At 39.0% G+C, this 72,089-nt stretch overlaps 1 protein-coding gene across 1 annotated transcript; it reads left to right on the top strand.

The window, feature by feature from the left end:
• Positions 1–34,681: 34,681 nt before the first annotated feature.
• On the top strand, positions 34,682–71,490 carry LOC139735709 (M-phase inducer phosphatase-like). Its single transcript, XM_071646458.1, has 14 exons — positions 34,682–34,784; positions 39,700–40,029; positions 41,983–42,092; positions 56,560–56,611; positions 57,553–57,597; positions 59,420–59,672; positions 60,920–61,108; positions 63,991–64,107; positions 64,825–64,927; positions 65,233–65,462; positions 67,342–67,473; positions 68,520–68,681; positions 69,646–69,897; positions 71,347–71,490. Exons 2-14 carry the CDS (start codon positions 39,905–39,907, stop codon positions 71,476–71,478), a joined length of 1,902 nt encoding a protein of 633 aa, XP_071502559.1. The 5' UTR covers positions 34,682–34,784; positions 39,700–39,904; the 3' UTR covers positions 71,479–71,490.
• Positions 71,491–72,089: the final 599 nt, after the last annotated feature.

Here is a 72,089-nt window from a genome sequence, read left to right as displayed (position 1 = left end):
ATTTTTTTCCACCAGCTTACTAGGCTTTCGCACCTGGCTTCACATTTCGTCAATAGACCGCTCGCTGGAGGTGGTGTGCTATACATTTCTCCCACAGGGGTGTCATTACGAAGTTCTTCCTGACGATATTTAGACAAATTCCAAAGCTGTAAAATCATCAAGAGGTAGACCTTATATTGATTTCTGTTCATAGATTTTCATAGTCCACTTTGCAGAAACTACAAGGGTGTATCATTTGTTATCACTGGATGAAATTCAAGTTCAGACTCTTGGTCTCTCACACATTAGATTTTATACCCACGCCACACACATCGAAACCTACACCCTTGGAGACTATGAGCTCCTTTGTGGAGACAATATGAGCTCCCTCGTGGAGACGTGGCACATACATATATATTTAATAATCTTGTTTATATTTTTCTAAGATTTATAATGTGTTTTTAATGTTAAGTGCTGTCTGGGGCAAATTATTTGTATATAGGGCCTCATTTTTCTCTCTTTTCTTTCTTTCTATAAAACAACAACAACAACCGTCTGTGTGTAGGTTGCCAGCCAGTTACTAATACATAGCCAGTTTGTATTCCTCCCTTTCAACTCTAGATATCAGGTTAACTACTAAAGAGAGAAGAAGATATACATGACTGTATAGGCCCTAAACATCTGACCGGTGGAAATTCGTTACATGACAGAGTTGACAAATTCGGACTTTTTTTTCGCGAAATAGAAGGCTCAGTAGAGGGCGACATTCGTATGGCACTTCGGATACAATCGTGGTGGAGTTTAGAACAGCAAGTAAATGCAAATCCACAAATGAATTGCAGTAACAAGTGATTTCCGCGCAGTGGTTCTTGTAGATATAAAATGCATCGGATTAGTATGTGCTCCATTGTGAATAGGGGCTGTAATAATTGTGCTTCCCCAGAGGCTTATTTATCTGCATATTGTTGAAATGTTTGTTTGTTCGTTTGTATGGTTGTTTGGTTGTTTGTTTGTTTGTTTGTTGGTGTTCTCCCTTTTTGCCCAAGAATCATAACTGGAAGATTTTCCTGTCAAGAGAGAGAGAGAAGGGAGGGGGCTGGAGGAGAGAATGATTAATGAGTTCAGGTGATACAGCATCCGTTTGTGATATACGTGTGTAACGTTAGCACTTGAGGATATGAAACCCAATATGCAGTACATTATGTAGCAGCAAAAGTAAATGTAATTGTCGAAGTCGTTGCAGAAGAAGCAGGAGCATAGTAGTGGAAATGGTAGTAGGAGTGATCGTGGTGGTGGTGGTGGTATATATTGATATTTCGTGTAACGGTATTTCGTTTGAAGGAATAATATGTACGCATAAAGTATCCATTTGTCAACGTCAATTCTAAAACAAAGTAATTTCATCTTTGCCAGCTTACTGTGCGCTTGTTATGTGACATGTCTTTCTTTTTGAGAACAAAAAAGGAACATGGTATCTTGCAGAGACAAAGCTCTATAGCTACTTTCCTAAAACTTCACCAACAATACCCTATACAATTGCAAAACCTTTCATAAATGATTTGCAAATGACCCTCGGGTTGAAAAGCCCTCTTTCTAATTTATCACTGTCAACACAATCGAGCAACTCAAAGAAAAAAAAAGAAAATACATATTTCCAGAAATGCACCACACCCCTTGTCCTTCGGGTCTTACAAAGAGGCACCCTGTGATGTTGGGACTTATCTCAGGGAACCATGGTAACGGTTCGTAACTATGACAACGACCGTGTCAGCGAAAGTGGAACTTGTGATGTACTTGTTCGCCAACTGCAGACTTTCCATCAATCCCAAGTCGCCTCGTTGTTTAAAGACTGCAAGTATAGGTATACACATCGTAATATCCGACACACCTAAAATGAAACTCCCCCAGTGTTAAAGGAGACATTATAGAGTAAGAATAGGCAAACCAACAGGACAGTGAAAATGCCACTGAAACCGGGCAAATGAAAAACAAACAATGAACTTCACTTGTTTCTACAAAGTGCAGAGAAGAATTACAGGCCTCTGTGCAAATTAGATAAAGGAACTGACTAAAATGGTCTCACAAGGTTTCGTCATCATTTTATATACATGAATGCACAAGATGAAGCTGTATCCTTTGCATGACAGTTCCCTAGTTTCGACCATTAATTTGCAATAAAGATAGTCAGACTTACTGAATAAATATACATAAAAAAGTTCATGAGGATTTCACATACGAAACAATCGCTTAAAGGTGGATATGAGCACCTTGCCTATACTATCTGCATACTGTGCATTTGCCTTGTCAATGGACATTGCTGTACGACAAAGCATGAATTTAAAAAAAAAAAATCCATACCAGTCCGGTCTCATTCGTTGTTTGCTATTATGAATGTTTTACTGTTCATTTTGCATGTGTCTTTTTTATCAGTTTTCTTATCTAAGTCAAGATGAAAATGAAACGGAGTTTGTCTTTAACAAACCCTCTGGTTTTGTTTTGTTAACGTTGTTGAATATCTTATTGGTATCTTAGCTGGGAGAAGAGGGTAATAAAGGGCGGATTCAGGACAGCGACGTACGAGTTATCGCTGGTCGGCATTTAATACAGAAAAAACAAGGAAAAGTAGAAATTACGCGGTGCGTAATATATGTCCCCGCCGGAAGTAGCATTTAGTAGCAAAATGTACAATATAGGTCAGAAGTCAAGGTCAAAGGTCAAAGAAGTCAAAGGTCAAAATTCTGTGTAGAAGTTTTGAAGCCCTCACCTAGTGCCATCACATAAAGCAAACGGAATCGAAATCGGGTTAGAAATGTCGAAGGAGTAGCATTTTGTAGCCAATGTACAATATAGGTCAAAAATCAAGGTCAAAGGTCAAAGAAGTCAAAGGTCAAAATTCTGTGTAGAAGTTTTGAAGCCCTCACCTAGTGCCATCACATAAAGCAAACGGAATCGAAACGGAACCTACTGCTTCACAGAACATTACCAGCAGTTATAATATTAATATTGATGGATTATCCTTCACTAAAGTATAAGATCTACTAAATTTGTAGGAATCACAATTGACTCGAGTTTAACTTGGAACGATCACATTCATAATATCCACACGTCTGTCTCAAGAACTGTAGGAATTTTATATCGACTGAAAAACTTTATTTCTCAAAATTCCCTGACTATTCTATATAATGCATTGATCTTACCACATATCACATACTGCAATATCGTTTGGGGAAACTGTGGCTCAACTAAAATTAATCCAATTCTTACCCTCCAAAAACGTGCTATACGTTTGATTACCAATTCCCGTTACTTATCCCCATCCAATCCCCTATTTCGTCAACTAAAAACATTGAAAATTGAGGATCTTCACACCTTTCAAACTGCTGTTTTTATGTATAAATATACATTTAATTGTCTTCAAAAAATTTTTGATGGCTTCTTCACTCCAAATTCCACCGTTCATTCATATCCAACACGTCAGTCGTCCCATTACCATCTCGAAAACCCCAGAATCATTTTAGCTCAAAAATCATTAAAACATAATGGACCAGATATTTGGAATTCTTTACCCCCTAATTTAAAACAATGTACGTCGTTGAACATTTTCAAACGAGAACTAAAAAACACCCTCATAATCCAGTATACTTCTGACACATAAATATTCATACCACCTGGTCAACAAACACCCTAAACAATGAGTTCACGGCCATAACTGAAGTAACATTCACCTCATCACACTGATACACAAAATAACACTCAACGTACAAACCAAGATTCATCCCAACACAATGCACACCGCACTGCACCGCACGTCCTTCGCACAATTACTTCCCACTCAGTGAGTGGCAAGATTTTCTTTATGTATCTCTTATACCTGGGGCCATCTTCCTCGTCAAGCTTAGCTTATGATGATGGTCCCCTGCATTTCATTTTTATCATTTCCTATTGCTTCCTTTCATATATGATATTCGTTCTTGAAAAAAAGAAAATGTATGTAAGATCCAAACGTTACGAATATTAGCTGTGTAAATGACTATGTAAGTATTTTGTTGATTTGTTGATTTGTATTGATTTTGAAATGCAGAAATAAAAACTGAACTGAACTGAACTGAACTGAAATCGGGTTAGAAATGGCGAAGGAGTAGCATTTGGTAGCAAAATGTACAATACAGGTCAAAAATCAAGGTCAGAGGTCAAAGAAATCAAAGGTCAAAATTCTGTGTAGAAGTTTTGAAGCCCTCACCTAGTGCCATCACTTAAAGCAAACGGAATTGAAATCGGGTTACAAATGGCGAAGGAGTAGCATTTTGTAGTAAGATGTATAATATAGGTAAAAAATCAAGGTCAAAGGTCAAAGAAGTCAAAGGTCAAAATTCTGTGTAGAAGTTTTGAAGCCCTCACCTAGTGCCATCACATAAAGCAAACGGAATCGAAATCGGGTTAGAAATGGCGAAGGAGTAGCATTTTGTAGCCAATGTACAATATAGAGGTCAAAAATCAAGGTCAAAGGTCAAAGAAGTCAAAGGTCAAAATTCTGTGTAGAAGTTTTGAAGCCCTCACCTAGTGCCATCACATAAAGCAAACGGAATCAAAATCGGGTTAGAAATGGCGGAGTAGCATTTTGAAGCAAAATGTACAATATAGGTCAAAGGTCAAGGTCAAAGGTCACAACTGAAATTCTGTGTAGAAGTTTCAAAGCTCCCATGTAGTGCTATCATATAAAGCAAACAGAATCAAAATCGGGTTAGAAATGGCAAAGGAGTAGCATTTTGAAGCAAACTGTACAATGTAGGTCAAAGGTCAAGGTCAAAGGTCACAACTGAAATTCTCTGTAGAAGTTTCAAAGCTCCCATGTAATGCTATCATATAAAGCAAACAGAATCAAAATTGGCTCATAAATGACAGAGAAGTAGCAAATTGAACATTTTGATCACACACGGACGCACAGACGGACGGACGGACGGACGGACACACAGACACACACACGTACGGAGCCCGTTTCATAGTCCCCTGCTCGAACTCGTTCGGCGGGGACAAAAACCCGCACACACACATCACAAAATGGACGCAGAATATGAACAAGTAAGTTAAACTGTTCCTAAAGCAAGTGTTAATGCAAATGCATTCTTTCGTGGAAAGCAGTGGGCCTATGTCTCTGGTCCCTGTGAATTATTAGCGCTGTGATATCTCAGATAATGTTTCCTGCACATACGCTTGACCAGAGAGAGATATAGATAGATAGATAGATAGATAGATAGATAGATAGATAGATAGATAGATAGATAGATAGATAGATAGAGTAAATGAGTGAGTGAGTGGGAAAGTTGGAGGGAGGGAAAGAGATATAATGCTTGCCGAAAATCTTCTATGGAATGATCAAACACTGTCCTGTTATGTATGTTTCCTGTTTGCGTGTTTGTCTGGAGAAAAATAAAATAAAATGTGATTCAGGAAAGAAATCTTATATGTACAGTCCATTAGTCGGCGTCACTCAATATGGCTTCCCACAGACATTATGCAAAATCCACATCCGGCCTACAGACACACACACACACACATACACACACACACACACATACACACACATACACACACACACACACACACACACACACATACACACACATTCACTTCTTTACCATGTATACAAAATTGACATAAAATTCTTTTTGAATCTCAGGAAAAGCTATCTTGATCAACTTAATCAAGCTAATCCATGTCTGTTTCATTATACAAACACTCGTGCTGCTGATCACCTTCTTTTTTTAACACAATTCTTTTTTTTGGGGGGGGGGCAGTGCATTCCTTATATACAAAAATCATGTAAAATTCTGTATAAATCTTAGAAATAAAAATAACTATCTTGATCAACTTGATCAAATTAATCAATACCTGCTTCATTACATAAACCGTTCCCTTGAGAATACAGCATTTCCCAAAACGTGCAGTAAACTAAAAACTAATAATTAAATCAACCCGAACGAAATTCATCATTTCTTTAAACCTATCATCCACCCCCCCCCCCCCATCTGATTTTGTTATACAAGACCAGGAGGTCTCTTCCCACCTCTCTGTACAAAAACAGAATAACCACATGTGCATATAACAATGTATAATGTATATTGTCAAAACAAACCATATTCCTGCTTCACCCTCCTAACCTACACACCCTTACCCTACAACTACCTCTTCCGTTTCTCTTGTTCAGCGTGTAGGCATTCTCTTTATTTTCATCTTTCCTTTCTTCCTTTAATTTTGTTTTTGTTCCATTCCTTTCAATCGTAACCCCCTAAGTTTAGGCATGTCATGTTGTTGTGTCTCTGTTGTTTGTTCTATTTTGTCTTGATTATTTTTGTGTATTAATGTATTTGTAATTGTAGTAAGTATTTTTGAAGAATTCTTGAGTGGTCCACAATCTACAAGCATTGCTTTTTAGTGGACCTCTCAGTTCTCTTCCCCCCCCCCTAAACATAACTTTGTATTAACCGGTATGTGTACATAATTCATCTTTATTGATTTGTTGAGTCGTTTATTTTTCGTACATTGTTATGTATATATGCTTATAATAGAATTCCCGATTTACTTTGTGTTATGTTTTGTTGGAAGAAAAATGAGAATGAAATAAATGGATTGAATTAAAAAGTTTTGCTTTAAAATTAAAATTAGTTCGGCTTACGAGAACTTTTGGATCTAATTCGTCTTATTCTGCTGTGTTTTGTTTTAGCTGCAATACATCCAGTAACTGAATATAAATGGCGTTTTTCAGCGTAATGATTTCAATGCTTGAGTCTCGTGTACTTATTGGTTTATGTAACAATATTTTCTGCCTTGTATTATAAGTATGAAGAGATAGGTTTCACTTAAACATATTCTCAAATATACTAGGAACATTACCAATATGAATACTGAAGTATTAGATATAATCAATTCCTGAAGTGGAAGAATTGTATTTTCTTGAATCAATGGGAGTGTTGAAGCATCACGGACAGAGTGCGTTATAATTCGAATAGCTCGTTTCTGAAGCGTTTCAAGTTCACATAAATGCAACCAGTATTAATTACCCCATACAACATTACAGTAAATGACAAATGCTGTAATATTGTAGAATTGTAAAGTAATCTTAAAATATTTTGAGGAAGTGTATATTTCATTCTGGACAATGCCCCGATACTTCTTGAAATCTTCAATGATACATGTTTGATATTGGCATTCCAGTCAAGGAATTCATTTATTGTAACACCAAGAACGAAGAAATTGAATTGTCTTCACAGACTGGAGAATCATATTATCTATAAAAATGAGATCAGTTTTCGTAGGAACTTTTCTCTTCCTTTCATGAAATATTATATACTTTTATTTTTCTTGATTAAGAAATAACTTATTACTTCGAAACCACGAACTTGATTTCTTCATCTCTTCATTTGCTAAAGAAATCAATACCGAGAGTTTTTTAATGTGATAAACTGACCACTGTGTCATCAGCAAATAAAGAACATCGAAACATATCAGAGTTGTAAATAATATCTTTGATGTGAACTAAAAACAATAGGGGCCCCAGCACAGAACCTTGTGGGACACCACATGATAATTCAATGAAATTGGATTCTACACCATCGACCACCACATACTGCTTTCTGCCTAATAAGTATGATGCAAACCAAACTAAAGCTGCAGCTCTAATTCCATAATATATTACTTTGTCTTTTCTTTCTTGCTTTCTTTCTTGCTTTCTTTCTTTTCTCGCGTCATATTTCTCGTGCATACAAAGGCTGGATGAATAGTTTCTTGAATGAAAGAAATATATAATATACCTTAATCATCATGTAATATTTGTACAAAGTCATGTACACACACACACACATATAATTCACGTATATATTGCCACTGGTGTAATATAGCGTATATCTAGCAGTGTATTCGTAACAAGATTTGTAATAGGTCGACATGATATTCACTGAATTCATCTTAGTTTACGGTAGTGAACTATAGATGTACTTTTTAATCTTGCAGATGAAATCCACCTAACCTCTTCAAACCAATGTCATAGATACACTTTATTTTACTAAAAACAAATATTGCATGTTCTTTCATGGACTATTAATTATAGCCAATCTACACTCCGGCGCATGATTAGTCATTATACATTACGCAATTTCGCCGAGGCCGAAGACTAAGGTGGAAGAAAACTGCACTTTATAATGGGCTAATTATGCAAAAATGACGCATACATTCAATATCATGAATTGTACTATTTATATACTACATTATTTCCTATGAATATATGATAGTGCGTCTATATCTTTTATGCGTGCATGTCTTCTCGCATTCTTCTTCTTCTTTTGCGTGACCAACTGTGCATTGTTGTTTTGCCACCATTATTATGGTGTATTTCCCGTTACACACAGCCCAGTTAAAAGTGTCTGTACCGTAATGCAACAACACTGATATCTCATTTTAAGTTTGCATTTCCTCTTCACTATTCAAAAAAAAAATGTCTACAGTATGCTTTTGTATCCTGCGTCGTACTGGCATATTCTCTTTCGAGTGATCCACGTCTTATAAAAAGCTCCTATTTTTAGTAGATCACTCTTTCATAGGTGTATTTACTTTTTTTTTAAATCATATTCGATCGTACACAATAATGCACTTTGTCTTTTACGTACTTTTTTTTTGGCAAAATAATTTGTCAAATATATACTTTGTATTATGTATTACCTATTGTTGGATGGAAAGAATGGTAACTGAATTGAATCGAAACTGATATAAAATAACATAAGATGACGGTACGTTTGGTAGGCAATTTTAGGATGTATATTATCTCAAAGCATTTCGATTCTAACAAACCCTCTCCTTTTCTTATTTTTTTTCTACCATAACCGTTGAATTCAGGCCTTCCTTGTAATGGAGAGCGTTGTCAACTTTTATGAGGCGAATTCGGTCACAAATGTAATTTTCCAGATGAAGTATACAAATGATGTTATAACACACAACCTCGAATGTAAAATATTTTTGTTTGCTCGTTCAATATTTTGTAGGCGTTTCTTTCAATAATGTTAGGTAGGGCCTATTCACTTCTTGAAGACCATCCCACGGGATTCCTATTACTGGTGAAAAGCATGCACTTGTGCCTATAACATAAAAGGGTACCTTTTTAGTTGTTATAATGTCTTCCCCTCTTCACGAAAAGTCGCTTACATCGGAAAATAGGTCATTAAGGTTGACCTCCTTTTGTTGATGGATGATCTCCTCCGCCACTCTATCCTAGTTTTCAGAGGTTTTCAGCGCCCTTTAGCACTTATTTAGTAACAAATTCATCGAGACAAGATGCACGTTTTTTTTATTTCGCGTTCAGCATCACAATAAAGTAGAACGACCGAAACTGATGCCCTCAAGTGAAGGGTTGAGGCTCGATCGTACGAAGAAGTGGCTCACATCGGAAAATAGGTAACAAAGTTGTTTGTCTGTCTCTCTTTCTTTCTGCATGACAGCGACTTGGTGTAGGGATTTGTTTAGGGTTTTTGTTTCGGATTAGTTAGGTTAGTTATAGGTCTTTTTGTCTTAGTTTCTTCGTTTCTTCCACTTTTTATGTAAATCACGCAATCGATCATATCATTTCTTGTATTACGTGTGGGGGGAATGCACCCTACAAGCCCAGCTTTTTAGCATTCCTCCCCATTTCCAACATTTCCGTATACTTGCAATTTTTGTAAACTTATCCTTTATTTTGTATTGATGAAATCTATGTATTCAATTTCTGTAATATATCTATATGTTTCTGTTGGAAATGAAAAAAAAATGAATGAATGAATGAATGAACGAACGAACGAACGATTGAATGAATGAATGAATGAATGAATGAATGAATGAATGAATGAATGAATGAATGAATGAATGAATGAATGAATAAATGAATGAATGAATGAAGAGGGGGAAGGGGGTGGATGCAAAATGCAGTAGACCTATACAGACACGAACATTCCTCATATTCCTCACCCCTCATTCCTACACACACGTATACAATGTAACACACCTTGCGGAAAAGAAGTAGACATTTACAAGGCAAGCTCTTGGGAACTAAATGCAAACTCATTAGTAACGCAATCTTATACATTTGCCATGATTTTGTTCTATTCTCTTGTTCATTCCTCCACCAATGTTCGTTTCATATATGTCTATGTTAGCTCATACATAATCGCGTTGGGCAATTATCAAAGCACATACATTTTCTCGCCGTACGTTTCATATTTTTGACCGGTTTGTTGTTTTTTCTTCTACTTCAGCGTATTGGGCCTACATCCACGACTTGAGATTGGTAGTTGGAAAATGTTGTTGCCACATACAATGAACCGCAGACTTGCAATTTACTCATTTTCCTGAATACTTTTTAAAAGTTAACACTGTCATGATTTTTCTCAATTATCTACCTCGTCTTTAACTCTAGTGACTAAACTACTCATCATGTGTTAATGATCCATGTCTTGTCCTGCACCATGGCGTGGCTCTATAGGTGAATTTGGCTATCAATGCGACAGGCGCTATATCAGCTCTCTCCCATTTACGGACACACAAACAAACAAACAAACACGCACACACGCACACACACACACACACACACACACACACACACACACACACACACACACACACACACACACACACACACACACACACACAATGCTATTTAAAGGACATTACCACTACAAAATTGTTGCTGTCATTATAGTCTGGTAGGAATGGGGGGTCCCCATGCACCCCCCGAACACATTTTTTTAACTTACTTTTTTGTAACCCTTAGGGTGTCTAGTTAATGATTTTTTTTGTTCCCAAGAAAAAATCGTGTCCCATGGGGGTTATTGGCGGCCATCTTGGCAGCCATCTTGGATTTTCAGGGAAAATCATTATCTTCCATAACTTTTGAACTACACAGCATAAAATTATAAATAAAGCATTTCTTCAGGGTAAACGTGACACAAGGAATCGATTGCAATGGTTATTTACGTGATTAAAGCAAGTCTGAAACAAGAAAAGCCTAAGAATATGCAAATTTCGGTGTCATTTTCACCGAAAAATACCTAAATAGTTTAACTTTTGAATTACACAACATACAGGGACGAATAAAACAGTAATTCAGAGTTAATATGGCATGAGGAATCGTTTGAGAGAGTTATTTACATGATTAAAGCAAGTTACATACAAGAAAAGTCCAAACATGGGAGGAAAACCAGTGTCGTTTACTCTATAAATATTCCCAAGTAGTCTATATACATACATACATGACAATCTCATATCTCCTAAGAGTAAACTAACCTCTTTTTCTTAACAGTCTGGTAGGAATGGGGGGTGGGGGGTCCCATGCACCCTCCTTTTTGTATCCCTTAGGGTGTCTATTTGATTCTTTTTGTCTCCAAGTGAAAATCGTGTCACATGGGGGGGGGGGGGGGTCATTGGCAGCCATCTTGGATTTGCGAGGAAAATCATTAATTTCTATAACTTTTGAAGTTTCCAACATACAAGGACAAATAAATAATTTCTCCAGGGTAAATTTGGCATGAGGAATCGATTGACATTGTTATTTACATGATTAAAACAATTATGATACATGAAAAATCCAAACATGCGAATAAAAAAACAGTGTTGTTTGCTCTGCCCAAATAGTCCATATACATACATGACAATTATATACCTCATATGATTGACTAACCACTAAAGTCTAGGAATGGGGGATCCTCATGCACCCTAAATTTTTGTATCCCTTCAAGGTGTCTATTAGATGATGATTTTTTTTTTGTTTCCAAGTAATAATCGTGTCGGGGGGGGGGGGGGGGGGGGGGGGGGGGGGGGGGGGGGGGGGGGGGGGGGGGGGGGGGGGGGGGGGGGGGGGGGGGGGGGGGGGGGTGGGGGGGGAGTCATTGGCGGCCATTTTTTATTTGAGAGGAAAATCAGTAAATCACACATTGAAAGTGTGAGATAAGGTTGCCTCTGCCAGGTGGGAGCAAGGAGAAATCCACCTTGGATTTGGTCATCAGTTGCTCGCCCTCTCCCACCATCTGTTTCAGCATGATGCTGCGAACGCCATTATGATAGACTTCTCCCGGACCTCGCTATACATTTTAGGCATGTGAATGCTTCCATGTCATCTGTCACCTCTGGCTCCACAGACCACCCATCACCAAGATTTGTGAGGAAAAAACACTCAACTTGGCATATTGTATAGTCATATTCTAATATTTTAGTAGTGTTTATTATGATATAATACTGAGCAACTTATTAGATTTCAGTAAAATACTTCTGAAATCACGAAATCAAACAACTCTCACCTGAATGCTATGTGGTATATGGGGTGGCTTTTGTTGATTCTTTAGGGGTCCAACTTTTCCCAACCCATTAAGGCACTTTAATTGTTACATCTTCCCCGGTAGTCCAGGTATTTTGGTATACAGTATATGAGCTCCCGTTGATTCTATATAAATGCAAGTTAATTGACATTGACAACCTGGCAATACGTGACAGTCCGTTTATTAAGAAAGATACTACATTGTAGAATGGATTAAGCAAGGACCAAGGGGATCAAGGAAATGTGTGTCTGGATCCCTCACCAAAGCTACCTTGTACCTAAGTTTAGCAGCGCACTTGAGGTAAAGCACGACCCTGGTGTCCGTCTTCTTATACTGGTTAGACAGTCACTCATGGATATCGCGCCATTGTCTCTTGGAACATATCATTGTGTAAACAAAAGGAATGTAACAGAAATCACATTCTCTGAAGCTTAAGTGATTCCTGTTACATTCTTTTTGTTCACCTAATTACTCATCCCAGGAGACAATAAGCTCTATCCATGAGCTGCCGTCTAACCAGGAGAAGGACACCAGGGTAGCGCTCTACCTCGAGTATTCCACTATTAAGCTTGGGTACAAAGCAGCTGTGGTAAGGACACCAGACACAGACATTTTCTTGATCTTCTTGCGCCATGCTCACTCCGTCACCCTCACTATCCTCCTTTATAAATGGACTGTCGAGCATTGCCAGATTGTGAATGTTGTTGAACTGGCATACTGAATCAAAGGGAGCGGGCTACTGTACCACAATACTTGGACGACATGTGCTTACAGGGGAAGATGTAACAAGTGCCTTCAAGAGTAGGGGCAAAGTCGGACCCCTAAAGAATCTACAAAGCCACCCCATGTACCATACAGCATTCAGGAGAGAGTAGTATGACATTATAATCTCTGCAATATTTTACTGAAATGTGGTAAATTGTTCAATATTACATTATAATGAACACTGCAGAAATCTTACAACATGACTTTGAAATGTGCCAATGTTTTTTCGTCCTCCACTTAAACCTTGGAGATGGGTGGTCTGTAGAGCCAATAAGAGGTGACAGAAGACATTGGAGCATTCACATGCCTAATGTATGATCATAAGAGGTGGAGAAGTCTATTTACAGCAGCATCATCCAAAGCAGATGATGGGAGAGGGCGAACAAATGACGACAAACTCCAATGTGGATTTCTTCATGCTCATATACACCTTGCAGAGACAACCTTATCCCACACATTAAATGTGTGACCCATCGCCTTGCCATCTTAAAGAGAGCTGACCAACCATTCTTCTGGTGCTCTGTATATGACTCCTTTGATTCTGGACAAGGATGGCAGAAAGTAGCCTTTGTTATGATGGAGCCAGTGTGGTCAAGTGGCCCTATCTTTCCGACTTCCCTCAATGACTTGCTTCAGAAAATTACTGAGGAAATGAAGGAGGATGAAGAAGAGGACCCAGACATTGATTACAATGATCGTTTTGATGATGACTACCGGTATAGAAATTAAAGAAGTGTGAAATGAAAACCTGATATATCGCATAACCGCTTCTGTGGTTTGTACAGTCACACAGGGTGAGCATTCAGAATACTTTTTAAGAAAAGTGAAGTCATATTGTGTTACTTTATATTTTTTCAATATACGTTAATTCCATACTTCATGAAAAGCATATACACATGTCACAAACGTTGAAATATATAGATGATGACTGGCGGCGGAGGGAACATACCCAATGTTCCACCCGAAGGGTTTGAAATGCTATTGAGGGAGGTTATAAGTGCGCTGCGGTCCATCACGTGGAAATGTTTTCCCATGGGAGAACATTACAAGAATGTTCGCCCGTGGGCCAACATAACGAATGTATACTTCCATCACGTGACTGTGTTCAGCCAATCACTAATCGGTATGTGACTAACCCTTTCAAAATATCATTATGTCTTTTGATAATAGCTTGAATATTGCGTCTTATATCAGACAACTTTTAACAGAATTCGAAAGGAAACTTAATTCCAATCAATGTGAACTTGAATTGAATGCATACAGGATGTAAGCACAAAAGCGATTCACATGCAAATATTTCTAAATTAAAGTAGCAGCAATCCACATTGATATACGGTCCCTATTCACAGGCTAGATTTCCGGCTGTCAAATGAAATGTTTCTCTTTTTGTTTTCGGACAATAAACTTTAAACAAATACATTTGAATGAACTGCTTTTTTAACTTGAGAATAAATGAAACCATTTTGGCATCTAAATTTTTGAAATCGGCTCGACATTTTGACACAGTGATTGTTTCCTTGAATATATCCCAACTCAAACTCGTTTTAAATATAAAATGAAACGAAATTGAACGCGCACAAAGAGTATCAAATTTAAGTTCCAGTTTTATCTTTGTCCATTAGTCACTTTTAAGTGTTGTGATCAACATTATTATCATGTGTCACCTCTTTTTAAGGGTATTTGCATATAAATTACCACCGTGCTTACATTCTTATTCTATTTCACCAAGTGAGGGGTGACAATGCTTGAAATTAATTTTCTCTTCAGATTCTATTTAATGTTTTTGATACAAAACAAAAAAGGCCTATTTGGGCAATGATCTAAAGACAGAGTTGTTAGTCACTTTTGTGAGGTATGCAATTTGTCATGTATGTAGCATGAAATATTTGGGCCATTTCCAGAGCAACAGCACTTAATTTTTCAGTTTTGGGACATTTCTTGTGTCAAATTTGCTTTCATTATGTAAATGACAATCTCAATTGATTCCTCATGCTGTGTTTCGTCTGAAGAAATGTTTTATTTGTCCCTGTATGTTGTGTATAGTTCAAAAGTTGAACTATTTGGGTACTTTTCAGTGTAACCGATACAGAATTTATCATATTTGGGACTTTTCTTGTATCAAGCATTTTTTAATCATGTAAATGACCATCTCAATCGATTTCTCATGTCACATATACCCTGAAAAAATGTTTTATTTTTCCTTGTATGTTGGAAACTTCAAAAGTTATAGAAACTAATGATTTTCCTCGCAAATCCAAGATGGCTGCCAATGACCCCCATGTGACACGATTTTCACTTGGAGACAAAAAAAAAATCAAATAGACACCCTAAGGGATACAAAAATGAGGGTGCACGGGACCCCCCCCCCCTTTCCTACCAGACTGTTAAGAAAAAGAGGTAAGTTTACTCTTAGGAGGTACGAGATTGTCATGTATATATGTATATAGACTACTTGGGAATATTTCTAGAGTAAACGACACTGGTTTTCCTCGCATGTTTGGACTTTTCTTGTATGTAACTTGCTTTAATCATGTAAATAACTCTCTCAAACGATTCCTCATGCCGTATTAACTCTGAATTACTGTTTTATTTGTCCCTGTATGTTGTGTAATTCAAAAGTTAAACTATTTGGATAGTTTTCGGTGAAAATGACACCGAAATTTGCATGTTTTTAGGCTTTTCTTGTTTCAGACTTGCTTTAATCATGTAAATAACCATTGCAATCGATTCCTTGTGTCATGTTTACCCTGCAGAAATGCTTTATTTATAATTCTATGCTGTGTAGTTCAAAAGTTATGGAAGATAATGATTTTCCCTGAAAATCCAAGATGGCTGCCAAGATGGCCGCCAATGACCCCCATGGGACACGATTTTTTCTTGGGAACAAAAAAATTCATTAATTAGACACCCTAAGGGTTACAAAAAAGTAAGTTAAAAAAATGTGTTCGGGGGGTCCATGGGGACCCCCCATTCCTACCAGACTATTAGTTTCGTGACGCCCATGCTGTATGAGTCTGAAACACAGAACTCTTACACATAGAAGAATCACTCGCCACCCGTTTTGTCGCCGTCGCTCGACTCATTGTCACGTGACGTCCGCCATTTTGCTTAGCGGAACTTTTTTGCATGCAAATCCCAGCAGACGCTATCCACATACAGTGACTGCATGTTGTACCGTGTTTTTCTGACGTTCCGAGACCCTGAGCGAGGCATTAAAATGCCATATTGTGCGGCTGTAAACTGCACAAATCACTTGACAAAAGGATTTGGAAACAGGTAAGTTTGACACCAAGCCATGATGAGAATAACAAGTAAATGAATCCCCCAAGTAACGTTACAATTAGGCGGATCGGTCATATGTTGGCTTTCTTGTGAGCGCAGTAGCAAAGGTAGTCCCAGACACTGGATTTTGTGTTTGCCGTCGACATATCTGTTTACCACCAACTACTATGCAAAATAAAAAAAGATCAAGTAGGCCTAATTTAGGCCCTGGGGCTATATTACACTCTGTACGTTGTGTGTTGGGGCAAACAGCTTTGTACATGAAAAAAGTGTAAATTTATGTAAATTTGAGCTTAGGTGTAAACTTAACACGTAGATTTATTCTTGTCTAGCTAGTTTAGAGTCACAGTACCAGTGGTGGGCCAGTGTCAGTGTCAGTGACAATACTATATACAGTCGTTTAGATACTAGATTGTCTAGACTGACTGTGTACTCTAGTATTAAAGTAACCCCGGGACATTGCTTTCGCAATATGCAATATTTGTCATACATGTATTTTCGAGACTTGTCTTGCCTACATATTGTTGCCACGTTAACATTTCGTACTATACCATATAGTATGTTTTCACACTCATAAGGATTTCATTTTAAATTGTGCTTGAAGCGAACAAGTGCAAGTGAAATCTTGGATTATACAGTATTGCCTTTGATTTTTTTTTAAATATTCTTGCCAGTGTCCATTATTCATGGTTTTATATTGCTGCCATATTGTATTCCAAGTGATTGTACATGCATTTGCTTTCATGATATACAATACATGTAGTTGTCTTATTTGTGACACTTGTTTTGCCTACATGTACATACTTTGAGATACAGTGTAGTATGTTTTCACACTCTTTAGATTTCACTTTGAATTTCGTTTGAAGCAAACGGGTGCGTGTGAAATCTTGCATTATACAGATGTTCATGTATTGCCTTTAGTTGATATTGTTATGCCAAGAATGCATTTGATATTCTTGCCCGACAGTGTTCATTGTTTATGGATTTTATGTTGTTGCTATGTTACATGATAGTTGATTATACAGGCATTTGCTTTCGTGATATACAACAATCTTTAAAGGAGTTCATGCTTGTAATGTGTGTGTGTGTGAGTGTGTCAATAAATATATATAATATATATAATATATATATATATATATATACATTATATACATATATATATATGCATAGATAATTATATATATATATATATATATATATACATTATATACATATATATATGCATAGATAATTATATATATATATATATATATACATATATATATATGCATACATATATATATATATATATATATATATATTGATTGATTGATTGAGTACCAGGTAGTCTACATGTTGGTGCAGCAATATCATGATATCGAAAGTAAAACAGAAACCAATTTCATGCCGATCACCAACAACCCACTTACAGCACACAAATATTTGAGCGATTCGCTCTTTCTCAAGTGTTGTTGCAAATCGCCCAAAAATTGGTGTGGTGAAATAAATTGTCGGTGATCAGCATGAACTCGAGTTCTGTTTTATTTCATGTATACAGATATACAGTGTATATATGCCTATAGGCATATTGCTTCCTATACCAATATGTGCAATAGTGGTAACTACATTGTACTATGTTACACACTACTAATGATAATGATAACAGCAGGAATATAGATAATTAAGGTGATGTTGTCTTCCAAATTTCTAATATGTTGAACGAGTGTCAGATGGGGAAGATGTATTACATGATCATATCCACAAATCATTGATTTTTACAACTGGACTGACTGGAAATTTGATTTGACCTGTTTAATGGGAGAAAAATCAAAAGCACGAACACACATCTTCTTACAATATCATTGGAGGGGGAAAATGCAAGACATAGGGTTGAGAGGGGTATCACAAAAATGGCAGGACACAGACAAGGACAGGCGCGCGTCTTAGATTATTTTATACCAAAGCAGATCACGTCTCCGAAGTCAAATAGATCTATCCGAAAGGGGAAAAAACACCTGTTTCAATACAGACAACTTTCAGGGAAGAGTGTGAAATAAATAACATAAATGAGTACATGAATCTGTGGTCAACGCTGGATTGAGAAGTACCAGTTTGACAGTTTACAAGTTCAAGTAAATATCAAGGGCTGTAGCGGCTGTCATACTGTCCGATCAGTGAGTTGACCGTACCGTACTCGCGAGGAGCTGCGGAGGTACCGCTAAGCAACATGGCGGCGTGTGCACTGAGGCGTCACATCCGGGGTGCGCGGTGGCGACACCGAGCTCAGCGGGTTGTGAATGGGTGTGATTCTTCTATGTGTAAGAGTTCTGTGGTCTGAAAGTGCACGGTTACAAAATGGCAATTTGTCAAACTCGTGGCGATGCCTTGGACTGCATGGAACTTGCGTCGGTCAGGTAACACTGCATTCATAGCGTGAGAAACCACGTGATAGACACTTAAGGAGACTTCATAAAGCTCCCAAGTCAACTGCATTGTACTATGGCTATGCATTAATTTTCAAAGAAAAAAAATCTTGGTAACCATGACAACAAACGACGTAGAGAACAATCAATAGTATCCTTATCACCAAAGGGCGTTGTTCGGATCACGCAAACTTTTAGGATCATGAGGTCAAAAGTTGTTTGTAATAAGTAAATAAATATCATGTTCTGTAATACGCGGTGGAAATAGCTTGAACTGCTAATTGAAGTTATGTTTGCTTGTTTGTTTGTATGTTTGTTCGTTTGGTTTTAAAGGGACGCAGTCCTCACGAAATTTAAAAAAATATGTTGTTGTTGGTACCTCCAATGAACTACTTTCATCAAAAACAAACTTTCAAATCACCAAATAAGCTCGTACATTTCGGTTAAAAAAGTGTGACTCTGCAAATGAGCAAGTCTTGGCGGAGAGTCATACGTCATCGATGCACAACTCTTTCCAGCGGTGTTCTGCTCGTCATCCCTAGTTATTCATAAATACATGTTTACTATTTATTTTTATATTAATTGTATATATAAATAAGCTTGAAATATTTTGTTTGAAATAATAAAACCACATATTGTCACATTTTATGAAAAAATCAGATATGAGCATTTTGAACACTTAAATTGGTTTTCTGAGGCACGGCTGTCAACTTGAGAATAGGGCATCAATGACGTTGCACCTTTTGGCAGGCTCTTACACGATCGCTTGCAGGAATTATTTTTTAAAAATCGCGTACGGAGACAATTTTTGATGTCCACGCGTATAAATTGGTGAAAGGTTATATTTTTTACTCTTCTTAATTATCAGTACAGTGAAAATCTCAGGACTGCTTCCCTTTAAAGAGTTAATCCTGTTGATACGTTTTCAAAGCTTTGAGGTATAAAATCATAATTTTAATGTGAGAATCTAAGGGAAAAACAAGGGCTATTGTGCCTCTGACATGTTTTCGCCACGAGGTTCTGATGCCATTATCGAACAATGACGTATTCATTACTCTGCCGTATTATGCTTACTCTTGTTTGCAGGAGATTGCTTTTGCTTGTTACCCTTGTGACAGTGATGAAGATTAGAGACCCCTACATGGTTCGCCTTGTAAATCCTTCTTCTCTGCCACGGCATGTAGGGTACTAAAATTCTCCGTCTTATCACTCCACGAGTAAACGTGCTTTTAACCTTTTTTTTCTTCTTTTCTTTCTGTTTTTCTTGATGCTTTTACGAAACTCGTTATATTTGTAGTAATATTCTGTAATAATCTTTCTATGCTCCTGCTGACATATTATCATTTCCTATACATCCCCTGGAGTTATCTCCGAATAGGGCCTACAGTAATCTGGTCATGTTATGATAGTTGCAAATTGCTACTGCTGTTCTGCGTAATAATCTTGATTGCAAATATATATATGTTATCATTAAAGAAAAAGCGCTAGGTGCATCGCATGTCAGAAAACGCCTATTTCAAGGATATTTTCAACTATTATGTTGTCATCTGAATGATGTGTCAGTGACTTCAACGCTTGTTCCTTAGATATTTCTAGCCCTTTTCTTGCTGAGCCCCCTCCTTCCACCTCCCCCATTTTCCCTCACCTTCCATCTCCCTTTCCCCTCTAAATCTTAGCAGAAATTTCCCCTCTGATAAGCATTATTGATATCATTGAGAGACATCAACAGCAAGGAGTTAAAATGCCCACATCCCCTCTTTCTTTTTTTTAATGGAGCAATTAATGTGTTATTCTAAAAACATCAGGATTATTTCCAAGTTAAAGTCTTTCCTCCCTCATTCAACGTATATTCTATGTCTCTGTATATGTTAACGGGCCGTTAACGATCGCCCCGACACTGTACAGGCACGCTAACCTGGAAACATTGAACTGCACATTACATGAATGAGACCATTCTGAAGCAAATAATTTTCACACAACAATAGATATGTAAATGTACTCTTAAATGAATCCCACAAGGATTGGAACAATCATCCCCCAGCACTCCCACTGATTCCCATTGATCAGTTACTAGCCACCCCCTTTAAACACAACTATATGGGAATCTATATGGGCATCTACACAATACATTTTGGTGAAAATCTGATCAGCCAGTGTTGAGTTATTGGAAGATTAACCTTATTTTATGTCCTGTATGACCCATACGACCAAAGACTTCATGACCCCCAAATTTAATCGTTTCTGTCTTACTTCATTATGAACACACCTTGCAAGTTTGGTGAAAATCAGATCATCCGTTCTTGAGTTATTGGGATATCAAGCTTATATTAAATCCTTATGACCCTATGACCTTTGACCTTTAACCTCACGACTCTAAAATTCAATCGTTTCTTTCTGACTTCAACATGAATACATCCTACAAGTTTGGTGAAAATCCGATTATGCGTTTTTCAGTTATTTGAAGATTAAACTTATTTCATGTTCTTTATGACCCCAACTACTTTTGACTTTTGACCTCATGACCCCCAAATTCAAACGTTTCTTTCTATATAACCTCATCATGACAGACACATTTTGTGAAAATTCGTTCGTCCGTTTAATTATCTTGTACAGACAGACAAACAAACATACGGAACCGAAAACAACCTCCGCCGGCCCTATATTTCACCTACTTTGTGAAGATAGTCATTTGAGACAAACTTGTACACTTCGAAGGTGAAGGGTAAATCGAATATCGTAACGACAGTTATGCGTTTTATGGTTACGTGGTCACGTGGACTGCCTTCTGTATTTCATAGGTTCGACTTTGTGCTGGATGCACATTTTTGTTCATTTTGTTTAAGTAACAATACAGGATATGGGCAAAGCACAAAATAATTCTTTGTAGAGGAAGACATAAATAATTTAGTTTTCCCAACTTTCATCATCCCGTGACTGTTATATTATTTGGAATAAAGTCATAAAACATTACAGTCAAGTTGACACACGCCACTTGTATGGACACCTTTAAAATGAGAGATCCTCAGTGCAAGACTCTTGGACAAGACAAGACATGAGGAAATTAGGCAGAGGCTTCATCATCCATCAAATGCGATGCAGCATACTAACGCTGATTGAAATGGTTCCTCGGAAACAGTCCGCATTGTGCCTTCAAGTCATGCACTCCCCATCCAAGCCTATCAACACAAAGTGACTTTCTCAAACGTTAAATGTTATAGAAGAAGACTATATCAGGACGCCCACCAGCCTGCTGGAAAGACAAAAGTATAACTCGTGCGTACCCCTGAAAGAGGCTAACCATCAAGCCCAAGGAAGACCAAACTGGAGAAGGGAAACTCAGTGGAGATCAACAAGGGGATAGACTGTCCTGTACATGCAATTAAGTCAAGGTGACTTCTTCAAACTCGCCTCGGCACCTAACGGTTCAGGGCGAGATGGTGTGAAGGTAGCCCATAAGGTAACTCTTCAAAAGTTCCCTTCTATCGTCTACTCCACGTGAAGAGTTTGAAAATAAAAACAATCTCCGAACTCATAAGAGTGTCCCTACACCAAGGATCCTTGATGGAATTACCACGTGATCCTTGCGTGCCGACTCTTCGCGTCAACTGCGTCCGGTTCAACAAGGACGCACGGCACGCTGTTCCTATGTAGCTCGGACGTGCCAGCGAGGGTCACAGGTGGGTGCGATGCATTTCACCCATCACCTCCTGTAATGGGGTAGATTTTACTGCAGAAATGATCATCTTAATGACAACATTAAATTGTCACCTTTGAGTTCCACTGTATATCCCTCTTATTAATTGAGATTTCCCATGGGAGATGGAAGTTGCTGAATTTATTTCCGTACAAAGTGAGGAAGAAATTTATATAAATTTGCCAATTTACTTCTTTGACAGGGAAACGGGGAGGTATGAAAATTAATGTGCTGCCAATTTAGGAATCAATCATCTGTAAAACGAGAAATGTTCGCGTGCATTTTAATTTAACGAATTTCGCGAGAGCCACGATTTGCGAAATTGAAATGCACGCGAAAGTTATTTTCTGTAAACTATTCAAGTATGCACTGAGGAGGCCGTCGGATCCACTTCGGGAAAATTTCATATTGCGAAAATATCTTGCTGTGCGGTATTTCGCAAGTACAATGCTTAGGAAAATTTTGAAACCAAACCATACTAATAGGCTACTTCTACTACTACTACTACTACTACTACTACTACTTCTACCACTTCTACTACTACTACTTCTACTACTATTACTACTACTACTACTGCGTAGGCCTACTAGAACTGTACTATAGGTGCCGTCACACTGTCACGAATTTGACTCAAGATGGCTATACAATATTGTACGAGTATAGAATGTTCAATCTCGTGGGAAGTTGGCCCCAAACGGGCTCAAAAAGGCCATCAACAGCCGAAGAAAGTACGATGCTTATACAGAATGTCACACAATGACACCCGAACTATACAGGAAGGCTGCATGAATTAAGATGTGAATCTGAAGTACACATAAAAGGCAAAACGAAGATTTTGCCACCGCTCATTGCACGAAACTGCTGTTCGGACCGGAGAAAAAACTCCACCCGTGGTTTTATCAAGCCCTCCGGTATGACACGTTTATATAAAACGATCAGAGCGAATTCGATTTTTTTTTTTTTAGGGTTGTGTCCATATTTTGCTAAATTTCGGGACAGTGCAACGCCTGCATCAATCATTGATGAATATTGTTACAATTCTACTTGTGAGGCATATAAAGCGACACTTTATACCTCACGCCTAAAATCATGACTATTAGAATCATGCTTAACGATTTACAAAACATTCTGTTACAATGAAATATTATCCTCGATGTTCAAGTTCACTTTTGTATTTGCAAAAAGAACGATCAAACAAACAGAAAAGTTGATGTTGCATTCTTATCTCACATGAACTCAGAAACCTGTCAAATTTTGAAGTTTAGTCTAATCGCGAAACAACATTATCAGTCTAAACGGGACAATGTCTACATGCATGGCATTGATCATTTTAGGATCATACACTGACACTGATGATGTTATTTGTCCGTTTTTGTTGAAGGCTTTGACTGTGACTCATGTGTTGTTCGTATGTTATGAATGTCACATAAAATCTCTTAGTCCCCCTTTCTTATCCACCCGGATCTGTTGTGCTTTGGTGTATCGCACCAGTGTATCACAGCGCCCTTTTCGTTCCCCAGTGAACTTGACTTGCCACAAGACCGATGGGATCAAGTGCGAAGTACTGCATTTTGCCGAACTCGCAAAGCCACACTGAAGATCGTGCAGTGGTGGATCCAGGAATTCTGTAAGGGGGGGGGGGGGGGGGGGGGGCAACTGATATTTCTGCTGCCACTTCTGGGTTTCTTTTCATTTTCTTTTCTTTTCATTTCTTTTGTTTTTAACGAAAAATAAAGGGGGCGTGCGCCGGTTGCGCCCCCTCTGGATCCGTCACTGCGTGGGGGACTTGTACTGCGGTCTGTGAGGATTTGAAATGCTCAGTTACATAGATTAAAGCGCATTAATTATAGATCTCTCATGGCCATCCAAGACAGTGACGCGCATGAACTGTTGCTGACGCTGGTTTTGCCTTCATCTCTGACTTGATTACCGTCCCTGCCCAAGGGAATTGGCGACGGTCAGAGCAAGGAGCTTCAAACGCAAAGCTCCTTGGTCAGAGTCACAAAATGACGTCTGGCAAAGTCTCAACGCAATACCACAGTCATCCTACGTGTATGTCATCTAGCATGTGCTTTCAGGTACAACAGTTGTTATTCCCAAGGAGGTATCACACACGTACATTCTTGTTATTCCTACGTGGGTTTACTTACTGAGAAGTCTTGCACTAATGTGTCATTAAGCTTGGCAAGTTGCTGTCAATTTCAAAGGTTTTAGTGGTAGGATTAGGCACTAAAGTCCCTCTAAGTTTTCGTTCGATGATGTCCAAAATGTTTTTCTTCTACTTCAGTCCACGTACATTTTGACCTTAAGACATCCCTGGGTATCCATAGGTCCGTACATTATCTTCCTTTGTATCTTTTTTTACTGCGATCATTTCAGTTAATCTAAATGAACGTCAAGACTGCACTTTAAAAACAAGGCAAATTTGACTGCCTATTGGAATTGGGAAATTTTACCCCAATAATAGCAGCATACTGTCAGTGAAATTTAAGGAAAATTGGACAGTCCATTCAAAATTTATATATATATATATATTTTAATAAAAAGGCTACAACCATTAGCAATGCCATAGACGTATAGTAAATAGATGGAAAGAGAATTCCACATAAATTTCCCTTTCTTTATTCTAGCAGAGATCTTGACTTTCTCATAAGTCCTTCAGAAAGCGGAGCAATAAAATATACGTTACCTTCATGTCAGAACATTGAGGAAAAGACCATCTACCTCATTAGTATCATTGTGTACTCCCCCCCCCCAAAAAAAAAAAGACATTTCTGGAAATCTGTCCTTCGTTTTAATCAATCTACTTCTGTGACACGAGAATCGCTGTTGCTCTTTCTTCGATGATGACAGCACATTATAGATTTGAATATTCTGTTTATTTGGACCTTACACAGCCAAACAAGCTTGATTTTACATAAGGTTTAGTCCAACCACCAATCATTATAATTACTATACGCATATGTATTTATATATAATATATATATATATATATATATATATATATATACGTATACATATATGTATACGCATATTATCAATTTGTTCGTTTACAATGGACAACATACAAGAACATGTACTATTTTTTCGATGTTACCTGATATATGACAACTATGAAATTAACTTATAGAATTGACTTAAATTGATCAAAACCTTGAAAGTTCATAACTTTTGAACGGATTCTCAAACCCTTTATAGTTCACCCTCTACTGACGTGTACTTCATATTATCTGCATTGACTCTATCCTCGCAAATATTTTTTGAGTAAATTCCCTTTGGATTTGCGTGAAATCAGATGAATTACACAATGTCTTTATCATTTCAAAGTCATTAGTCCTCTAATAAGACATCAACGCAAATACATTATGCTGGTTTTACTGACAACGTACTGCCCGTTTGTTTTTTCCCAGGGATATTATTCATGTATCCTTTCCCCCTCCGTTTTCAAGAAACCTACTCTATGACTCCGCAGTAGAATTATTGAGGGGACCATGCTCTTATTAAACATGTTTCCTTTACAGTAAGGATGGTCATATACGAAGCAAGAATATTGATTTTAGTACAAAGAGATCACATTTCTATAGTTATGTGTATTTCATTTCACTTTCAATTTATTTATTTCATTTTCAACAGAGCGTGTCAGTGTACAAAGTGTACGTAGTTTGCATAATATACTTCGAAATATGATATAAACGCGATAAATTGAGGAGGAAAATAAATACATGCTATTCGTTACATAATGTTGAAAATGTCGAAAATGGAGGGGAAGCTATAAAGGCAGAGATTGTACAGATATGCTTTCCCCTCAAAACCATTATTGATAAAGTACGAAAGATATAACCATGTACGGGAAGATGGACGTAAACATAAAGTTATCAAAATACATCAAATTGCACCGACGACAAAACTAAAACCCTACAATTGAAAGCAATTCACAAGGTCGCCTCCTTACATCAAAGGATGGGGGTGGTATGGAGTCATGAGGTGACTTCGAAACATTGTTGACTTGAAAAAGAAATTGCAGATGAAAAGTAACAAATTCTCACAAATGAAAATCCTCAATCCTCATTCCTCGAATATATTGTATAAACAAATTGATAACAAGAAAAGATTTTGATGACTGACAATTTAAGACTGATAATGGTTCCCTGAAGACCAGGTGTTGGAACTTAACAGAAACAATTTTAGTCGTGATACTAGGTGAAAACTTAACGGTGTCATCAAAAAAACAAAAAACAAAACAACAAAATCCGCAATGTAGGACTAGCAGATCTGATGTAAAAATGGAATGGGAGCGATGATTCTTGTTGTTGTTGCAGGTGAAATTCGTGCGAGTGACGGGTTAAGTTCTTAAGAATTGATCTATTTTCATGGAATAAGTCATTAAAAGATAGGAGGCAAAGTTTGATTTTCTAGACTGTACATGAATTGACCCAGGTAATTACGGAATAAGTCGGAAAGTTTTCAAATCTTGATTTCAGAAAACAAACATCTGTCAGTTTGTGTGAGATCTAAAAGAGGTATGGCAAATCATTTGCGAAGCTTTTTTTTTTCTTTCTGGAGGATAAGTATTTTATCAAGATATGTTGAATGAGTGTGACCCTATAATGCTTAAATAGTATAATTTAAAATGAAAGTGGAAAACAACATAAGAAGGGTGGAAGATGGGAAATAATACTTTACTTTGTCTATAACTCCTAAGTTTCGGGATATGGTACAACAAACACTATCGATATGAAGTTTAACCAAGTAAGTTTATCAATAACTAGTCCTTAAAATGTCGTAGTGGGGATGATTTCCATGATCATGCCGTCTGAAGACAGATTTGTTGAACATCATACATTTGGGTTGGCTTTTGTTGTTGTGTGTGTGTGGTTTTTTTTTTTTTTGAAGATTCAATGACAATTTAATTGCTCTAATCCAAGAAAGTAAATTTTCGAGTTCACAGACCAATGTGCGAACCAAAAACTTCAGGGTAGGGTCTGAGTGTGAAGGAAAAACGTTCGAGTCGTCCGCAAACAGTATGAATGAAATAATTTCAGAGAAATTTTGCATGTCGTTGATATAAAGAATTTAAAAAATGGGCCAAGTAAGCTACCCTGAAGGACATCTCAAACGAAATCATTTTGGGAAGAGCAGCGGCCATTAATCGAAACAAAATATTTTCGGTTATCAAGGTCTTTTTCGGAAACCAAATTGTGTGTTTGAAATAATATCGTGAATATCCAAAAATTCTAAAAGTCTAGAATAAACTATTCTTTTTCAAGCAATTACAGAAACAGATGTTTATAATGAAATTGTTCTGTAATTATAAATATTTTCCTTATCTCCCTTTTTTTATAAATGGGGATTACCTTAGAAATATATTATATTCAAACTATTCGGACAAGCTCATTTTGCAAATATACATAAAAAAATAATAATAAACTAAGGGTTTCGCAACAACATCTATTATACTTTAAAATGAAATTATTGTCAATGAAATCATAACAATAATATGACATCTAAAATCAATTTGATTACTGTTCAAAGGACGTCTAGCTGATGTAATAGGCCTTTCCTAGTGACCAGAAAGTGAAAGTGATTTGTTGATTTACAATTCTGTATTTTCTCTCTCTTTTTTTTTTTGGGGGGAGGGGTTGCTCTTTGGCCATTTAGAACAAAATGTTAGCTGCGATACACGGCTGACATGGACTTAACTTTCCTATTATATTTTGCAGTATCTTCAAAATCGGGACAGAAGAGGAAATATTCCTTCGAAATGTAAAGTTTCGCAAGGTGTTTATCTTTTGTTGTGTTCTTGTTTTTCTTTCGTGTTTTTTTAAATAGTAAGATCCGTTACAGACGCGTAATGGCCGTCCCTTGAGAGAATGAAGCCGTGGCTCTGTAAGGTTCCCATTCTTTTGTAAATAAATCTTCACCAAATTTCTCTCGTCACATAATACAAAAAATATAAGTCTATAATTATTATACAAATCATCAAAATCTATTAGATAGACTAAAATCATCTGTGACGACAAACAGCTTATAATGTCAACCATTCAGCTCTATTTTCATTTGTAGAGTTAAGGAGAATCATATCTGCTTAATCACAGAGCATCGCTCATTATACCAATGAGTGAGTAGTAGGGCCATGAATCATTATAAACTTCTTTAATTTCAAGCACGACTTTCGAACGAATATACTTTCACAACACCTTCGTTGTCCTATTTATTGAAACTTTGTTTCTCGTTACTCAAATGTAACTTGATAGGGACTGCATGTCTATTGCAGTGAATGGAATAAAAAAAAAAGCAAATCAGAAAAAAAATCCTAGAATGACACTGAGCAAACATTTCAGCCAGACTAACGGTCTGCGGCAAGCGATCCAAGACGCGGTGCTGTGAACGTCTGAGCAGAGCTCTCCACCTTGCGTGATTAAAAATCAAAACAGAAAGAGAGATTCGCAAAGAAAAAAAATCTAACTTCATCTCTGTGTCACATTATAGGGAGCTTTAGATTTTCGCGACGCGGATATTTAGAGAGAAAAGAACCTGTTCTGAGCATGCGCACAATCGCTTATTTACATCGATCTATTTGGCTCGCGTCGTTTGAGTTTTCACTGCGTTCTGGCCTCTGGGCACTGTTCAGTGGTTCTGGGCCCTGTTTTATGAAGAGTTAAAATTGATCATAAAGTTGATTTCTGTCATGAGTCTATGGCAGCCTGTGTGTTAAGGAAATTTAAAATCGACTATATCTTGTGATAAAACAGGGCCCTGGGCTATTTTTACGTCCACGACGCATGGCTGCTATTAGCACTGATCATAACAATGGTGGCGCCATTTTATTTCTTACAGGTTATGTCGTCGCGTAAGTTTTCAACTTACACGACCTATAGGGAGAGAGGAGAACGTACAACGCAATTGTTGGCTCATACGTCCGCGTCACAAATCTAAAGCTCCTATTTTATGCATGATGAAGACAGCAACTTAAAATGCATGAATGTGACAAAATATATATCAACTTCAAAGGTTAAACGTTTCCTTATCATTTGATTTGTCCATGCAAATGCAGTTGGGCAAGTATTATCCCGATCTGCTTGATTTCATCCCTTTAGGCGTTTATTACACAAACAAGATATGCGGCGCCTCACCAAATTTGATAAATAATTCATATGAGGCTATCTTATCAAGATTGGTGTATATCATGTTATAGCGAAATGTCGTTTGTTTCACTGGAAGTAAGATAATGCAGAAGCCACAACGGGTTATAGTAAATTGGTATAACTCTCACCTGAGTGATAGAATGTTCGTTAAAATTGTCATGCGTTATCTCATCTTATTCCATTTATTATAATATCGTCATTTCGCACCTTTTCTGGCGGACATGAATTTCAGCTCCGCGCTCGCAGTAATTATTCCGCTCTGCTTCTGCTGACGTCAGAACAACACCGTGCTCGGCCACAAATCAGATCAGCAAATAGGATTATGATGATATCGAGGTTCAAGGTCCTTTTGCACGAGATGTAACCTTTTTTTTTTCTTCTTCTTTTCTCTAAGAGGTCATGACTCGGATGCCTCATGGAGCTCAATTTCACACCTTGAGATTAAAGTGTACTGTTCTACAGTATAATAAATGTTTCGGTTGGCTTTGATGAAAAGACTACACAAGAAAAAAAAATGTCTCGGAGAAAATGTCATTACAATCAGACAAAGAAAGCAAAAAATATAACAGTGTTTGCTGTAAAGAAATGTCCATGGTTCACATAAGAGGGTCCACGAAAGTTATCAACATTGTTCACAATCACGTAATCGCTTAATTATTATATGCAAATGAGAGAATAGTTTCACAAAGCACTCATTTGCTTCCGCTTCAGTCTGCATAACTATATTACAACATCCTCATTTTCATCGTTGATGTTGTAAAAGAGAAATTATAGGCCTATACTGTCTTTTCAGTGGGTCCCTCTATTTTTTCACGCTTTTCGTATTGTTATACTCACTTCAACTACTTCAGTTTTCATGACAATGTAGAATTACAATAGATTCCACAATTACTGTGTAGTCTTTTTCATTCTACAAAGTTGTGTTTACCTAATTCTTTGTTAATCACAGAAGGTGAAATGCATATGTTTTTGTCGAAAATGAAATAAAACTTTGAATTGAATTGAATTGAATTGAATTGAATTGAATTGAATTGAATTGAATTAGATTCTTGGGGGCGCTGTGGTAGGGCACAGTGGCACAGTCGATAAGACTCCCGACTCCCAGTCGGAGGACCCGAGTTCGATTCCCGCCCAGTGCCTACGTCTTTGGACAAGATTTTTTACCCACCATATCCCTCTCGACCCAGGTGTCATGCTTTATAAATGGCAACGCGAGGGTAATGATAATGGCAGGGCCCTCTGGCAGAGCGGTGATAGTACTGAAGAGGTTACCCTGAATAAATAAGACATCATTATTATTGTTGTTGTTATTATTATTATTATTATCTTATTATTATTATCATCATCATTATAATTATAATCATTATTATTATTATTATTATTATCATTATCACCATCATCATCATTATGATTACAATTGTTATTATTATTATTATTGTTATCATCATCATCATCATCTTGATTACAAGTATCATTATTGATATTATCATTCGTTATCATTATCATTCTTTGTCACATCATGAATTATTATAGAATTGTATATAATCTAGTAATGATGAAATAGGTTAATCAAGGGGCTATGAAAGCTGCTGATTTGTTAACAAACAGAATGACCCTTCATTATGTACATGTGCAAACATCATCACAAAATATTTGTCCGTCTATGCAGTTATACACACAAGCATAACCGATCTTTTAAATAATTAGCTCATCTTTCTTTGATTTTTTCAAGAAGGCTTTGAAAACCGTATACTCCATTGTATATTAAGCCATGCGCATATACAAAGAATTAGAGATGGTTATTATGCGTTTCATAAATGAGAAATGTTATCATCATGGAGTTGTGTGGTCATGACATCATGATTTATTATTGCACATTATCAAAAATGACTAACATAAAATGGTTCGAATATGTTTAGACTTCTGTATTACATAGGCCTACCTTTCTCATCATTGTTTTAGGGGGGGGGGGTGGTCCGATACTAATGCAACTCTCGCTGTTGCTGTTTACATTATGAAAGGGGTGTTACTCTTCACACTGAAGTCAACTCGAACTTATTCATTTATGAGGAGTATAGATCTCGACTAGCAGATCTAAATCTCTGTCGTTATTGTGCTGTTTGATGGCTTCCTATTATATAAATTGGTGACATGCGCACAGTGGTGCAAGGTTTGTTTGTTGCTTGGTTTTGTTCTGTTTTGAGATTGTTTTGTGTTTTTCATGGACAATCTTGGCTTCTTATAGCTTCATTATCTCTGTAGATGCTAGTGGAACCCGTCAATTGCTAGCTCTCATAATTGTCTATCTTTAAAGGGGCACTGGTTATGCAGTGCGTTAGACTCTGCATGTTACATTCAAATGGAAGTCCCGAATTCGAGTCCTGTATTTAGTGCTCACGTCCTTAGATTGTGCTGTTTTTACCCATGAATGTTCCCGTTGACCTATGAAATGGGTATAGGCTACCTTGCCAAAATGGGACAAGAAAAATGGCATAACGACCCTCTGAAACGGAGTGCTAACATAGAAGAGGTCATTATGATACTTTGGGTAAATTAAAGGGATGGCATATAATGTGGGATGAGGTGAGGATATTCAGCTTTTAACTTTCTGCGAGATAATTGGAAATCACTGACAAAATTTTAAAGAGCATACAATTCAAAGAAGAATTCAAAGTTTATTTGATGAAAATCGGTTTTGAAATGGCTGAGATACCCCGAAACAAACTAAGTAAAACAAAACGGTCTTAATCCCATGAGGCGTCTGGGTCCCATGGTCTTTAATGCTGGGATCGCTTTGTTTTGAATATTTCAGCCATTTTAAAATCAATTTTCCTAAAAAAAGAGTGAATTTCTCATAAAAATCATGCTCTCCCATATTTCGTAATAAGTTTCTCATTGTCTCAAAAAAAAAATCCTCATCAAGCAGGGCTCATGGAGCAGTTATTTCAAAAATGTTCCAGATATCACATTTGATGTAAATGTGTAGGACAGGTCAGTTGTATCACAAAACATCCCACCATTATTATTGCAATTTTGCAATAAAGCCTAAAATATTAGGAGATATGACTATTCATTTCTCAATAAACCATAACTGTAGACGGTTTACAGTCTGGAAATGATTTTATTATTGTTCTCATCTTTTTATATTCAACGGATATGATAACCTGAGCAAAACAAAGCCCCCCCCCCCCAAAAAAAAAAAAGTAATAATGATAACAATAAATAAATAAATAAATAAATAAATGAATGTAAAAAAAATAATAAGAAGGTAAGAGGCCCGACAGACTTTTTGACATGCGTTGTGTCATTTGTTATAAACAGTGATGGTCGAAGCAATTGCATAATTCATGTGCATATAATTACGATATCAAATGTGGAGATAATGCCGTCGTCTTTATAATGAAGTGGTTTTAAGTCGCTCATCACTGACTCGAAAAAGTATTTTAAAAAAGAAAAACATATTTCCATGAAATTCAAAAAGTATAGGCCTATAGGTACCTATATCATTATTCTTCTAAGCGAAATATTATAAATGTTATACATATCAAGCATGTTTACAACTGGTGTTATTTTGATGTTACCTACATTCAGGAGCTTTGTCAGGGGTTGATGTCATCAGTCCATGGATTTGCATGCGTAACTTATAATTTTCTTTTTTACGTATTTCAATCCTTAGCATTGATACTTTTAATTCAGCAAATAAATTTCATGAGATGATAAGCCGGCTTACATAAAACAATAGGCCTATTGTTATAGTTCTACAAATAGCTATAGGCCTACATGTGGGGCGTTAAGGACAAATAACCCAAACATTTGTAATTAGCATTTAAGAAGGAGATCCGTTTCAGAATCAAGCCAACCTCAGCAAGACAATTATAAAAAACCTCTTCTCCGCATCAGTCCGCAGAATTAAAAACTGCACTGTCCATGATAAAACTATTTGCATATAGACGCATATAGACAGTTGCATATGCATCCGGGGTTTTGTGGTTCACCATGCTACAAATAATTCTCTGCTTGCTTTACTTGCTTTTCCCGATTGTAATTCCAAGTACTCTTGCTTCTGCAAAAATCATAATATCTGTGGGCATACTAGCATATGGATATATCTCCAGCATATATACCTGTATCACTTTTCTACATTTTCTTATCCCCGCAGCCGCTGCCCCCCCCCCCCCCCTCATTGGTTGGGGTCTGTTCACCGGAGATGAGCTTTTATCGACATCGAGTCATGTGTGATCCTACGTGTCATGTTAGATTAATAATATATGTATAGTATACGTGTAGGCCTCCCTGTGATTATTCAAGGAGGTACTAAAGGCGAGCATAGTACCTCCTTGCTTTATCCAGGGAGGTGAGACACCTCCCTGCTTTATCTAACAGAGATTTTACAGCTAGTGATCGTGATGAATACAGCGAACATACAAAGGTTCCTTTTGTGCAATGCCAATAGGTCCTATGACTGTGTCAAATCATTACCATGTTTGTCTAATATGAAGGCTAGCTGCATGCTTATTTACTTGAACCCCTTCATTTGTCACTCTAAGCTTGCGATATTTGATATCAAGATTTTTCCTTGAAACAAAACGTGAGCTAACTCGAAGATTGTGCTTTGTTTGCTCTGCCTTGCTCTTTGTTCAGTTTCAAGTACTCTCAGGACCCATCTGTACTTCAAATTCCCCGCGCCCATCAAAACTGACCTGTGCGTGGCCCTCGTCTTTTGTCTGTGTTGTGTCATGTGACCAAGCGAAGCACGCTCTCTGCCACTCGCGTGTGTTTTCATTCAAACGTAAGGCGGCATTTCACTTCCGCATTAGCGTGCATTCACACACGCGTGTGTGTAGAAAGGATTGAATGCAATAGACCTTCATTGAGAGTTATTGTATTGATGGCCTACCCCTATAGTGTAGTACAGTAGACCGAGGTACGGTCTTTCTGTGTCGGGCGCAGGCGAAAATCGATTTCATTCCAGTTCATGGATTCGCCAGCTGCACGCAGAGGTCTTTCCTGCTAGTTTTTCTGCCATTTTGAGGTAGTTATAGAGCTAGGTTTGAGGCCCTGCAAGTGCAAGTCTGCTATCAACTTCACCTTCAGTTCCATCGAAAAGCAGGTCATGGTTCACGTCGACAGAATCAGGATCATTCACTCTCGGTCGACACAACTATCAATCATTCCCCAAACTCAGGTTGGTTCTTACACTCACAGGTTACACTTTTAGTACATCTTCACCATTCATCCGCAGGGACCAGGTAAAAAGGGTAGGCAGACATTGACCGAAAGATCGGTCTGTATCTGTCCGTCGGGGAATGTTCCGCGGAGACTGCGTCTGGCTTCACGGATCCCCAAGACAGCGTTAATGGCAAAATATAAAAGAGTCCTCCGGACAGACGGATCTTTCTGTCTAGGCAGACATCGCTACAATCTACGGCTGTGCAGTGTCTGGACATGTAAATTCTTCTCCTTTTTCGGCAATTGCACAATTGCCCCTTTTTCATACTAATGTTAGAAATGGCTCTACTGTACAAGTCTCGTATAGAGTATTTCTAATTGAGATTTCTACTGTAACATTAAAGTGTAACAATGTCATGCCATAGTAAATTGGCTCTGCTACCTTCAACAAGTCCTCTTCTTCTTCTTCTTCTTCTTCTTCATGTGTATGGTAGGTGTGCAACACACCGACCGGGTCTATATGGACCGACCGCGCACTAATGGCATTGCGCGTACAGAAAGAAAATGTACGCATGGGTCTATGCGCAATGGTGTTCGATTCTCCACTGGGCTACGCTACCGAGTAAAATGTGGCGAAAACAACTAGAACTATTCTAAGTATTCCCTCTAAATTACCGAAATTTAGCAAAATCGAATAAGGTTTATCGTGTAGCTACATATAACTAGGCCTACCTTTGCTGACTCGTTAGATGTAGAGTATCCTTCTGTAATTAAAATTTGACGATTTTGACGGCAAAATTGTCACCGCCGCTTGTACGATCGTGCACACACGTTACACATACATACACATGACATAAACATTTTGTCGCCCGCTAGCTACGACCGTACAAGTTGATGCAGAAACGAGAAATGAATGAAAAAAACAAACCGCCTCATCTAATTTATTTCAATTACCCATGGTACGGTGAAAAGTTTCCTAATGAAAATCAATTCAAATTCATCAAACAGTCCTTCAAAAGTAATATCGAAGGATTCAAAATATATTCAAATATTATTGGGGGGAAAATGACGGCTAGAAAAAAACAGCGGCCTGTCGAAAAAACGCATTTAAGTGCCCTTTATACGTATTATCAGGGTGGTCGGTTGAAATGAGCAGGGCAACTGAGTGCGGAAAAAATGACACCCCACGCGTTCGAAGCCGCCATCTAAGAGCGCGTACCTCAGATCGCATTTTCAGCGCGTGCTTGTGAATCCGGAGTATTTTTTCTACACGTGAGTAAAATCTCAATCAAATTGTGAGATTTTTCACGTTTCTATTGATAGAAAAACGTTCGGTGTCCGGTATTACGAACACCCAACCATACTGTCCAACACCCCTTATTAGGGGCCAACCGGACAGGGGGTGCGCTGGTGTTAAAATTGCGCGGAGAGAGAAGTGTGGGGTCTAGTTGCTTTGCTCCTGGATGTATTGTAGGGTTGCTGCTTTAAAAGAGTCCTTGCTTGTGATGTTAGAAACTGTTGATGGGAGTGAGTTCAAGTCTATGATTGTTCTTGGGATAAACGAGTATTTATAACAGTTTTTGTTCGTGGCGATAGGGATGAAGCTTGTAGTGGATGATTTCCGGAGAACCCTTCGGACCGGACGCAGGGCTTTTCGAACTGGGATGGATAGGCGACCCGCAAGCGCTTCGCGGAATGTGGTGATGCAGCCTACTCGGCGTCGATGTTTCAGCAGCTCCCAGTCTAACAGTTAACGTTACAAGACTTGACTCTTGACCTTGTATGATTGAGGGTACCACCTATCGTCACCCTAATAACGATCTGTAGCTTGTTTATTCCAAAAGTATAAAACAAATTCGCCTAATTCTTATCTCAAACATGCCATAAATACTGCAGTTTTGAATGTCGTGACCGTCTCGTTGATTCTGAATCTCCGTTTTAAAATAACATTATTTTAGTGCATGCGTTCCATTTTCTTCGCGCAGCTTAAAAGGGTACCTCACGATTGGCACCCCCTCCCTCCATAGGTAATACACGTGAATTTCACAGTCATGCGTCGTTACTGAGCAGAAGTGTAATTGAAACGTGTTTAGTTTGGTTTGTTAGTTCGTTTGTGAGTTTGATTTTCGTTTCTTCGTTTTTATTGTTTTCATAGCTAATGGCACTATAATCCCGCGCGTACCTTTTCGTTCTATAAGCAAACAGCCATAATACGCAGGGTGCCGATGTCAGAGTACCCTGCCGATAGGTGGTACCCTTACCATACAACTTTACACAAGTAACGTTAGAGGTCTACAAAATAAAGTTATAGAGTAGAACACGACAAGACTTGATCATGTTGATTCTTTTAACGTTGTTCGTTAAAGTAACCCCGGGGCGCTCCTGAGTCCTTGTACAGTGAGGCGTACCACGTATCGGCAGGGTACCTTTACATCGGCACCCTGGCTATCCCTGCATATCATGGTTGTTATAGAACAAAAAGGTATACATGGGATTAAGCGCCATGCATTAGCTATGAAAATAATAAAAACGAAGAAACGAAAAACAAACTCATAAACTAACTAACAAGCCAAACTAAACACGTGAAATTCATGTGTATTACTTATGGAGTGAGGGAGTGCTGATGATTTATAGTGAGGTAGGCCCTACCCTTTCAAGCCGCGAGAAGAAAATGTATTGCACGCACTAAAATGACACTATTTTACAACTGAGATTCAGAATCAACAGGATGGTCACAGGGTGAGAAACTGCAGTATTTACGGCATATTTGAGGCAAATTTATACTTTTGGAATAAAGAAGCTGCAGATCCTTCTCAAAGGGTGATGATAGGTGGAACCCTCAATTATACACAGTTATACTGTGGGAGCAACTAGACAGAAAAATCTGTCTGTCCGGAGCCCAGGGAGTCTCTTATCATTTTTGACTTTATCAGCCATATCGGGATCCGTGAAGCCAGATGCAGTCTCCATGACCACGGAACATATCCTCGATGGCCAGATACAGATCGATATTTTGGTCACATAAAAACTGTCTGGATCTAACATGTTTACAGTACATGTAGCTGTGGCAACCTTTTAGTTTTCACTTGCCAAATGAAGACAAAACTAATTTAGAGGGATCAAGAGTATTCTATGCCCTGAAAGTTCTAGGGAAGTTCGAATACTGATAAATCTGCTTCTTCTTTGGTAGCCTCTTGTTTAAGGTACTGTACAGTACAGTTAGGCAGCCCCTCACAACAGACAAATTATCTTCCATTTACTCTGCTGTACAGACTTAATTTACCCGACGACGGCAAGTAGGAAACAGGGTAGAATTCCCCTTTTTCTGTTGCAACTAATACAAGAGATCGCAAAACTTGGCATACTTTAATACTTGCCTCACCCATAGTTATAAGATGCTATTTTGCATGCATGCTTTATCAGGTGAAATGGGCTTTACATCTGCTCACCTACAAGATGCAGCAGTCGCATTCAAACCACTGAACTTGCATACATGTGTGCAGCAGAGTGAGTGGAAGATCTGTCTGTTGTGAGGGGCCGACCATATTAGATTTTTGTTAACTACAACTGTACAGTTAACAAGAGGCCACTGAACAAGAGGCAGATTTATCAGTTCCGGGAAGAAGGAGTTTTGGTGTTGCTGAGTCCTTGATTGTGATACACAGTGTAGGCATCCTTGCTTGTGCGTGTAGCAGTCTACCTAGACTCGATGTAAGTTGGTGATCTCGTAGTAGATTTAGTGATTGTGAGAAGCTGGTTGTGGACCTTGGAAGTTAATATAGAACATCACACAAGCTAGAGCAGAGGATGTTCTTGTTGATGTTGGACTCGTGGAATGATGTCCATCCAACTCCTGCAGCTGCTGCATTGTTGATAAACTTAATGTGTTTAAGTACATGGTTCAGGGCAGCATTCACAGAATCTGTGTCCTATGCACCAACTTGCTAATACAACAGCTGTCCTTATCTATTAAAGGCGCATACTCCCGGTAGTGCAGAGGGTGCTGTTGACTATACTGCCGATCACTGTTAGCATTGATACGAAGCTTGCCAAAGTTGAGCTGTCATCAAGAATAAAGCGTGTAGGTGTTGCTAAGTAATGTTGCCTTTATTGTCTTCTCTGTGCATCACGCAGTCTGTAATAATGCCAGGATGCGTGCATATAATGTGCTTCTTATTATATCACAAAAGAAGTTTGCTAAAGCTGTCATCCCCCTCAGCCGAATCATGAGCCGAACTGTGATTGGACCACTGACTACAGTGGATTGGACTTCTTCGGACTCGGGGGAAATGGGTCACAGTGTACGAAGCGCTAAAGAGGAGTTGATTGCGTAGGTCTCTATAGGAAACTTGCGCCGTGCGCCCGTGTATGCATTTGACTAAACCACCGTGACCAAGTGCCTTTAAGGCTTAGGATGCTGAATTTGGTAGGATAATAACTTCAGCTCAGTCATGACCATGATTGCACATTGATAATGAACTGCACTACTAGAACCCCTATTTACAGTACTATAGTGCTCTTGACCTCTAGTTCCAGGTATAAAATGATGTGATCATAAAGTTATTGCGATTGATTGGACCGTAGTAAAAGTTATAAACAAGATATGCTGCTCTAAAGTACCAACAATGATGAACTGATCAGCTTAAGCAAAGAGGGGTGCAATGCTCACATTCTTGGGCATGTAATATGCTTTTTAATGCCCCAGGCTTCAGAGTTATTCGGTTAACTACATGTAGATGCTTTTGTTCTTATCAGTGTCAAGTTATATTACATTCCAAGTAACCAAAGGTCGTCAGACTGTTTGACACCAAATTGATACTGTGCTCTACTTGTTTCATCCACAATAGCCTTCCATTTGATGCATTTCTTAATTATTAATTCTTTCTTTCTTTTTTTCTTCCGGTTGTTCATGTAATTTTCTATCAAATCAGATCCATCAACCTTCAAGAACATACTTGAGCCAGATGAAAACAGCCGACACCTAGCGGCCCTTTTTTATTCACAGACGTATCAAGCCCAGCAACGTATCGCGTACCTGGTGACTGAACACTTTCCTCAACTCCCAAGCTCAACGTTCCGAGAATTCATCGACTCCCATCTTTATTCCCGACACGCTTGCGGACAGAGTTCGAGACCATGGATCGGAACAGGAAGAAGTTAAGGCTCCCGCTGACCAGCGAGGGCGTCTTCTCACCTTCATTCTCCCAGACCCAGTCCAGTCCCATGACGGCCCTATCTGCTTGCATGGGAGAGCTGTCATGGTAAGCCACATCTAACACTTGTAACAAAACTGTCATTACAAGGAAGTAAGAATTTAGACAGACAGGGGAGGAATATTTCTTTGTAATGTATTTTTTACATTTGAAAGTCAATGAGTTGGTCATATGTGACAGTGCATCACAAAACCAACAAAAAGTCACACGCATTGATTTTGTGTGAGGACTGAAAATATGTAAAATCTGTAAACCCAGCCAATCTTGAGTTTTTTGTATTTCTTGAAAGAGCAAGGCTTCTTCTCATAATACTGTACGAGCTGAAATTTTCGCGGTGGTTTTATTTTCGCGAATTTCGCGAATCGCCTTTGAACCGCGAAAATAACAACACGCGAAAATAACAACGCGTGAATAGCTAAGTTCAGTTAGACCCTCGCAACCGCGAAATTAACAACACGCGAAAATGTCCTCCAAGTATCAATTCACGAAAATATCTGTACGCGAAAATTTCAGCTCGTACAGTACTAGAGTTTGGAATCATAAAACTAACAGGAAATTGTGTTTTTAGCAGTTTTTCTCAAACACTTTCTGGTAGAATAGTTTGATAAGGTGCGCCTTATAGAGTCCCCTTTTCATTTCTTAAAGGACAAGTTCACCTTCATGTACATGTGGATTGAGTGAATGCAACAATATTAGTAGTACACATCAGTGAAAGTCTGAGGAAAATCCGACAATCCATTCAAAAGTTATGAATTTTGAAGTATCTGCGCAATTACTGCTGGATAAGAAGACTACTACACTGTGTGATGTCACATGCGTACAACGATAAAATGAAAATAAAAAGAGAATTTCACAAAATTTGACTTTTTGAATAAAGTACACATTTCTTGGACTTGTTACTGATATATGTTAAGGATAATATTATTCCCCTTGCCTTCTGAAAGAGAGAAGTCGAGTGTTCTTTTGTTATGCGAGAAAAGTGAAAATAAGGTGAATTTTCTTTATACTTTCTTTATACCGTTGTACTCATGTGACATCACAAGCTATAGTAGTCTTCTCATCCAGCTATGACTGAGCAGAAACTTTAAAAATTCATAACTTTTGAACGGATTGTCGGATTTTCCTCAAACTCTCACTGATGTGTTCTACTCATATTGCTGCATTCACTCAACCCACATGTCTATGAAGGTGAACTTGTCCTTTAAAAACCCTTTCCATACTCTTCACTTTTAACTCTAATAACTTTGGAAAGGATGATGCAACTACTTTGAAAGTTTGCATTAATTAATCATTTGCAGAATGTGTTAATAAAGCATGCTCAATTTCAGCTTAATCTGATAATCCCTTAGTTGTTGCTCCTGTGGTTGCCATCCTGTTTTTGTTCCATTCATCACACAGCTAGCTAGGCTTGGTAAAGATTAAGCGCTTGAGTAAACCCTTTGCTTCAGAGCCTCTTTACTCAGTACACACTTTCCAGAATGTGTGCTTTCTTTCCAATATTAGGATAGGTCAGGAGAGTCCATTTGAATTGAGTTTTACTTCGTTTTAAATCAGCTCTTTCAGAATCTGCTCTAAACTGAAAATCCATGTCTGGAGACTTTTTGTTGGTTTTGTAATGCTGGGTCACATTAATATACTTACCTGAGCTGCTCATCCTTATATGTGTCAACTATGTATTGTTTCATGAAACTCTCCTCCTCCCCTTTCAAAAACACACACATTCACACACTCACACACACACACACACACACACACACACACACAACACCACTGATGCAATGTTAATGTTGATTATTGATTATTGTTTTTTAATTACTGTTATTCGTGTAGTTATTATTATTATTACTACTAATTACTATTTCTACTATGATTACCATTGTTGTCATAGTCATTGTAATGACTAGGTGATGACTTCATGATTATTCTACGATGATGCCTATTATTGTCATCATCATCATTATTTTTCATCATCATCACTGATTACCCTGTCTTGTTCACCAGTTTCGGTTCCACCCCAAAGAGGAGGCTATCAATGTCGAGTATAGGGGAAACCCCTCCAGCTAGGCCTCTGTTCCATGGAACCTCTCCACACAGCTCAGGTAAGCTGACCGGTAGACCTAAAGATAAGATGAATGATGTTCATGATGACATGACATTTACTCCTGTGACAATTGCTACTGTCATATATTCTCCAAGGACTTAGGGTTAGGGTTTAGGTTGTGATACAGGTTTTTAGGTTTAGGTTGATATGAGGATTAGGGTTGGGGTTATGTTTGTGGGTAGAAATTATGTTTGGCTTAGGATGGAGATATTTCATGGGAGCAATTGTGGCAGGAGCAAATGTCATGGAACCAATGTTCAGCGAGGTTTTTATTTTCGCAAATTTCGCGAGTAAGGTGCTATTTGTTAAGTCAAAGACACGCAAAAATATTGACTCTGATCCCGATGTGAATGTGACGTACATGTGTACACTCTCCATTCAGTACAGGACTCCACGATCGCGAATTTAACCACTCGCGAAATGGTCGGGAATTCCCGATTCAGGAAAATTTAGACTCGCAAAAATTATGGCGTATACAGTATGTAGGCAGACATGATACTTGTACCCTGTCACATTGATGTATGACAGAACCTTACATGACTGTTTCTTGAATGAGACCTCTGGATGATTTCAGACTTTAACATTTGAAAAACTTTTAATTGGTAATATTTGGTACTAAGTTTAAGAATTTATAGCAACTGGGATGTGGAATAAGAATGTTTTCAAAGATGATAGCAAATCATGATGAACAAGGATGATGACAATATGGTAGCTTCACCATAAGAATGCATTCAACATGAGTGACGGCTCAAGGAAGCAGAACAAAAAGAGGAAGCATGCATAAATTCTACACAGGTTAACATGTTAAGCAAGCAGTATTGTAATGGATTACATAAAATGCTACATTTCTGAAATATGTAAGCCTCCTACAAATTTGTATGTCATCATCCTCGCTCAATGCAATATGCTTTGAGTTTTTCAGAGCATTGGCTTCTCTGCTCAAGGGCAACAACAAATTCTACAAATATATACTTGGCACTGTCTCTTTTATGCAGTGGCGGATCCAGAGGGGGGCGCAATCGGCGCACGCTCCCCCTATATTTCGTTAAAAACAAAAGAAATAAAAAGAAAAAAATGAAATGAAACCCAAAAGTGGCACCACAAATATTAGTTGTGCCCCCCCCCCCCTTCCAGAATTCCTGGATCTGCCCCTGTTTATGTACTATGTTATGCAATATCATGAAAATACAAAGTCACTGCTGAGTCGATACAATGCTTCAATGCATAGCTGAGAATGTTTTATTGGTATTTCATTTCTGGAAGACAAGTCAGAAAATATAAACATGTTTTTGAACAGGAGACTTACCGAGTACTGACGTATCTCATCTAGTTTGAAAATTTGTTTTTTTGTTTGTTTGTTTTTACCAGTATCACTGATTGTCATTATGTTCATTAGATACATGATAAAATCAAAGAATTATGTTTTCAATTTTCATGAAATTTCTTACAAAATATGTTTTGTTTTTGGACATACATTGTATATGCATCACTCTGTTTGTTGCAGTCGACTTCAACATATAGGGGGCATTTCATTGCAACAGCCATGCATGTAAACAATAATACATTGGAGAATGACCGTATCCGGGCACTTACCCCCGGGCAACTACCCTCCGGATAACTACCACCCGGATAATTACCCCCCGGGTCTATTCCCCCTTAGGGCAACTACCCCCCGGACAATTACCCTCCGAGGGTAATCACCCTCCAGGGCCATAACCCCCTAGGACAATTACCACCCGGTCATCTACCCTCCTAGGGCAACAACCCCCAAGGGCAATTACCCCTAGGACATCTACCCCCTGGATATCTACCCCCTGGGTAACTACCCCCTGGATGACTACCCCCCGGATAACTACCCCCCAGATAACTACCACCCGGATAACTACCCCCTGGATAACTACCCCCCGGATAACTACCCCCTGGATAACTACCCCCCGGAGAACTACCCCCTGGGTAACTACCCCCCGGATAACTACCCCCAGGATAACTACCACCCGGATAACTACCCCCCGGATAACTACCCCCAGGATAACTACCACCCGGATAACTACCCCCCGGATAACTACCCCCAGGATAACTACCACCCGGATAATTACTCCCCGGATAACTACCCCCGGGATAACTACCACCCGGATTACTACCCCCCCCCCCCATAACCATACCCCGAACCCCCCCCCCCCCCCGCCCCCTCCTGATACTTACCTACTGGACAACCCCCCCTCCCCGCCCCCCGAAAGTTACCACCCGTTGTAATTTTTCCATAAGTTCATAACACCATATCAGAAGATGCACCTTTCTCTTACACTGTCATCATTTGTGACCCTGCACCTCAAAACAAACAAAAAGTCGCCAGATATGAATTTTTATAGTTAAGACCATATTCTGAAAGAGCAGACTTTAAGCTTTAAAATGATGTATAACTCAAATCAAATGGACTCTCCTAACCTATCTAAATATTGGAAAGAAAGCACAAACTCAGGAAAAGTGGGAACTGAGAAAAGAGGCTCTGAAGTACAGTGTCTATTCAAGCACTTAATCTTTACCAAACCGTGCTGGCTGTGCGATGAATGGGACAAAGAACAGGAAGTAAACCGCCAGATTTACAACAATGAAGGGATTATCAGATTAAACTGAAATTGAGCATGCCTAATTAACACATTCTGTCCATAATTACTGCCAATTTTCAAAGCAATATAGCACTATCCTTTCAAAGATTATTAGAGTTGAAAGTGAAGAGTGGTTTTTCAGAAATGAAAAAGGGATTCTAAAGACACGCATAATCACACTATTCTACCAAAAATGTTCGAGATAAACTGCTAAGAAAACACACTTTCCTGCCCGTTTTATGATACCAAATTTTAGCATAAAAGAAGACCCGCTCTTTCAGAAAATATGAAAAAGTCAAGTTCGGCTAGGTTGACCCATTTCACTTATTTTTAGTCCTCACGCAAAATCAGTGTGTGCAACTTTATGTTCGTTTTGAGGTGCACGGTCACATTTACTCTTTTGGCTTGTCATTTTCTACCGTTATAACACATTAGACGATAAATATAAGAAAAGGAGAGTTGATTTCACTGCAATTCATATTCTGTTAACATTAGCGAGGAACCCTTCGATATAAAGCCATAATTTCTGATAGGATCCGGGCACGGTTTTATGAAAGTTATCAGTCCTGACAAGCTGTCAGTTCCACCAGGGAGGTGAGACAAAAAGGAGTGGGCACTCTGCCCTGAGGGTTTTCCCTATCACTCAACACAGGATTACAAGGGATCAGTGCCCCAACGAACAAGTAAACAACCTCTTACGTAACGAGGTCAGTCTGATCGTTATCACTGCTGTTTGATGTTCGATCCTCGGGGCCGCGGTGACTTGGCCCTCTATCGTTAGGAGTATGGACAGGACAGTTGACTTGTGTGTGTTCACAAGGACGTGTATGAGGGTTCTACATTCTTTATGCAGGCTCACACGGCATATACTCTTGGGACCTGCTAGTCTAAGAATTCAGCTCTCGATAGATACAAAAATTTTGAAAATCGGCCTAGAAGAAGTTGAGTTTTGACAATGTAACTGTTTAACAATAGCCATTGTTTTGTTCTTGTCTTAATCAAATTACGACGCAATGTCAAGTGTAAATCCTGACTAGTGCTGACGAAATTCACCTGTAGATCAGCAGATGTTGGGGTTTTTCTTTAGTCTGATGTATCACTTCATTGTTCGCTCGTGTTGGTTCTCTTGTCATATTTTTTGGGAAACTTGCGTACATCCGCCAAGACATGTTTTTTGTGGTCCCACTAACATATTTTTGTGAGCAATTTTAGTTCTCCAGGGGATGAAAACACTATTTGAATGTTTTTTTGTTGTATGCTGGGGATATATTGAGGCAGGAGGGCTCGAATCTACAACAGAGTGGTCATGATGGAGACTACTATAGGACCTAATCTTGGTGAAATAACTTGCCTCCTTGCCTGGTGTACGGTGAAAACATGTGAGAGTTCAGTGAGAGCTGAACTATCTCACATGTCCTGTATCACTGTATGCCTGATAAGATATTCACCATGGTGCTTTTTTTGTCTGTCTCTCTGTTTTTGTTTTATTCTTATTTGAAAGCTGAATGGGTATTTTTATGATGGTTGTTGCTGTTGTGGTTGGTATTTTCTGTGCTAGCTTGGTATTAAAATCATTATTATCATCAGACATTGTTAGGGCCTGTGTTCCACTACTCAGCTGTTCATGTTTCCTTCATATTCTTACAATCAGTATATCATTATTGGTGCTGGTAATCATTATTATTCAATGTTTTTAAGTCTGTGTTAATTTGTTTCCATTTCATGTAAAAGTTATTTTACCATAATAGCATGCAAAGTACATTTTTTGTTCCCAAGAAATCTTCTAGTACATGGACATGTTAACGCACATAAATTATAATACCTTGAATACTAGCTGCAAAATTCAAAATGTGACCATGCAACCAGTTCACTGCACATCACAATGCACCAGTGTTGTTTGCAGGCACAGCAATGGGTAATGCACCAGTAATGCACCAGTATACACCACCCATCCAGTACCACGTGGAGTAATCCAGGTTCTGGCCAGGGAGGGGTGAGACCCACCAGCCTGTTGACAAGGATTGCGCATGTGCACTGTGCGGCCAAGCGGCAGTAATCTAGTTAGTGGAGTGGTCTCTTGGGGAGTGCGGCTCCGAGGATGGTTCAAAAGACACTAATCCAGTGCCCACTCCTTTTCCTCTCACCTCCCTGGTTCCACACAATTACCAATCGTTGGAGGTCGATCAAAGCAGGTCCATGGTAACAAGTCAGTGACTCGAGATTATCAATCAAGCAGAACCCATGGTTTTATTGAAATTATTAGAGACTAACAAGATGTCATAACTGGCAACTTTTATCAAACGGAGCCCTAATCTGTCATAAGAGTAAAATTACAGCTTGTTTTACATGCAAGTAGAATTGTGATAGTTTTCAAATTAAATGTTCTCGACACTTTAAGAGGAAATCCAGTTCAAATATAAGTTAGTCTCATTAGAAAAAGTAAAATATTATGAGTTTAACAGTATATTTTTTTTTTACAAAACACCCCTAGTTGTTAACGAAGTCTTTTGTCCTGCACCCTCTTTTTGAATAGATCTATAGAGAGTTGTAGTTGACAGAATCCTTTTTACATTATAGGGCTGCTCTGTTTTATCCCGGCCATTTCAAGAGTATTTTTTTTTCACAAAAACTTGAATCCTTCTTGGAATAACATGCTCTTTTTTTTAATATTTCGTAAGCGGTTTCTAATTATCTCACCCAAAAGATGTTTAAAACCTAAAGTTAGGTCTCGACCAAAACCAGATGATATGACTTTTTTTTCAATTCAAATAGCAAACGTTGTTCGAAAATAACAATGAGAGACGTACTTTTCTGGGGGAGAGTTATTGTAAGAGGGGTGATTGTTTGGAGCCTAATTTTAATAAGGAGTAATTGTCAAGGGAGGTAATGCTCTGCGGTGATCATACCAAGGAGGTGACAATCTCTTCCCACATCCTTGATATACTAGTTGTTAATGCCCAATAATGCAGTAGGGCAATTCTGAAATGAGCATTAACGGTATAACACTAAAATAGTTACAAAATTGATGAAACAATACAAAGAAAGCACATTAAGACAGAGACAAAGTACACAAATAATGATACAGTGCACTCCCGTTACAACGAACACGGTTATAAAGAAATTTCGTTGTAACGAAGCAAAACTTCTGGTCCCAAAATTATCACCATTAAAGTCTATGTACAAAATTCGCTTATAACGAAGACGGTTATAACAAAATTTTGTTATCACGAAGTCTTTTCTGAGCGCCACTGACAAAGAAAAACAAAAGAAATGTGCTCCGTTACAACGAAATGCGGATCGCATTCGAAAATGCATAGCGGAACAAGCATTTTTAAAGCGTCTCTGCATGAGCGAACGCATCATTGAATGTTCACTCCCGTGTATCACGCACAGTTTCCGAGGGGAACTTGCGTTATTGTAATACAATGATCTGAATTCAGTTAAGGTTTGTTTCATTGTTCCGAAGTCCTTTAATACAAAACACACAGATTCTGATACAACTAAATGTCCCTTAGTTCGGAAATGAAAGAGGGTTTGTTATTAAGCACATTTTGGCGTTATTCCAAAGGTTCGTTAATCCGATAATAGAATATGGTCCTTATTTTTATTCTTATACGTTTCGTTAGTCCGGAAATGACAGGAATTCAAAACGTTCGTTAATCGGAACATTACAAAAAGTATCGTTAATCCATGGTGAAAAAAGGAGAGTACACTAACAAAGCTTAAGAATTGCAATTCTTATAATCGTCTTAAGATAAATAAATCTTCGAAATAACAAACCTTTCTCATTTTTTTTTCATTAACAAAATTTCTTCGGAATAACGTACCTTATTTAATTTTCGGATGAAAAAGCCTTCGGAACAACGGACTTTCTGAATAGTGAACCTTTCTCTTTTTTTGATTCATAAACCTTCAGAATGACGAACCTCATTTCATTTTCAGATCAACGAACCTTCGGAAAATGAACAATATTTTGATCTATAAATTATGAACTCTCGGAATAATGATTCTGCGGAAATGCGAACCGTCACATAAACAAACCATCGGAATCCCGGGGATGGCGAAACTTCGGAATAAGGAGCCTTCGGAGTAACGTACTTTAGTAAGAAAAAACCTTTGGAATAGCGAACTGTAACCAAATCGTACACCGTCATTTCTACACATGTGTGACAACACAAACAACTTTATGCTCTTTTTAAAATGTAATATTTAAACGAAATTAAAAAGGTAATCTCCCATTTTACATAGCTTTCCAGCGTATTATGAGGATTCAACAAACAGATTTTTTTATGCGTGGTTTCCTTCTTTTCGTTATACATTGCATATTACATTTGTTCGGTTATAACGAAATTTCGTTAAAACGAAAAAAAAAAAGAACAACTGCCGGTCCTGAGCATTTCGTTTTAACGGGAGTGCACTGCAATGAACACACACGAGATAAATCCCTTGTAATGAGAGAAAGAGGAAAGGTGAGTTATGAATGACAGGAATAGACTACTTTCACGGTGGACAGAGAAAAGCGAGAGGGAAGAGGAAGATGATGGGTCAAAACTCAAAACCAGGGCACGTGAGGCATGAGATATAAGCGCCTCAAAATAAAGAAGTGTTACATGGAGTTGTGGTAAATGATAGACGATTGTGGTTAAAAAAATATTGCAAAAATCTTAACTCATTCTGAAGTGTAACATTGTGTTATGAGTGGTTCACAATCTACAAGCTTTGCTTTTTAGTGGACCTCTCCATCTTTCTTCCTTTTTTTTCAACTGAAGCATGACTTTGTATTTTTTTTTTGCCAGTATGCGCTCCTATGTTTATTGATACCATTTATTGATTAAGACAAATGTTCTTTGTTTATGATGTAAAACCGGATCTATCTTGTGTTATGTTTTTGTTGAAAAAGAAAAAAAGAAGAAGAATGAAAATAAATGAATTGAATTGAATTGAAAACATTTCTTCAAAATGTCTTTAGTTCAATGGTAAAGGCATTCAAACTTAAAACTTTTTTTATACTATACTATCAAGAGAAATCCAAAATTTCGGAACAGTAAAAGAAAATACAGATTTAGCGAAAATAGTTTTGGTTAAAGGCATTGACATTTACTGGATTACCGGGTAGGATATGAAGGGACAGCTTCGTTTTTTATGAACATAGAGTCAAAATACAGAGGGAGAAATTAAGCTTGTACATAAATCGTCCTAAATGCAAACGATACAAATCGTAAATCCTTAAGATGTTGTTTTCATAAGATGATGTATCAGTATGGCATCTCTGTGATTCCTGGCAGATAATATAAATAACTTCGTTTCCTTTAGTAATTATATTCTTTTTATCAAAAGTAAGATTGGGGTGGGGGGGGGTGGGGGCAATGACCCTGGAGGTAGTTACCCAGGGGGTAATTGGCGTGGTGCACTGTCCTGGGGGTAATTTTCCTCTTGATAGTTATAGGGGAGGGGGAGTTGTAGGCCTACTTACCCGGGGTAATCATCCATGGGAAGTTATCGGAGGGGGGTAGTTATCGGGTGGAAGTTATCTGGGGTCTAGTTTTCGGAGGAGGGGGTAATTAACCTGGGGATAATTATCCTGGTGGTAATTATCTGGGAGGGGGTAGTTATCCGGGGGGTGATTATCCGGGGGGGGGGGGGGGGGGGGGGTAATTCTCCGGGGGGGTAATTATCCGGGGGGGGGGGGGGGGGTGATTATCCGTGGGGTAATTATCCGAGGGGTAATTATCCGGGGGGGTAGTTATCCGGGGGGGGGGGGGGGGTAGTTATCCTGGGGGTAGTTACCCAGGGGGTAGTTCTCCGGGGGGTAGTTACCCAGGGGGTAGTTCTCCGGGGGGTAGTTATCCAGGGGGTAGTTCTCCGGGGGGGTAGTTACCCAGGGGGTAGTTTTCCGGGGGGTAGTTATCCGAGGGGGTAGTTATCCAGGGGTAGTTATCCGAGGGGTAGTTATTCAGGGGGTAGTTTTCCTAAGGGGAAATTGCCCTAGGGGGTGATTGTCCTAGGAGGGTAGTTGTCCGGGGGGTAGTTGTCCTGGGGGGTAATTATCCGGGTGGTAGTTATCCGGAGGGTGGTTTTCCAGGGGGTGGTGTTCCTAGAACCGAGAATGACATTTCCCAAGCCTATTTCTGCTGGAGTAGTGACCTCATTACTGTCACATTGTTCGTAACCTTTCATGCAACATGTTTGTAAAGATCATTGTTTCTGATCTGTTGTTTTCCACGCTCGCCCAGTTTCCCAGGGATCGTATTGCTCCTCAGAATTAGACTGCTCTGTTCTGTTGTTGTTTGCAGCCTTCCCTCTTCCAGCCCTTGATCCTTGATCTTTAGAGTCGTCTGAGAAAACTGTTTTCTGATTTCTTTCCTTATTTCTGTCCAAACTACTAAGGACCAAGGATATCTTTTTCTTCTGATTTTATCCCCCATGTTTGAAATGTTTCTATGGTATCCAATCAAGTTCTTCCTGATCATGTGGTTCAGGATAACATAAGGCTTCATTCATCTTGCCAAGTGATCGAAAAAGTTCACAAATAGGGATTTATAGAAATAAATTTCACTCAAACTATGAATTATTGCAGGATGCTCACTACGACGATTTTCTTTTTCTTTATAGGTTAAGAATAGCAACATTTAAAGAAGCAAATAGTCTTTTTTTTGGGGGGGGGAGGGGGTTCAGATGATAGCATCATATGGTGTTTCATTCAGATGAGAGCATCTCATTTTTTTATTTTTTATTTTTAAACAGCTTGGCAGATACAACTACACTGTAGAAAGTGAAAGCTGCATTGATGTCCACAGTAGGGTTGTGTATGTGTTTGTGTGTAAAATCATTGACTTTCATTTTATTATGACCAAAATATTATACATGTATAATAAGACAATGCTGCACACTGGCACTGGTCCGATGGTCAGGACCAGTAAAAATAACTGTCGGACCAGTAAGTTTCTTCAGGAATGGACCAGTAAAAGATGGAAAAACTGGGTACCAGTACCTACTGGTCCAACAGGCAGGTGTGATCAGTAGAAAAAAAATGGGTTAGTTTGCAGCCCTGAATAAGGGATAGGTTCTAGGTATGCTAATCATGCATATTTAATTTTCAGGATGGGATGGGAGCATTGATGTACAGCTTTTGATCATAGAATCCGTGATTTTAATCCTTTTACCGCCTTTAAATGTGATCAATAAACCTACAGTATGCTTTTCTCTCTCTCTCTCTCTCTCTTTTCTGATCATGGAATGAAGTTCCTTTAAACTGGAAAAAAAAAAATAGAAGAGAGATTTTCAGATCACCATAATGTAAGCATGTGTGTTTTTGTCATCTGACAAAGGAAAACATTCCTTTATGAAATTTCCCTATTGCTCCTAAAAGGTCAAATTTTTCATGTGCCCACGTACTTGTACATGATTCATGCTGACACGCCCACCTGGTTTCTTCAAGTGCTTTTGATACATGATGAATTTCATTGAGCAAATCACCCAACAAAAACAATTCAGCCATGAAAGCTTTCTGGTGTTTTGCTTTTTTTGAATGAGCAAATTACATTACCGTATATTGAGATGATCGAAGTAGTCATTAATGCCCCCTTTTACACTGGAGGGAGAATGATCTGTCCAAAGGGTTTAAAATGCTATGGAGGGCAGGTTGTAACTTTTGCAAAATAGCATGTTAACCCGTTGAGGATGTCCAGAGTGATTTTGCTACAGCACACATTTTCCATACACACCTGCTGGAGTATACTCGGGACTCGTCCCCAATGGGTGAAAACCTGAGGTTGGAACATTTTTGTATCATGACCATAGTCGTCATCTGTTGAATTGAATAGCTAGTCTATGTCCTTTAAAAGTAATGATACCTTCAACTTGTGATATGTGCATGTACTACTTTCCATCGCAATCATACTTGCAGTATCACCAGGAAGCCCACATCAAACAAAGCCAGAGCTAGCTGTCTAGCTTCACAATATATGTTGTGTTCCCAATTTGTTTACAAAACACAGAATGTAAAGATAGCTATAGAATTATGTTTTATGCGACTGTAATCCATTTCCTGCTAAAAGTCATCATGTCTACACTGTAGTTTTGAACAAGGCTACCATAATCTGATTTGAGAGATGTAACTCTAATTGATCTCATGTCGGGGAGAAAAAAATTGAAGGTTCGTGTACAGGTCAATGAGGGCTTATGAGTTGATGACTCCAATCCCCCCCCCCCCCCCCTCCAGTTTGTGTATACATTTGGCTAGTCTAGATTCTGAACTATTTTTTATGATGCTGTATTTTCATTTGTGCTGCTATTAACAGTTTGCATCAGGTCGAGTGGTGCGTGATCCCAAGAACCTGTCAGCACAGAGAGAGAATAGTCCAGACCAACTGCTCTCAGCTTAATGTCTTTCCGCCGCAGAATTTTGAGGGAGCATATTTCATGGGAATTACAAGTGCATGAACTTCAAACCTTGATAGTTAACGGAGAGCAACTGGTTTGGACTACACAAATCAAAATACAGTCAAACCTGTCTATAGTGGCCACCCAAGAGAGACGAAAAAAGAGGCCGTTTTAGACAGGTGGCCACTTTAGACAGGGGTTTTTTTTCTCCATTTTTACCCTGTTCAGTCAATTTCAGAGTCCAAATTTTCTTGCTTGTTCCACGTTGCAAAACATGGTCAGCGTATTACAGCTCATTCTTTCTTCATTTGAAATTGTAAATGATTTGATATTGATACCGTGATAAACTTTAACAGCGTTTTTATTAGTCAGCTCCTTAAATAACAGACACTGAAAGAAGAATGAAGGAAAAGTACAAAGGAACTGAGATCCATAATGACTGCACTGACACAAGCCTCTGCCCATGTTGTCGCAGGATGATAAAATGGTTATTTCATCAGTTTTGCTCTCGCTCTATTTCTCGGTCACACACACGCAATATACGGGCACTGGGGATTTAGTTCACAATCCCGCTTGATGCCGCAAAACTATGCGATATCCAAAAGAATTAAAAGCTCGGAAATATTCCTCTTTGTAAACGGGATTTACAGAATGTTTACGAGCAAGTGCAGATGAGTAATGCCTGGCATGTAGAGCCACTGCCTTCCAGAGCTAATGACGACATTTGTCTCTCTGCATCAAGGGCTTACTTCGGCCAGACGCCATAAATTGTGTTTTCTCAGAAGTTAAGCCCTGCCGATGTGGATATACTGCCAGACATACGGTGTATTTGTTCTACCTTGTGAACAACACAGCTGTAAACAATGTTGGACTAAGCCATATCATGAGACTTTTTGTAAATGATAAGTCCCTTGCTTTCCTTTTTGCTTTGTTTCTTTCCTGTCGCTTTCCTTTATAATGGGAGAGGGGTGAATGCAGAGTTCGTGCTATAATTACGATTACCAATTTTGATCGTCAAATTTGTTTTGATTACGGGTAAATGTAGTTTACTTTGCTTTTTTGTGTGTGTACGTTTGTTTTTTAATCTTCAGAGGTTGGTGTTTTTCTTGTCCACTGCATTGCCCAAAGTTTGACTAAATTTGCATCCTTCCTAAACTCATACCATCAGTAGGACTTTGAATCTGTCTCCTGTTGTCCCCAGAAATCTCTTGTGTCTGTATATTGTCTTAACACTTTCTGCTCCAGTGTGCGTACAGCACTATGGCGTTTTCTCTGCAAATCAGCATTCCAAGCTCGCAAAGGGTTAAGTTTTAACTGCAAGCTCCCATGTTCAATTATCCATGGAAAATGCACTGGTTACATGTATTTCCATGGAATGGAGCCTTTACATTTATTCCCATTGGGCTCATACGACAGATCTAGCAACTGTAGTGTGCCTTTAAGTAAAGATGGAAACATGTTTCATAAACACTGATTTAATAAAAGAGCAGGGAGAATGTGGAGATGTCATAATCCATAAAGCCATGTTATGAGCCATCAATTTCAGCTGCACTGAATTACAGTTTAGTCTCTATTCAGACCTGTCTGGATAGTTTGCACATTAGGGTTTGTTTGTTTCTTTGTTTGATTGCTTACGTAAGTCAAAGTGCTCAAGTGAGCTATAGTGATGACTTGTGTCCATCGTATGTTGTGCATTGTGCATCACGGGCTGTGCTTCGCCTGGAGTATCGCAGAATGAAAGGTTTGCACAATACAAAGTACATTGACCTCCAAATTTTCTGTCTTTTTCGGGTCGACTCATGTTGCGTCTGAAAGCACCATGTGATGTTGTATACATGTGACCTACATGTAAGTGGAGGCTGTGTCATCTTAGGGTGCTTTTCTAAGAATCCGCTCTCTGATCGAGCCGACCTTTACAAAGAGAGTGAATTCAAACAAACACAATAAGTGAAAGTTTCCGTGAGAATTGGACGACAATTTAAAAAAACAAAAATCAGAAAGTTATAGCCATAAAGGTCCACATCATTCCCAGCAGAATGATATCAGTCATCTTTACGTCACTCCATAGACATGCAATTTTGATGAGGTTTCAAGCGGCCCCAAAAGTCTCTCACTTCCCGGCACACAAATCTTCTCTAGATTTTCCTCCTAAATTATCAACAATCATAATGATCAAGCAACACACTGAACAAGTAATAGAATTTGAAATCATCTAACTTTGATAATGGCAAATTTAAACTGTTTCATTGTTTTTTTGTCACTTTCATACTTTGTCTTTTTAAGATTGGAATGGCAGTTTCTTAATTTTTACCCTGTTCAGTCTGATTCTATGCCATTATCAATAAGAGGAGCATTCGTTCAAACGCATGCTTTATTCCTTAAAGTATGAACTCTTCCTGGGGCACACGGACCTATACTGTGTAGGTTGTCATTGAGCAGGAAAAGTAGGCTTCAATTAGTTCGCTGTACGTTCTCTTCAAGGGCACGGGGGGGGGGGGGGGGGGGGGGGGGGGGGGAATGAAAGATATGGAAGCCATGCCTCATTCCAGAGCTTCGGATTGCCGCTATCTTAGCTGGGGATTATCTTGTCACGTTTATCTCCAACATTATGATGTCATACATGCATCGGTGTGGATCAACAGATATCATTAATTTTTTTGGTTGAAATCCTCATCAACCGTGCATGGCATGTTTATTGAATCTGAGGTACACTGTTTGGAAAAAAAGTTTGCTTATTATTGGCATATTTGCATGCTTTTGAAATGAAAACATTTCACTTCGTAAATGACAGCCCATTTATTCATTAGAGAAAAATATAAAAGAGATGTGTGTGTGTGTGTGTGTGTGTGTGTGTGTGTGCATGTTTGTGCATGTGTTTTTTTTGTTTTTTTTTTGTTTTTTTTTTTTTTGTTTTTACTTTGGAAGAGGGTTTTTTGCCCTTTGCTGCTTTCCACTTCTTCAATGCTCATTTATTACATGCATCGAACCTACTTTTAATTCTAGTACCTGCAATCAGGGAAAACAGTCTGGTTACCACAGTTTAGTAATCGTATGTATTTTTGCATTCATTTGTGTCAGTACCACAACTGTCTGTGTGTGTGTGTGGGGGGGGGGGGTATTCTCACAAAGTTTTGCACTAAAAATGCTTAAAGTCGTTGTATAGAGGGAAAACTTGTTAGCCTAGGGCTCGAGTCCTTACCTAAAACTGAGCATGAAATGTTTGGCAAATGGTGATATAGACTGAATTTATTTCTGCATTTTAACACATAGTGTGTAATATATGAACTTTGCATTCAGAATATATGCCTGCATATAATCACCAATTCTCTCCTTGTATTCCTGTATGATTTGAGAGCTGTTGCATGGCTTCGATATACATCAAATAAATGTGAACACTGGAATATATGTACAATTTACATGGTGTACTGCTGTAAGCCTACTCCTTTGTGATATTATATACCCATGTGTTTGTTTTCCCTTGCATTTCAGGTGGCAGTGTTCATACTCATAGTCCGAGTGAATCACCATTCCCTGCTGAGCAGTAAGTAAACCCCGAGAGAATGAATTTGCCAATTAATGCTAGGGTAAGGCAATCATACCATGAGAAACTTCCACACTTCATGATTATATACAATGCCATTCCTGCAATTCAGATATTTGCAGCGAAGAAGTACGCAGACCCTGTCATAAAGTCATGGCAATGTGCAATCCTGTCGCATGTTTTGTTTTCTGAGAGATTTAATTGTAGATATGTGTTTAACTGCCTTCCCTCATATCCTGAGAACATCATGAAAGATATCAGGCCCCAGAGGCTCTCCACATCCTCACCTGTCCATGACCGTCTCTCTATATTTAAATGACCTTTCTGGCTTTGCGTAACATTCGGTTCTTCGACACCTTTTCCACATAATTGGGTTCAGATACAGGTTTGATAACAAAATGATTTATTCATTCATTCACTTTTTGTCCTCGTCCCTTTTCCTCCGAGCCCTGGACATTCATTACCCCGTATAATGCTCTCTTTCACTCTGGGGAAAACACAGGGAAATAAGCAGAAGATGGGCATGATTTTCACACGAATTAAACGGGTCAGTCGGTGAAGAGCTGTAAAGATCATGGGAAACACGTTCTCATCCAAATGTCAGATCATGACCACGAGAGAATGCTCAAAAATATGATTCTGATAGAGGAATCCCTATATACAGTTGGTTTAGATGACAATACCAACTACTAATTTTGAATCAGGTCAGTGTGTCCTAACTCATAAACAGACCCAAAATATGTATTCTATATTTTGAAGCAAAGTGACATTAATAGTTACGGGTTCATGGTATAACTTTGAAATTGACATTTAGGAGATGTGCATTGGTATACAAGAATAGAGTAGAGAGAGGGAGAGAATCAAATGTTTTCTTGAATTAATCATCAGAAGCTGAATTTGACAATCTGCACCCTTGAGACTTATTTCTTGTTTCTTTTCAGATTCCATCCCATCCTACTGCAGCAGGATCGGCCAGCCTCGTCTCGGTAATATCCGGTGATCGTTTCTTACTGTATCTGGCAATGAAATGAAATTGAATGAATGCTAAAAGAAGGAAAGTTACTAAGAATTACATTGTTTCTTTTGGTTGCAGTTATTTTCAATACCCTCCTAATTACTAACTTTAAAATTGCTAATGCATTTTAGGAGATTGAAACATCTGTTTTTCTCTTGAATTGGCAACATTTACTCAATTTGTTTCTGATATAGTGCAGATTGAACTAATTTAGCTAGGTCCATCTTTGGTAAAAACTGTTATTTTCGCATACAGAGGTCACAGACATCTTTGCGAGATGTTGTTTTCATGATGTGACACCGAGGCTAGATCTTTAGTGCACTCATACCCTAGCACGTTGCGATATTTATACCCCCGCCAAACGAAGTTTGAAGGGGGTATATAGGAATCAGCGGACGGTCGGGCGGTCGGTCGGGCGGTCGGTCCGTTGCAAATCTTGCGTCGCGAACTACTTCCTCAGTTTTCAACCGATTCCCATAAAACTTGGCACAGATGTGTGCCTTGGGTTGTAGATGTGCAAGACGTATTTTTTGACAGTACCCAAAAGTACGTTGCCATGGTAACGGCATATTATGGGCAAAAATGGGTACAAATCTTGCGTCGCGAACTCCTCCCACAGTTTTTGATCAATTTTTATGAAATTAGGTACAGATGTTCATCTGAATATGTTAATGTGCAAGACACATATTTCCGCAGTGGCAAAAAGTGCGTTGCCATGGTAACGGCATGTTATTGGTAAAATATAGGGCAAAATGCTTCATGGCAAAACTGCTTCATCAGTGTTCTTCCAATTCTCATGGAATTCATATTGAATGTTTGTCTTAGGATATAGGTCAGCATGACACATTTCTTGACAGTGACAAAAAGTATGTTGCCATGGTAACAGCTCACATATTATGAGCAAAAATGATGGAAAATTTTGTGTTGCAAACTACTTCCTCAGTTTTTGCCCAATTTCCATGAAACTTGGTACAGATGTGTGCCTTTGGTTGTAGATGTGCAAGACGCATTTTTCGACAGTATCCGAAAGTACGTTGCCATGGTAACGGCATATTAATGGCAGAAGATCAAGGAAAGATCTTGCGGATTTAACTACTTCCTCAGTTTTTTGACCAAAGCTTATGAAATGTTGTTTTGACCAAAGCTTATGAAATGTTGTTTGGCGGGGGTATAACCAGTCGCTGTAGCGACATTTCTAGTTTAGAGTGTTGTTAAAATTTGGCAACCCCAACTGTTAATGGTGAAATTTGGAAAAGTTAAAATCTAGCTCGCAAAAATAACAGCTTTTATAGCATAATCTGTCCCTGATATGAAGTACACAGTGAAAATTAGAGGTGCTAATAAAGTGGTGCCAATGTTGTGATCCCCACGACTCCCCATGAGAAAAGGATTTGGGTGGTAGGAGGAACAATAGTTGCATTTACACAGACAAAATAGATCTACCAAAATCTACCTGAATTATTGCCTTGCCCATGTGTTCAATCTCACAGACTTATTTTTGCATTACGAGATTGAAAGTTTTGGCATTTTTTGTCCTAGCATTGACACGCTCACTCGCCATGCTGCAAATTATCCTGATAATTCCGAAATAATTGCATGATTTCTTGGGATATGGATGGCTGTGCGGATCACGCTATTTACTTTGGATAGTTATGTCCAAACAGGCACCAATTGTGAGATTTGGCTCAAAATTCATATCTCAAGATATGTATCCCACCAATTTGCATTGATGTCCGTCCCCACTAGTTGGGTTCCACCTCTACCAATCCTGGTGTTTTTTGCTTCTCTCCTAGGCACTCTTTCAAATTCCAACGGTTCAATTCAATGCCGGTGAGACTGCATCATCATGACACCCCCTCCTCCTCCCCCTTCCCTCCCTTCGGGCCAATCGAGTCGGGGCAAGGGGCGCAGGGGCCACGGGAAGGAAGCGAGGGTTCGGAGCACGAAGGGGAGGAGAGAGAGAGCGGAGGGATCTGGATGCATCCGGTGGGGGAGAGCAGGGGAGAGGAAAGGCGTGAGAGAACAGCAGCATCCAGGATCTCCCTGGTATGTTTATTTTCCGGTCTGTCTGGGATTGCATTCATTGATTAATCCATTATGCCCTTGGTTCGTGTTTTGTCGCTAACTTTGTGTTTTGTTCCAGAATGAGGTAGACTCAGCTTACTTGTGACCCTGTAGTACCCTAGAGTACCGTATGTCAGGATTACAGGGTACCCTAGAGTACCGTATGTCACAATATTTGTTCCACTGTAGTGCACAAAGTAAAAGTGGTTCAACTCTATGGCTTTATGAGTCTACATCTCTGTGGAATTCATTATTCATCACAGTGATTACAAGCCCTCAACAAGGTCTTCCCATTTCAACCTCAAACTATTATTCAGTAGAAGAAAACAAAAATATATCGAACAGCGTCCCTGTACTTCTCATTATTTCACGTCCGCTTTTCATGCTAAATAAAGTATTTTTATGCCTTCGTCCTTCTATCCAACATCCTGGTATCGCAATCCTAGGCAAACTGGACAATGGATTTTATCAGTAGTTGGCCCAGGGCCCTGTTTCATAAAGCTGTTCGTAAAGTTGCGCAAGACTTTACGAATGACTTACATATGACAAGCCAAGTGTGTTTCCTAATCATTGTTAATTTCAGTTAGCTAAAGTTGAAATTTGTAGATGATTATGATTATTCTTACATGTAAACACACTTTTTTAGTTGAAAGTGCATTTTTGCCCCAATGTTGATGAAATATCGACATATAGCCATACTTTGTTAAAACGTAAGGAAAAAAAAAGAAAAATAGGCACACATATTGGCACTTCATATACCAGTCATTCGTAAAGTCATGTGTAACTTTACAAACAGCTTTATGAAACAGGGCCCAGGTATGTTACTTGAGGTGTAGACACCCCAGTTACATTTTGGGAACATCTCCTCATGTCAGAGTTTACTGAAATTTGGCCAAAAAACCCCAACATTTTCCAGTTGTAACTTATGTACAGTGTTAAGATAATTTGACATGAAAGGTGGACATAAGTAGATTGTTTCCGTGAAATGAGAATGTTGAGCGGTCAGAGGTTGCTTCTTTTCCGGAAAAAAAAAGAAAGGAAGTTATTTCTAGTCATTACTCTAATTGCAACATCCAGCATTGATTAACTTTGTGAACAAGGTAGTAATAGATTGACAATACTTTGCATAGTGGTGCCCAGAAACATGACATTGTTTTCAAAAAATGGCTGCTCGCTGCGGGCCTTGCAAACGATTTCTTGCTATCTGCCGCCCTCTATCCTTATTGCAGCTTGACCTCCCATCTCCGAGCGAGGCAGAGGAAGATGCAGGGTCCACCAAGTCGTCTCCGAGTGGGGCATTCATGTTCCGCATACCCACAGGCAAGCCACTCTCAGCCAGAGTAGTGCCCTCGGACGCCCAGGCCTTTTCATTCAGCGCAATAAACTCCAACAGACCCACTTCGGCACCTGCCACACTGGTGAGTGTACAACAGAGCTGCCAAAATCCCCTGAGTCTGTAGAGGCAGGAGGCTTTCTGCAAGTGTCAATATCGATTCATGTCTGGATTATACAATATGAATATGTATGAAAATCTTCCTGATTAAAAAAATGATGTTTGCGCATTGGGATGCATGTAACATAACACTCTCTCCCTGGGCTCCATTTCATGAAAGTTATGAGCCCTGACAAGGAGTCAGTCTTCGACAATTTCAGTAAAAGTCCTTGGTTTTGATTGGCTGAACAGCTCTGGTCACTGATGGTAACTATTGGGATTGTCGGGGCGGACAACTTTCATGAAATGGTGCCCTGATTGCTCTTTGGAATCTTTCTGGTTTTGATGGGTGACTGACAGCAGGCCAGGGATTCATCTTTGTGATTCAATTCTTCTCACCACAAAATACACTAATCATTGGGTATCCCTTCTCTCCTTCCAGGGACCTTCCATATTTTGGAGCCCTTACCACTGTCTAGAAGTCAAAGGAATACAATCACCAGTTGCGTTGGTTTTTAAACAAATAGGTTGAGAAAGAAGAAACAAAGAAACGCAAATCAAGAAGGGTGTTTTCCTACCTTGTTATTGATTGTATTGTTCTCAAGTAGCCATGATTTGTAATTATTGAGATAGAAAGGTAGGATCTAAATCTGAAATAAGCTTGACATCTTCACCGAATGATTTGCTTTGTATTGAGGAGTCTAGTTACCTCCGCCAAGGGAGGAGTTATGTTTTCGTTACCGTTGGTTTGTTCGTTAGTTAGTTCGTTAGTTAGTTAGTTAGTTAGTTAGTTAGTTAGTTAGTTAGTTAGTTTGTCCGTGTGCAAAATAACTCAAAAAGTAGTTAACGGATTGGGATGAAACTTGCAGGATAGGTTGAGAATGACACAAGTACCAAACGATTAACTTTTGGTAGTGATCCGAGAATTTTGGGGGAATTTATGAAGGATTTTGACATTTTGGCAGGTAGGGTCAATGAACTTGGGAGTTCAGGCTGCGCGTATTTGAGGTTTGCCTGCGTGCACTAAAGTGCGTGCTCTCTAGTTTCTGCTGGGGTGAGGCACGCCGTGCAGCTGAGGGTTTATGACGTAACAAAGGCTTCTATATTGGGAAATCTGGCAACTTTCAGCACACAATGCTATAAGTACGTATGGGTGGAAATTACTGATATCTCTATGGAAGAACAAGATCAGTGGTGAAAATGAGATGCATGCTTGGCGGAGGTCTGCGCTCTCAGAGTGCTTTTTAGCTCACCTGAGCCAAAGGCTCAAGTGAGCTATTGCGATCGCCCTTCGTCCGGCGTCCGTCGTGCGTCGTGCGTCGTCCGTCGTCCGTCGTCCGTCGTCCGTCGTCCGTCGTCCGTCGTGCGTCGTGCGTAAACTTTTTACATTTTCATCTTCTTCTTGAAAACCCCAAGACCGATTTTCATCAAACTTGGCAGGTAGCATCCCTAGGGGGTTAGGAACTCAATTTGTTAAAATGGGCACCATGACCCACCCAGGGGGCCCCCAGGGGGGCCCAAACCCCCCAAATTTAAGGAATCTTTAAAAATCTTCTTCTCTAGAACCAGAAGTGATAGAGCTAAGTTAATACTATGAGTTGGTTCATTGATGACTGTAGTTTCAAGTTTGTTCATGGCAGAATCAGGGATGCCCCCCTTGGGACCCAGGGGAGGGGGGTGGGGAGGGGTTCTAATGGGGCCTAAATTGTACATTTTCATCTTCTTCTTGAGAACCCCATGACCCATTTTCACCAAACTTGGCAGGTAGCATCCCTAGGGGGTTAGGAACTCAATTTGTTAAAATGGGCACCATGCCCCACCCAGGGGGCCCCCAGGGGACCCCCAGGGGGCCCAAATCCCCAAAATTAAGGAATCTTTAAAAATCTTCTTCTCTAGAACCAGAAGTGATGGAGCTAAGTTAATACTATGAGTTAGTACATTGATGACTGCAGTTTCAAGTTTGTTCATGGCAGAATCAGGGGTGCCCCCCTTGGGACCCAGGGGAGGGAGGTGAGGAGGGGTCCTAATGGGGCCTAAATTGTACATTTTTATCTTCTTTTTTAGAACCCCATGACCCATTTTCACCAAACTTGGCAGGTAGCATCCCTAAGGGGTTAGGATCTCAATTTGTTAAAATGGGCACCATGTCCCACCCAGGGGGCCCCCAGGGGGGCCCAAACCCCCCAAATGAAGGAATCGTTAAAAATTTTCTCTAGAATCAGAAGTTATACAGCTAAGATAATACTATGAGTGAGTACATTAATGACTGTAGTTTCGAGTTTGTTCATAGGAGATCCAGGGGTGCCCCTCTTGGGGGCAGGGGTGGGGGGGGGGGTGGGGGTGGGGGGTTGGTTAGGAAGGTCCAAATGGGGGCCTGAATCGTACATTGTCATCTTCTTCCTGAAAACCTCATGATAGATTTTCGTCAAACTTGGCAGGTAGCATCCTTAGGGGGTCAGGATCTCAATTTATCAAAATGGGCACCATGCCCCACCCAGAGGGCCTCAGGGGGCCCCCAATCCCCCAAATTAAGGAATCTTTAAAAATTTGGGCCCTTATTGTACATTTTCATCTTCTACTTCAGAATGCCTGGTCAAATTTTGGTAGAGCTGTGAATAATTTAGATTAGTGACTGCGTGAAAGGTGAACTTGCGATACTCAGGTGAGCGCTAGACCCGCGGGTCTCTTGTCTAATTTAGAATTTGTGAGGGACACAACATTTTTCAGATGTCATTATAAAACTTTCAGGTTATTCTTTTTTTTAACTTCTTTTTTTTACATCTTCCATCACCCTTGTTTCATTGTTTGTCCATTTGTTGTTTGTTTGTTTGTTGGTTTGTTTGTTTGTTTGTTTGTTTGTTTAATTAGCTGGAGGATGAGGACATTGAACTCCGCCATGACAGTCTAGCAAGTTCTAATGATGATGAGGATGACGTGAAAGACAACGATGGGTTTTCAGATATATTTGATGCAGATACACAAGAGGTATGTAGATAACCCTTGATATGGAGAAAATGCTGATTTATCCTATCAATGTGAAGCTTACCATCTTGCTGAAACAAAACAAAAAAATGAATAATATAAACATACATTAAAGAATCTTATTTTGAAGAAAATTGACAGCGTGCTTTAAGTTTTGTGTTATTGAAGTTTGATAGCTCAAAAATTATTGTAGAGAAGTGTTTGCTTAGACCACTTTTTCTGCACAGTAACTGTAAAAGTGGAAATTTTTGCAGTGTGGAAGTTTTTTCACATTTCGCACCACCAGAAACTGGCGCAAAAATAAAAGCAGGCAAATATTTTTGCTTGCCGTATGTTCCAGTAATTGAAGTCTTGATTCCACAGAATTAAAAGCATGCAAAACTCACGAGAGAGTGCCATGATGTTTGCATGTGTTTTCATTCAGCTGAATGTTCGACACATAACTACTGATAGAATAAATTCTCGTGGACATATCACACAAACTAAGTATTTGCCTCTTTGACTCTTTGTACTTTGTGCAGTGGTATCACAATGCTGACTGTGAATACCTGATTACCACTAAATGTTTTCAAACTGATTAGATATTTGCCATATTTACAGTGCTCTTTGTGGTTATGGTTGCAACGAACATGGCTATGGTCATGCTGTTACTATATGTTAATTCCTAAACCACACCTTCCTGCCCTTCACCTTTAACTTTCGACCTCTGTTACCAAGGAGACTGCACCAGGGTTTTCAGCCAGTTTTGCTAGTCTAATCCATGGAGACCTGGTCAAGCCACACACCACCGCAAGTCCCTCAAGGCGAATGTCGTTTGAAGGCAGTAAGTTCAATCTGTAGGTGTAGTTTCAACCTTCACAGCTGGTGCCATGTTTCATCTCTTTTTCGTACACAGTTCATACGTAATTGAAATGGTGTTAGTTCACTTGAATTCAATTCAGTTAGTTTGGATATTTTGATTTGTGCAGAGTTGGACCGTTATAAACTTGTGAGATCATTCAGTACTGTATAACAGACTTTTTCTCCAGTTTAGACTTTGTGTTCTGTGTTAATCTCAGCTACAATTCAAATGTTCCACTTTTGTAAATTGTTTGTTTTGGGTTATTTTCATTCACCAATTATGACCAGTTCCCCACAGTGGTCTAGACTGCAATGCAATAACGACCACACCATCAGCCATGCCGAAGTGCCGGAAAGGAATCTTCAAAGTTCCTAGCCAGCCTGCAATTGTGCGGCGAAATTCGTCCTTACTGAAGCGAGCAGAGCGGCCTCGGGACACACCTAGTCCGGTCCAGAACAAGCGACCCCGTAGCTCCACCATAGCCAGTCCGCAGACTCCGCACACAGAACTCCATAAAGTGTGTACCAACTTTTATTGCTTTCAGACATTTTGACTTGCATAGATTATCGTCATTTGTAAAAGGCATTCTAGCAGTAGATTACCAATATTTACTGAGCTCACCTCCCCTATTTTCAGACAGGACAGATTATGTGAGGGCTATATCACATTACTGGTATAACTTCTGCATGATGATGTGTTTTTTTAATTTTTGTTTGCAATATTACATAGAGCAAAACAGGCCATGAAAATCATGTCTCATTTCCTTATCAAACTCACGTGCATGTACGTGTACACTTTTAATTGACAAAGGGTGCTTTCAGACACAACGAGACATCATATATTCATATGACCATATGGATATACGACGTTTTGATATGAGAGCGTTCAGACACAGCGCCCCGTTATATGATAATCGTATCAGAGCATTCAGACCTTGCGCACAAACGATATTTCTTGAGTAGACTTGATTCTCTTCCATGAGCAGTACGTAATTTACGCAGGCTTTGCGCATAGTGTTTATACTCTGCCTTAGATTCATCCGGTATTCCACTAGTTCGCGCTAGATCATCTGTCAGCACCATGCCCCGCGGATATGTGAGCGCGGCGCGCGCTGCGAATAAGCTTTGCATACTCATACGACGTATGGATATGAGAGCGTTCAGACACAATATACATCATATGGATATAGGATAATGATTTGAAACAATGCTCAAATCATCATTTCGATATATGACGTATATTGATACGACGTTTCAATATTAGAGCATTCAGACACATAAAGACGTGCTATATCCATACGGGTATATCCATACGAGAACTCTCTAGTCTGAACGGGGGGATAGTCACCTTGTCGGGGAGGTTGTTGCTGCTGAAGTGTGTAATTAAACAAGGAAGCCCACTGAGTATGAGGCATGCGGAATCACTACAAGACTTGATTTAGGCTACCATGCACCTGTACTACCCTGGCTACGACATGTGCTCTAGCTGTCTTGTAAAAACCAACATTTCTTGATTTCTTTTTCTTTAGAAAGGGATGGCATCGTTTCAGTTCCGATGAGGCTTCCAGTTTCCAACCTATATTTTAATGACAATTTTTAGAGATACGGAGAATCCTTGTGTGAAATATGAAAGAGCATATACGTGTAATTCTAAGAGGAATTCAAAGTTTATTCGGTGAAAATTGGTTTTGAAATGGCTGAGATATCCAAAACAAAGCAATCCTCATAAAAAAGGTGTTACCTGCCGTTTATTAGGATCGCTTTGTATTACTTTGTTTTTGGATATCTCAGCCATTTCAAAATCAATTTTAATCAAATAAACTTTGAATTCCTCTAAGAATCGTGTGCTCTCTAGCATTTCATATAGTGGTATTTCACAAAAAGCTAAAAGCTGAATTCTCATCTCAACCAATACTATACCATCCCTTTAAATAGTGAAGAATTGGGTTATCCGTTGTAAATTCTTAGATATGAACTATTCAAGGTATAGTTGATAGTGATAAGTTTGGCAACAAATGTTGAGCAAATGCATAATCAAATACATAATCATTCAAATTACTTTGCATGCAAGATGCAATTTTATTATCTTTTGTTGAAGAAAAAAAAATGAAATTAATCAAATTGAATGAATATAACGAAAATAGTTATTGGAGCAGTGTTATATTTCTCTTCACTTTCGGTAGCATAATGTTTATTTCTGTCACAGCAGTTAAAAAGCATTCTACCATTTTCTAATCTGTGCATAGGAGTACCACATCAGAAGTTTCATTTTCTCTTCTCATTTTTATTACATCTTTCATCTGTACGGTTGTTTTCATCCACTGTTCTTGTTTGAATGCATGACATTGACACTGATGTATGGACTTTGTAAATTTTCTCTTTTGTTCTTATTCTCAGGATGCACCCTCATCAAGGAAGTTGTTCCGCTCTCTTTCGATGATGTCGCCCAACGACCCGTACTTCCAGAGCATCGACCACGCCCTGTCGGTGGAGGGGAGTCAAACAGAGCTGATTGGAGACAGGACCAAGGTAAGATGCGCCTCCGTCTTATTCTGGACTTTTGCCTCTGATAGTGCTGAGTGATTATGTTTGTGCAGGATAATGTTGCCCCAGTTGTACTGATGAAACAGTGATTGTTTCTTTCCATCGACGTCAACCCCCAGTATTGGATTCCTGCTGTCAGATCAGTAAGGTTTTATCACAGTGCATACTCTGGAAGAAGAGTGGAACTTTCTAAATCTGTTGTCAATCTTAATAAGCCATATTATTTCAGAATATTTGAATGGAATCTGACTTATGCTTAAATGCTTTTCACCTAATGTGTCCGTACATTCAGGGGGAAAAAAAAGAAGAAATCTAGGCTGATTTTCTGGTAGGTTAAGCAATGCGTGTGAAGGGTCCACAAAGTCTGCAAACTCTTTTGGAGAATTTATCCGAGAGTCATCCTTCCTACCATGTGAATCTGAAGGTTTGGAAGCATAGAATTTATAGGGGATTTGCTGGGGAGTTTTTAAAGTTTTTGTGAAGCAATTATTTTCCTTTGCTGCTGTACATTGATCAGTTTCTCCATCTTCTGTCCATGAAGAACATAAAAATGCATAATTAAACCTGCAAAAACATTTCAAAGCTGAAGTAGCAATTACACTAAAAGAAAATTCAAAATTGCGTATGCCTGATGAGTATGCTAAATTCCAGTTTATTATGACAAAACTTGTCATAGCAGTTGCTTTGCCTTTCTAAAGCCCTTATGGTCTCAAGCACTACTATTGAGCAAGTTGATGCACTTCAATACAACCATAATTTCAAAGCCATTTTTCTCAGCATTTAGAAGCATTCTAAGATGAGGCTTGTCTTTTTTCTTATCTACAGTGGGTAAGGAATCTAAGGAAGGATTTTAGATGCCTATGTATCTGTTCAAAGCTACCGAATGAAATTTTACTTGAGCTGTGATACAAGGTTGCAAAAACTCGTAGCAGCGGACTTACGCCTCAACCCAGTGTAAAAGGTTCCATGTGTAGATCTGTGCTTGTTAAACCCTATATCTCTTTTCCCCTTGCCCACGGCTGTCTGTCCAGTCTTGCTGCTTGCCCACTGTGTGCGGAAAACAGAAAGACCTAAAGAGCATCACACCCGAGACCATGTGCCAGCTACTGCGGTCGGAGTTCAGCGACGAGATCGGCGAGTACTACATCATCGACTGCAGATACCCCTACGAATACGCGGGCGGTCACATACAAGTGAGTGGAGGGACAAGGCGGTAGTCGCACGAGTTGCACTTTTTGTTGCCTGGTGTCTCACGTCTGCAATAATAACAAAATGTGATGTATTTGGCACAGCGTGACATAAGGGACTACAAACTAGCAAGTCTTACTTGTAAGGAAGTCCTGTAGTGGCCCAGTGGATGAAACCACAGACCATAAACCAAGATGGTCCTGGTTCGAGTCTCCTTGCTGCCTGTAAACTCGGCACTCTCTCTTAATCGCCTAGTCCTCCAGAGCCGATTTAAAGGGATGGTATAGTATTGGTTGAGAGGAGGATTGAACTTTTAGCTTTTTGTGAGATACTAAGAAACTGCTTATGAAATGTTGCAGAGCATACAATTACAATAGGAATTCGAAGTTTATTTGATAAAAATTGGGTACATTCATCATTAACTTGAACAAATTTCTCTCTAAATTGAATGAAATAGTATCTAGAAGGGATGACATGAAACAAGCTTGAATGTTCAAAGAATTAGAATGAACCATGATAGCACAGCGTTGACAAAATTTGCTTGAATACAAACGCCTTCTCCTTAATTCAAGTGCAAATCTGATGGCATTGGGCAGGAAAACCTATATTAAATCATTCAATTCAAGTCAATAAGCAAGTATAATTTTTCTATGTAGCTTTATTTTGCTTTTCCCTGTGTTCCTTCCTCCACCCCCCCCCTTCTCTCTCTCTCTCTCTCCCTCTCCCCCTCTCTCTCTCGCTCCATTGCTTTAGCCTATACATTCTTCCTGTGCTTTGTTGATATTCTATCCCCCTCTGCTTTTCTCTCTTCCAAAATTTGTGATTTTGGGCCATGGTTAGTAGTGGCTACGATGGCATTCAGATACGCTTCTCCTCCTCTTTGGTCGTATATCCTAAGATTCATCCTCATTGTCTTAGCAACGGTGATGTATTTCTCATCTTCACATGTATGTATTCCGTTCGTCTCAGGGTGCAATCAATATCTACCAGGAGGAGGAAATAAAGAAGATGTTCTTGGATCACCCCCTGCCACCCCTCACCACCAGGAAGAGGCGCATCTTCATCTTCCACTGCGAATTCTCGTCGCACCGGGGACCCCGGCTCCTCCGGTACCTCCGGAAGCACGACCGATCGGCCAACCTGGAGAACTACCCCGCCCTCTTCTACCCTGAACTCTACCTCTTGAACGAAGGCTACAAGGCCTTTTACCATCACAGCACGGTGAGACTTTGTCTTTGGAAAGGCATTATTTACCATTTGCAGATGAAACAAAAACCCAGCTTTAGTGCTTCAAAATAGTTCTAAAAATTTGAGTTAGGGATAGAAACAACCAATGTAAAGATTCGTATCCGTATAATCAATGTTAAGTATTGTTAAATATACAAAATGTGAACGATAGGTATAATAAGAATGTTTCTAGACTAAACCGTGTACAGTTATGGTTTAGAGGAGAAAATAGTGATATCTCCTTATATTTTAGGCTTTATTGCAAATTTTTTATATGGTAAGATGTTTGTATGATACAACTGCCCTACACAAATGCGTCAAATGTGATATCTCGAACATTTTTTAAATCACTGCTCCCAATGGTGAACAGTACCTTTAATTAAGCCAAATGGCGATCTATCACTTAGTCTAATCCCACTTCCTCTAATAGCAGTTTAGTCTCAACCGACATGATCTGATCCTGTTTTATCTACAACTAGCTCATCTAATGACCGTTTAGTCCAATTGCCACTTAATTAGCCTCATTACCAGTTGGTCTACTTCCAGATGGGCTACACTAATACCCATGGTATGTCAGAGGAAGTCTGACAAAAAAAATCCAAATACAGTATTGTAGGCAAAATTGCCATTAGACCCTTTGGTCATTAGAAAAGACGATGATTAGCCAAACTGGGCATTAGAACGAGTGAGGATTGGACCAAACAGGCATTAGACAAAATTGATAGTAGACCAAATGCGTTTAGCCCTAGTGATGTTAGACGATCTGGGAAGTAGACCATCTGATATTACACCAAATGGCAATGAACCTACCAACTAATTACAGCAACCAGTGACAGTGCATCACAAAACCCACAAATAGTTGCATGGCTTGATTTCCAGTAGGCATGAAAATGTGCATCCGGGTCAACTAGATAGATTTTTTGGTTTAGTTTGGGGTGTTTGCTGACAAAGTTACTCCTTTTCTATATGAATGGGAAGTTTAGAAACAAAGTACTGGTATCAAGTACAATATATGTAAAGTGTTTTTGATAGTTTCATTTAGATCCATTTTGTTCTTCTGGCTCAAATGGTTTTTCTTAATTTTTGTTTGTACTTGTATATTGCTTGTATAACATTGTTATTGAATCAAGGCTACACCACATTTTCTTCTTTTCTAATAAACTGTACAAGGCCTTATTTGGCAAAGTAATGGTAATTCACATGTAAGGTTGAAATGCCCCTACTACTCACTTTTTATCCATTAGATTTGCATAATTAATTCAAAATGTGTTTTAGCAAAGGACATGTTACTAGTAATGCATCTTGTAATATAGCAGCCAGTTAAACTGTTGATGATCAAATTACGATTGTAATTCTCAAAGCATAATCCTTAGCTTATGCCGTAGATGTACATTTAGCATTGATGTGTTATGCACTGTAACTCTCCATTGATATACATTGCAGGAGTTTTGTGAACCAAAGAGCTACATACCAATGGACCATGAGGCGCACACTTCTGAGCTGCGCTCCTTCAGGGCGAAGTCGAAGTCGGGCGGAGAGAAGAGCCGACTAAAGCGGTCTCAGTCCGTACTTTGATACTACCTCACCTCGCATGCATGGAATGTTCGTGTTTAGGTGTGCACATTCACCTGGATGGGCATTCGCCGGGACTGCAATTTGTCAATGTCAGAAAGTTTGACTCTTCTTATCGCCTCCAGAGTCATCTTTCTAAACTCTTATCCCTCCGCGTTCTGTGTGAGGCCAGTATAGAATGAATGCTGCCAGTGTGTGAGTTAAGTATAGACATATGATGGTGTGATGCATGCATGACCATGTCCAGCGCATGCAGGAGATGTTGGACGGCCAGAACGCTCTAATTTTTTGGGTTTTTGCTGTCGAGGCAACCTCAGGGACAAGTCCTGTTGAACTCCAAATGTGGTTTAGACTTTGAAGGCAATCTTCAGACTCTTGAGGACGAAAGGAAGAAGTATCCCCTCGTCAGATTTCACAGATGACTATTGTTGTTTTTCTTTTACGGTTTATCATGGATTTAAAGTAGGGCTGGTTCAAATTTGAGTCCATCTTCACCCAAAAAAAAAAAAAAAAAAAAAAAACTCTTCTGTCCGCCACGCTTTGACCATTCAGCTATGCATCAAACAGTGTTGGATAATGTATTTGACAATATATAGCAGTGGAATCTTTAATCA

Source organism: Diadema antillarum, unplaced genomic scaffold, assembly GCF_040938485.1.
Source record: "Diadema antillarum isolate AM-2024a unplaced genomic scaffold, OU_Dant_1.0 seq00000593_RagTag, whole genome shotgun sequence".
NCBI classification, from domain to species: Eukaryota; Metazoa; Echinodermata; class Echinoidea; order Diadematoida; family Diadematidae; genus Diadema; species Diadema antillarum.
Note: the sequence above shows the minus strand (reverse complement) of the source record. Positions and strands in the feature narration are given on the sequence as shown.

What these genes read in the sequence shown, in the direction of transcription:
- LOC139735709 (XM_071646458.1), top strand. Translation starts at nt 39,905, where the DNA reads ATGGATCGGAACAGGAAGAAGTTAAGGCTCCCGCTGACCAGCGAGGGC. An exon ending in TTGATGCAGATACACAAGAG is followed by an intron (nt 64,108 to 64,824) that starts GTATGTAGATAA and finishes GTTACCAAGGAG; the next exon opens with ACTGCACCAGGGTTTTCAGC. An exon ending in ACGCGGGCGGTCACATACAA is followed by an intron (nt 68,682 to 69,645) that starts GTGAGTGGAGGG and finishes CGTTCGTCTCAG; the next exon opens with GGTGCAATCAATATCTACCA.